Raw genomic sequence first — 72,089 nt, 5'->3', positions numbered from 1 at the left:
CTAAAAGTGTCAGTTAAATTCAACTGTTATAAGATCTGTTACTCATTACTGTAAAAACCGTCACACTCCATTCTACGCATTTCGTCACTCTGCATTGTAAATAACTCGATCATGAACAGTCTATATCGGCTGTTATACTTGGAATCCGTCACACTAAACTGTACAGTGCTTGTTACATTGTACAGTAAAGTGTTCGTTAGACTCTACTACACTCTTATGTATACAAACAGCAACTTTTTAAATCATATAATCCCTTCATTGAGCAAATTCCAAACAGTTTACACGATGCCTATCAAACATTAACATAAAGTAGCTGCTTTATTCTTTTGAACGGGGTTTGTCACAATGTATCTTACAGTACAGGATGTCCTCTAATCTTCGATTACCGTCATAGACCATTATTCAAAATCTGTCACCTCTTTTGTATAGGGTTCGCTATAAACCACTGTACTAAGAATTGTCTACGAACTCTGTACAGTAGAAGTTGATTGCCCATCGAAGTATGTGATAGATTCTATGCAATGAAGTATGACGGACGCCGTACAGGAGCGTGTGGCCAATATTGTACTGTAGACTATGACAGACACGCTTCATCACTTCGTTCTGTCAGAATACTGTGCAGCCTCAATACACGCTACAGTACTATTTATCAAATAGTTTGTCACACACTATAGTATGGAATACACTTTACTGTACAGAATCTGTTACACCCCAATCCACGAGGTTTGTTACAAAATACTGGACATAGACAATGCGATTCACTACACGAAATCGTCACATTCATATGTGCAGTTTGTCACACTTCTCTATAATATTAGTCACACTATACTGTACGTACACGATCTGTCATTCGTTATGGCATGTGTTCATTTGCTCTCTACTCTATGGTATCTATTTTAATAAGAAATAACAACAGTTCGTAAATAACCATTAATTATGATGAAGGCAAAACATTGACAGTATTTATTTCTTTATTGCCAACAGAGGGATAAATTTAGAGGAGACAAACAAGGTCAGACAAATGAATTAAATCGATAACATCGACACCAGTGCGTAACTGGTACTTATTTAATCGACCCCGAAAGGATGAAAAGCAAAGTCAACTTCGGCAGAATTTGAACTCAGAACGTAACAGCAAACGAAATACCGCTAGCCACTTCACCCAGCCTAATCTATATTACTCTTACATTAACGTACCACGCGACAATGAATACAAGAACCACCAGATAACTCTTTCTTGTGTTACCCTATTTCTTATCTTCTACAAAAAGGTGTTTTTACTATAAACCAACCCCTCCTGATATAAGATATTGATTTTTTTTGTTGAGACATAAGATTGTACATTTATTGAGTGGGATTACAGTGATTATAAATATTTTACTTGTTTCACTCACTTAACTTGCAGCCATGCTGGGGCACCGTATTGAAGTGTTTAGTCTGTCAAATCAACCCCAGAACTTATATATATATTATTTGGAAGTTAAAAGTTATTGCCAGCAATAGAGTGACCATTAGTTTCGCATCTACATAACCTTTAACAGTATAGGTGACTCGTCAAACTCAAATGGCTGAAGGTGTAAAGCTTGTCTACAACTGGAGGAAGAAATACGTAACGGTCAGTTGGTTTTTAAGCAAAAAATAATTGTCCGTACTGCGGGTGGAATGGGGTTATCTGTCTTGCACCGGCTCCGGCCATGCTGATATTCGAAGGAGTGGTGGCGGGACTATTCAACGAATGGGGCATTCTAAGTCTGAAGTAGGAACAGTTTTAGATGCGGGCATTGATTGAATATTTCTTTCCTGGAGTTTAAAAAGGTCGAGCGAGTTTTTGTTTAGGATTCATGCCCTCTCTGCCAAGCAAAGCTTACACTTTTTGCTCCCGTTCATATAAGCCCCCGGTTGTTCAAGGAGTTTCCATTTAATTATGTATGAGCTTCCTTCGTCTTTCAAACCCCATACCTGGTTGGCCAGGGACGTGATGTTGCGCCTTTCCGGTATCCTAAAACAGGACTTGTGGTTGTTCAGATGTTACTTAAGCAGGGGAGCAGTTGAACCGACATATTTTCGTGTCTGTGTATAAGATGTGCTGCCACCACCGATGTTTTTTTTTGTTTTGTTTTTTCGTTAACTCCGGCTCGGATGTGACAGTTGTTGCTGGAGTTGCTGCCGATGCTGATATTCCTGGTCATAATTCTGGTGGTTCTGTAGCTGCTGGCTTAGCAACTATTTCCGGCCTCAAAATTGATTCTGCTGCTACCGTCGTAATTGTTGGTATAGTTGTCTTTGTTGCTTGAAGCGCTGCTGTCGCCACCGCCGTCGCCATCTCTGTCACCGCTACCATTGTTGTCGTTGTTGCTGTTGATGGCGGATGCATCGTTGCTGCTTAGGCAATAACTCTGGTCACCAACGTAGCTGCTGTTATTGTTGTCGTTGTTGTTGTCGACCGATATACCGTTGATGCTTAGGCTGTTACTCTGGCTGCCAGTGGCGGCTACCACTTCAGCCTCATGCACAATCCCCTTGGTTTCGTATCGACCCCATCCCTCTCTCCACCACAACCACTGGGAAGTCATTGTATACCCTACGTGAGCATTCTGCCTCTGCTCACGGCTTAGGGATGCTCATTAAAATTTTCCTAATGTTTGGTGCACAACTGAAGGATACTCTTAAGTTGTGCTTATTAAACAAACATTTGTATCTGTGTGACTATGTGGAAAGTTTGTCCATCACTCTTAGGAAAAATCTTCCCGTGCAAATCTTGACGTTAAGTGAGAAGGGTGGAGCAAACCAAACAACTTGACGGTGGTGCTTCTTTTGAGTGGGGTAGTGCCTGGCATATAGGAGTTGTGGTCCTTAAACCAACTGGACGCCAGAACCTCGTTGTAATAAGGGGCCGCACCATTGAAAATTTCTTCACTTGAGGGCAGGTTCGGCAATCTCTTGCTAACAAATTTCACTAGGTTCCTGAACACGATAGGCGGGTGGAAGGAGGCTGAGTTAATGTTGGACAGCCTCTCTTTTAATTTGTGGTAAGGTCTGTAAAAACAGGAACTCAGCTCTAACATAACGTCTAAAAAGTTTACAATGGTGAGGTTGATCTCGATTGTTATCTTGATCCACATGGAGCTAAGGGTGCTAATTAGATCCTTCCTAAGCCTATCGAGAGTATGCCCGTTCGCTCCTCTAGTGATGGCCCGAGCGTCATTTCTGTAGAGACCAAAGAGAACGGATGGGAGCCTCTGACATCCAGTGGGTTTAAGGAACGCATCTCCTATATACCGGGCCCTGGCACCTGCAAAAGGAAGAGCCACCGTAATGTCGTTTGGTTTTCCCCACCCTTCTCACTCAATGTTAAAACATGCATGGAAAAAATATTCTTTAGATTGATGGACAAACACTTTACACGGTCACATAGATACGGACATTTATTTAATAGGCACAACTTAAGATTATCCTTCAACTGCGCTCCCAAAATTTTACTGTTGTTGTCCGTGAAATTTTTCAGTATCATTGGTGGTTAAGTTGAAGGTTTTAACTGCACTTTCTAGCAGGTAGGTGCCTCGTATGCCCTTATGATAAATATAAATTTTAGTTCTATAGCTATCTAACGCTATTTAATGCCTGCAGCCACCTATATTATTATTGCTATTATTATCAATTCTCTATATTTTCCACAAATGGTAATAACAATAATAATATCCATATAGATATTCAATTTTGAATATTTACTCCTTACTATATATGTATCGTATGTGATTAAGAAGCCCACCTTGCAACTATGTGGTTTTGGGTTCAGTTCCACTGCGTGGAACCACGAGCAAGTATATTCTCCTATAGCCCCGGCCCGACCAATGCATTATCAATTAATTTGGTAGACGAAAACTGATTGTATACTCGACAAGCTTCCACACAGTTTCCGTCTACCAAGATGCTGTGCAGTGGAACCGATCTCAACACCACGTAGTTGCAAAGTAAGCTTCTTAACCACATAAAAAATATAGAGATTTATTCAGTCGTCCTCGGCATCTTACTAGTTCTTATTTAATCGAAAAAAATGGCTGGTGAAAGCAGAATGAAACGAAAGTGACTAAATACAGCGTAGAAATTTTCTGCTCCCCTAACAATCTGAAATTAATTGCGTAGGAAGCGATTGATAACTATTATTACTAATAATGTAGCACAAACGAATCGAAATACCCCAATTTGGCAGTACAATGACGATAATAATAATAATGATTGCTAACATAGGCACATTATCCCAATTCTTGTAGGGGGAAATGTTTTATTCAATTACATCGACTCTAATACATGAACAGTACATAAATTATTGACCTCAGAAATACCGGAGTATTTATTCACGAATAGAGTGAATAAAGGACCTTTGGGGAAGGTCTTTCGGAGACTACTAAGATACCGTCTCACCATTTCTTCAGGAACAAGATCATTAGCTTATCCTACTTTTTCTCCGCCTAACATAGAGTACGTTGCTTCTTACTCTTTTACTTGTTTTAGTCATTTGACTGCGGCCATGCTGGAGCACCGCCTTTAGTCGAGCAAATCGACCACAGGACTTATTCTTTGTAAGCCTAGTACTTATTCTACCGGTCTCTTTTGCCGAACCGCTAAGTTACGGGGACGTAAGCACACCAGCATCGGTTGTCAAGCGATGTTGGGGGGACAAACACAGACACACAAACATATACACACACATTCATATATATATATATATATATATATATATACGACAGGCTTCTTTCAGTTTCCGTCTACCAAATCTACTCACAAGGCTTTGGTCGGCCCGAGGCTATAGTAGAAGACATTTGCCCAAGGTGCCACGCAGTGGGAAAGAACCCGGAACGATGTGGTTGGTAAGCAAGCTACTTACCACACAGCCACTCCTACGCCTGGAAACAAAAGTATTTGATAAACGATCATAAGTTACTCTGTACACTTGTAGCAGACATCAAAAAAATCATGACCTCCAAGACACATAAACTGTCGTTTCTTGTAGGTTTTACTGCTTGATGTACGCCTCGTTCGGTGATCCCTTTTCTTGACAATGTTTGTTTCGAGAAAATCTGGGTCTAGAGATAATAGCAATCATCCTAGACTCAAATGGTCGGCCGATGGTCCCGAAAGAGGACAATAATAAAAATGGTATCTGCACATTCTTGGCCTGATCTGACTCGACTTGAATTGAGAGATCAGGCTTCCCGACACAAAACGAAATGTCTAGAAGCATTCTTAGTATGATCCATTGAATAGACTTAGTGAAAGACTAGAATGGTACCCTAGATTCATATTAGGATTGGTTGAAAGTAAAGAAAAGAAGAAAACTTTGCAAACCTGATTAGGTAGCGCCAACTTACTGATTGGTGCCATCTGGATGTTATGAATGTGTCAATGTGGTTTTAGACAAACTGCATCAGTTGTTCAGTTTGTAACAAGATAGAGGTCTTGTTATATAAGCAGGTAGAGATAGCTCTAGAATTTCGGAGTAGTTGGTTACACAGATAACAAGCTTATTATTTGCACGGTTAACTTAGATAAAATACATAGACAGTATCGCAATTACTGTAAGCTGAAAGTACCGTTCCCTGTACAGAGTGTTTATAGATTCCTGATTAATGGTCAGGAAGGAGTTGACGGGCGGGGAGGAATTATTGTTATTGTTGGCACTCCGTCGCTTACGACGTCTAGGGTTCCAGTTGATCCGATCAACGGAACAGCCTGCTCGTGGAATTAACGTGCAAGTGGCTGAGCACTCCACAGACACGTGTACCCTTAACGTAATTCTCGGGGATATTCAGCGTGACACAGTGTGACAAGGCTGGCCCTTTGAAATACAGGTACAACAGAAACAGGAAGAAAGAGTGAGAGAAAGTTGTGATGAAAGAGTACAGCAGAGTTCGCCACCATCCCCTGCTGGAGTCTCGTGGAGCTTTAGGTGTTTTCGCTCAATAAACACTCACAACGCCCTGTCTGTGAATCGAAACCGCGATCCTATGACCGCGAGTCCGCTGTCCTAACCATTAGGCCATTGCGCCTTCACTAGGCGGGGAGGAATAACCATCAATTAAAGAGAATGATTACAGTCGGTAACATTCGGCAGGGATGCAACGATAGAAAATAACAGATTGGAGGATAGGTTAGAAGGCAATTTGGAAGAGATTGTTAATAAAGCATTGCAATTCAAAATAGTAACGGCAAAAATTGTTGCTCGGATATTCCTTTAATGCAAAAAACAAATGTTGCGTTGTCTGGACATGCTCTTTAGTTACTATAAAGCGAAATCTGTTTGATGTGCTAGATGGGACGGGGAGTGACGTAGTAACAAATTTAGGCTATGATTGGCCTACGCATGCTGTCTTAATCCAATCGGTTCTGTAATTTCTCTGCGAACTTTAACTGTTCAGGAGTGATTGTGAGCTACAGATGAAATTCATTACCTACTTCGCTGCTTGTCACGAGGAGCTGTTAACGTCTGTTGTGATGTATGAAGCACTGAGTGGCTGTACGAAGACAAATCGCTGGGTTTCAATAATCTTACGTGGTAGACATGTTCACTGCTGTTCACCCCGTACTGTTGTTTTAAAACTGAAATTGATAGCAAACATAGAGCACTCCAAAAGGAGTGAGTAGAGGTGAAATGGAATTGCGAATGAAGGGAGTGAAATATAATTGATAATTACACGCCTATAACTTTGTTAAATGCAGAGTTGGTAATAGATTCCGCTGAAGTATCCGACTGAACTTCAGGCCGTCAGAAGAATCAGTTGAAGTAGGTTAGCAGATGCGTGCAGTTCTGGAAAGGGGGAAGTGGTCCCATGATGTCAATATGCACATGTTGGAATTATGCGTCAGGTGTGGCAAAAGTATCAAGTGGTGACTTAACATGGTGGTGTATTTTATCTTTTTGACATGCGATGCAGCTCCTGGGCCATTTGCAGGTATCCTCGTTGATACCAGCCCATACAAAACAGGTCGACATAAGCTATTATGTGGAGCGGATACCAGGAAGCGATAAATAGTGCAAAGCGGGGGGAAAATACCTGACATCAATGCTTCTGTGGTACATGCGGGCGTTCATGACAGATACAATTGTTACTCTAAAGAGAAAGAAGAGGAACCAGCTGGAATAAAGAATTCCAGAACTCTACAAATTCCTCGTTGTTTTCCTGATCAGCTGCGATCGGTCGAAGCTCGATAGCAGCAATGGTGTGTAATGCGTTCAGTTGTATGCGAGAAAGTACTTCGGCCACTGCGTTGGCTCAGCTCTGGATATGACATATGTCCGTCGTCTACTGGAGTATAAATTCGAAGTGATGAACTTCTCTGGTTGAATAACGATCGGGCATCGTGTTGAAAACGTGGTCTGTGATCCGTATAGTTAATGAAAACAGAACCTTCTCGCATGAATCGAAAATGCTTGAGAGTTAAATATGCTGCCAATAATTCCTGTCCAAAAGTGATGTATTTAGATTGCAGTCGCTTAGAGAAGAAAGACAACGGCTACCAGATAGCATTAACTAACTGCTATAGCACACATCTGACTCCAGGCCAGTAGGATGCGTGTCGAATCATGTCGGGCTCATTAGATATAACACGTAAGATGTAACAAGTGGAGATGTGACGAGTTTCTGGGTGTAGTTAAACGAATTGACGATAGTTAGTCTATACTTATTACAGATTTGGCATAACTACAGGGTTTTACCCACCAGACTTTGGGAGGTCATAACTTTCAGAAAAATGAATATTTTTTAATGAAATTTTCTATGCATATAGTATTTACTATGTAGAATCCGAATATACAATCTGATTGAATCTGATTTGTTTGTAATAACATAAGTTTAGTCACTGTTTCAGTACGTGTTTGTGTTCTTCATTGATCTTATGTGAAAACAAAACCGACGTATACGACAACTATGTAAAATATATTTGTGTACTTTTTCTGTTTATTCTTAATCTTCGTGTTTTTGCAAGATTGAAAAAAAAAAAGTTTCGGAAAGCTAACATTTTAAAATTCTTCGGGAAGCGACACTGTGATAATTTCTATATTTAACCGTGCGTGTATATTCCTATTTTTGCTCCTGTTCTCTTCTACTTCTCTACTAGAAACGTTTACTTTGGAATTTACTTCTATTGAGAAAAAAAAATCGTGTGCATGTTATTTTTAACGAAAGTTTTGTTATGACGGCTTCTCGTCACTGTCTAGAAATCTACGGATGCACATACGCACATAATAGAGAAAAATGAAACAAATATGGACGACTTGCTCCGAAACACCACCGAGTGGGGAACGCTTCTCAAAAATAACCTGCAGTTGTTTCCTTCAAAATTCCTACATGCTCGAAATGTACATACATCAAGGTATATTTGTAGAAAATATCACGAAAAAATATTAATTTTCCTGGAAGTTAAGAAGAATTTAAGTGGACTCTGTTGGAATTTCCGAAAATTGTCCCCCACCCCCATTCCAAAACACTTTCACCGGAAAATTTTGTATATTCGGATTCTACATAGTAAATACTATATGCATAGAAAATTTCATTAAAAATAATTCATTTTTCTGAAAGTTATGACCTCCCAAAGTCTGGTGGGTAAAACCCTGTAGTTATGCCACAGATTTTATTCAAATGCTATGTAATTACACAACAGTGACCAATTCGAAGCAAACCCAGATATTTGTATTGTGATTGGTAGTCCATTTTCTTAGAAAATCTCTTGTCCAGTTCTTATAGGTGTCTACCACTTAGTGGAAGGAGGATGGTAATGGGTTCTCTCGAAAGAAGTTTGTCAGTGTGTGTGTGTGTGTGTGTGTGTGTGCGTGTGTGCGTGCGTGCGTGCGTGCGTGCGTGCGTGCGTGCGTGCGTGCGTGCGTGCGTGCGTGCGTGCGTGCGTGCGTGCGTGCGTGCGTGCGTGCGTGCGTGCGTGCGTGCGTGCTCAACTAATTACTTTATCTCGTAATTACGCTCAACCAATTACTTTATCTCTTAAATGAAAGAATCTGATGTTATTTGGAATTAAAATTCGGAAAATTTGGGTTATCTTAGGCAATTAACAGACAGCGAGGCATTAACAGCTAGTTACCATGACAACCGCAATTTGTGCTGATTCGTCACATTACGAGATTCACTTCACCTGCACATTTTGTTTGTGTATGTCACTGTTTTTTTTTTCCTGAATAATTTATATTTATCTATTAGAATTTTATTGTAGATATTTTTCGTCAATTGTCTTAATATTTTACATATTTTTCATATATTTTTTATTTATGTTTTACATATATTTCGTGAAGTTTTTCTGCGTTTACTTTTTCTGTTTTTACTATTGCTTCGAATAGTCGCATCCTCATTCAAGTGATTTAATTGTACCACTCTGAAGGAGATTTTGAAAACAGAGGTGGATGCAGTAAATTATTTGCAAGAAAAGGGTGCTATCCCGAAACAAAAAGAGGTGCAGTTAATCTACGCACAGCTTGAGTAAGAAAGCGGTTCGTGGGAATTTGTACTAGCGGTACACTCACAATGGTTGCAACGAATGCCTGTCAGTTTAAACTCAGGTCAGGTCAGAATGAGCCATTATTGAAGATTTAGGACAACATTATTTGATGTGTCCTTCATTTTTAAAATGTTAGAGCATAGTGTAAGGGAGATTTGGCTGTTATTTCTAGCAAATTGAACAACCACACAGATTACCTCATTGGCTCATTTGCTGATGTGTATGAGGAAACAAAAACTAAAGGAAATGGATCTTCATCTGTTTCTAGGATGATCGTTCCAGTTCTATGATGAACGAAACTTGTTACACATTCAACTGGTATTTATTTTATCAACCCTGGAAGGATCAAAGGCAAAGTTAACCTAGGTGGAATTTGAACTCAGAATGTAAAGCATTTTGCCCAGTGTGCTAATGATTCTGCCAGCTTGTAGTCTTATGGTTACACATTACATTAACACATAACTGGCTGAGTATACCACAGCACTACCCACAACATAATCCATAAGTAAAATCAATACAACCCAGTGTGACACGGGTTGTGAATGAAGCAAATTAGATCCCAAATGCGTTTTAAGGGCAGAATCCGAGAACAGTGTAAGCAAACAGGAAGACCAAGGTTTCGATCCCTGGTCATGATCGAAACTTGACTAGGGATCAAGTTAAACCTAATCAGTGAAATTTGAACACAGATCGTAAAGAGATGCACCAAAACACCAGAAACATCTTATCTATTTCAAAAATACAGCACAAAATGAAAAACTCACCGATAAAACGATAAAATCTTAATTCACTGATGCAGGGGAGGTAACACTTAAGTAGTTTCTCGTAATCTACATCAATTCTTGTAGGAGGATTCCAATGCAACAATATAAACCAAGAATACCCACCACCATCACCAAATGTCGCCTTAGATATGTCTCAAAAAAAAAAAAAAAAGATGGGATCCTCATGGTTTGAATGCCTTCAACAAGTGTTTGAACTGAACTATAGTTAGAAGTGAACTATGGTTAAACAATAAGATTAACAACACCTGTTAAAATAATTGCAGTCAACTGTTTAAAAATAGAATAACTGCCTTCGAAAATAATGAACTTATAGGAGAAGTAATCTCCCATATTCAACATTCGGCCATATGAGGGGGAAAATGGTTGGTTGCGGCAGAAAAAACAAAAATCAGTTACTAAAACTCATAAAATCGGTTTCATGGCTAGAAAAAAAAAACCAACGTCTCAATTTAGAGAGAAATTAATTTCCTACACGAAATCTTAAACTTCATTCTTTGTGACACGCAATAATTTCTATTTAGAGGACTTTTATTCAACATTGTTGATCTGAACTTCTAAAGATTGTTCATACATACATACGTACGTACATACATACATACATACATATGAATTTGTGTGTGTGTAGATAGATAGATAGATAGATAGATAGATAGATGCTACAAACAATATGGGTGGCTTAGCAATTTAACAACCTGAAGGCAAATTTATAGACGTCACTAACGTGACAGAGGGTACTAAGTGGGATACTTTTGGTTACCCCATCTCATTAAAAAATTGGGTTATCTCTCCAACTAAAAAAATTGTTTAACCCTTAATAAAACAAACAAATGAAAAAATTAACTAACATGAAAGGCGAAAAGATTAAATGTCTTATTGAATCTGATATTTTTATAACAATTGAATAGATACCAATTCATACAAAACTGAAAAAATTAATAAATATGAAAAGTGAAAAAATTAAACATCTTATTGAATCTAATAACATTTTTATAACAAATCATACCATTCCTATTGAGAAGGTCAAAAGTCAACAACGTGTTGAAGTATTGAATCAAAAGGATCTAACCCATTTTATTCAATCTCTTGTCAACACATTTACTCAATATTTTAGTGGGGAGATAACCCAATTTTTTAATGGCAATTTTTTAATGGGGGTGAGATAACCAAAAGTACCCTAAGCGGTATCAGCATTGCTAGAAATAAGAGTCAAAACCACTCAATCACCACAGAAGCACTATCTCAATGACTGACAAAGGGAGATAAGTTCCCCAGCAGCCAGCCAGATCACCGGTGATTTCGAATTTTGATGCCGAGCATTTTAATTCTAACGGTGGCTCTTACCGCGCCTAGGGATAAACTCAACTTACCTTGTCATCTTTAAAAGTAAACCGTTGAACTCATACACTGATTTAAAAATCGGTAAAAGTGAAAACTACAAATCTGTGGCGATTGAGTTGTATCACTTAGTACCCTCTGTTGCGTTAGATAGATAGATAGATAGATAGATAGATAGATAGATAGATAGATAGATAGACAGACAGACGGGTGGACAGATAGATAGATAGATAGATAGATATACAGACAGACGGACAGATAGATAGATAGACAGACAGGCAGACAGACAGGCGGGCGGACAGACAGACAGATAGATAGATAGATAGATAGATAGGCAGACAGACAGAAAAACAGACAGGCAGGTATAGATAGATAGATAGATAGATAGATAGATATGACCGGCCTATGGGATTATCTTGGGTTTCATGTCCCTAAAGCACTTAGCTTCACGGCGTTTCTTCAGATATTAAGAGCCGTTGGGCGTAGGCCAATGGAGGCCAACGGGTTTTAGTGTCTGAAGAAACGCCGTAAAGCTAAGCGCTTTATGGACGTGAAACCCAGGGTAACCTCATAAACCAGCCATATTTATCTTTATCTATCTGTGTGTGTGTGTGCGTGCGTGCGTGCGTGTGCATGATGTAAGAGTCGTCTGTCCTGTGTATGAGGAATGTGGACCCACCTCTTAACTACTATTGTTTCCAGGTCTACTCTGACCCGGGGTGATAGGACCAGTAAGGGTCCCAACTATGGTTAATTAGCGTGTTATGGAAGAACCTCCGAGCACAAACCCACTGCCCTGTGAGTGCCTTGGAAAAGGGAAAGATAGGGGTGTCAACCGCAACAGTAATCAAAGAGTGGAATACCTCAGGCAGTCCAGAGCCCTTTTTTGACACCCTTCCGGCAAATCCATGGTAGGTAGAGCTCTCCAGCTCTGCGAGGCAATCCACCCAGGAGAACGCTACTCCAATGTAAAGCCTACAGCTTGCTGTTTATCACAGCCAACTTTCACTCTAAAACTAGTAAGCGCAGGCAGGAAGAAAAACCCTATTTACTCCAAGTGTACCCAGAATCTGTCATTTAAGATCTGTTTCATTGGTCAGTTCATGGCGTACCGCTCTTCTTCTTGATCTTCGCACACGAAGAAATGCATCATGTAAGAGCTGTAAAGTATACTGAAAATACATTAGCATTGTACAAATATTATCTGAGAACTCAAAATATTGCGCAGAGTGGATGGGTATGTTCATTATATTTTAGATGGCTTCACAACATCAGAACATCACCATTCAAAATGGTCTTGAAGCCATCTAATGAGGTATCCGTTCAGAAGGCTGTAATATCATTTGATAAAAGAACATTTTACAATGAATTCGTATAACAAGGCTGAAACCTTAAATACCTTTACTCGAGGGCTCAAACATATACAATTGAACGATAAAGGAAGGAGTTTGATGAATGGAGGCCATGTTCATCTGCATTCTACCTCATGTCTGCTAGCTGGCGTGTGTTTTAAGAGAGCCATCTAGATCATATCTTTTCTCTCCGACATCTAGATGCCAAAAGAGGAAGTCGCAAGACCGCGTGTCAGAATCTCACTGCTGCTTGAGCCATCTAGCATACATACATACATACATACATACATACATACATACAGAAACTGTGTACAGTAGTAGAAATCAGCTGTCTTGCGGATGTCAACATCCCACTAAAGATTAGAGAAAAAGAGAACAACTACGCCGAGCTACTGAGAAATTTACAGATACTCCACCCAGACTACAAGTTCAGATTCATACCCGTGATTGTTGGGGCATTGGGATATGTAACGAACTGCCTCAACAAAAACCTGGAAAAATTAGGGTTCTCAAAACCTGAAAGAAAAAGGCTGATTAGAAGACTACAGATTCAAGCCATCAATGGAACTGTAAAGATATGTAAAACTTTCCAAAAATTTAGCACATAAATACATATGCATGCATCTAGACATAAAAACGCATCCATAAAACAAACATACAAATCTGCGCATACACTAACACCAAATACTGCACACACACACATATGCACAAATACCTAGATGATGTTGATAAAAGTTCCAATGAAGGAGCCTTGAATCTATGTTAGAGTCCGGCTCTTTCTCTATGGACAAGAAATACAGAAATGAAACTGATTGATAACATACATACATACATACATGCATGCATGCATACGTACGTGCATATATGCATACGTACATACATACATACATACATACATACATACATACATACATACATACAGTTGTGGAAATTAGCTACCCAGCGGATGTTAACATAAAGCTAAAGATCGGCAAAAAAGAAAATACCTGTGTTGAATTATTGAGAAATCTACAGTTACTCTTCCCAGATTACAAGTTCAGGTTTATACCTGTAATTATTGGAGCACTGGGATATATAACGCATTGCCTAAGTACCAAACTTAAGAAAGTAGGCTTCTCGAAACCAGAAAGGAAAATGCTGATTCGAAGACCTGGAACTGAACAAATCTGTAAAACTTTCCAGAAGTTTATCATTTAAGTATATATGTGCAGTTCTAGACATGCAACTATATGCATGAGAATACATACATTAAACATAGCATTCAAATCTGCACATGTACTGACTCCAAATACTGCACATGTAGACATACATGCACAAATACGCTGTTGATGTTGAAATTCCAATGAAGGAGCCTCGACTCTAGGTTAGAAACCGACTCTTTCCTTTATTTTTTCAAAAAACAATATTGAAATAAAACTGAATAATGAAATACATACACACACACACACGACGGGTTTCTTTCAGTTTTCGACTACCAAATCCACTCACAAGACTTTGGTCGGCCCGAGGCTATAGCAGAAGATACTTCTTGGACCCAGAACCATGTGGTCGGTAAGCAAGCTACTTACCACACATCCACTCCTGCGCAGATAGATTCTGTTGGAAATTTATTTTCGTTGTTAGTTAGAATCATATTAAATATATGTGCAAATTTTATAAATTTTGGTAAATTTTTGCTCTCATTTTTAGTCTTACCATATATAGTCACATCATTTCAATAAGTATATATGTCGTGCCTTCCAGCTTGTTTTCACGAAAAAAGGTAGTCTATAATTCTTTGGGGAAAAAAAAAAACTCACAGTATTATTTGTAAGACTGAAACTAAAGCTTTCCAGCTGAAATACTTGGCCAGTTGTAAATATTGTCGGGACGCAACACAGCACAGTGATTCGCACAGTGTCCGTTGATAGTATTAAATACTTGTATGAATATATTTTCTTACTTCAGTCATCTAATTTGGGCAGCTAGCTATCATATAGATGAATTTATTGATAGTTTCTAAGAAATCAACTAACCCCCATTTGCTGTTACCGTTTATTTGTAATTTGTGCTCGTCAGAGTTTGTCATTTGGCTCGATGTACATCAAAATAAGTAGCAAAACTAAAGCTATCTGAGAATAAATAAAGCTGTTGTTTCCAACACTCTTTAATGATAACAAAACCAGATACCAAATCAAAAGGATAATAATAATCTTTCTAAAACGCACGGTCAGCAACATTTGAGGAAAATAAATGTAAATTACTTGAAAATGTACGAGCGTAAAAATTGAAAATTTCAAAATATGTTAGAAATTATGCAATCAATATTTATGTTGTGATACTTCTTATAAAATGTTTATTTGAATACATTTTCTGGTTACGTATTCGTTTCTGTACGTTTCTATTTGAAACGTTCAGTGTACATATGATTTGAGGAGAGCACGTGTATATCAGCTGGGTTTTATTGAAAGTTGTATGCAGCTTGCTCATCTAGAAGAGCACAATCTGTTGTGGAGTCTGCATATGAGGGAGGGAGACAGACAGACAGACAGACAGACAGACAGCACAAATTACAGCCAGAAGAATTTCAAACCCAAAAGCCCGAATAACTTACCTGCAATGGAACCCATCTGATGATAACCTGAATGACTTGCCTCAACAAGGGAGAGATAAAGAAGAAAGGAAAAATTTAAATCTAAAACTCAGAAGCTTATATAAGCTGGTTAAATTAAAGTTTCAAACCAGTTACACGCATATATATATATATATATATATATATATATATATATATATATATATATATATATATATATATATATATATATATATATATATTGCACCAAACCTAAAGATCACCCATACACCAACAACGTCCCAGTACCAGGCATAACCACCCCATAACAACCCAAAACAACGCTAGGATAAGAAACACACCACATGCTAGTCACTACTACCCTATGACCGAAAATTATTGGTCCCCACAGAACCAAAGAACAACACAAAATAACACTAGATCAAGAAACATCCCACATACTAGAAATTCGAAACAAAAATATATCACATACAGAAATGTTACACACGTCACTAACCAAAACACCCATAGACACCCACACACACATAACAATCTGAGGCAACAATACTACCATTCCCCCGAACCAATCCCATACAACCTCACAGACAGCTCATGCAAACAAAATTACAAACAACATTTTTTAGCCCCAGACCAGATACACCAGGACACAGGCTGGAATCTAGTAATCAGGAAAAATCGAAGATAATCAATCTCTCAACCAAACCTCTTTCAAGCATAAAAATAGACATCCTCTCAAAAGGACTAAAATTCACCCCAACTCCACGCAGAGCCAACCAAAATGAAGTGAAGGACAGTATAAAATAATTCTGTAGAAAATTAAGACTCACAGAAGCATTTACCAATCACAACACTGAAGATGACTCACTAGTCAAAAACAAAAGTGAGCACATCCCACACAAAGGAAGAAATAAAAATCTTGATGAATTCTGCCACCACATTGAGAACTTCCCTTACCACACCATGCATAAACAGACAGTTAACTCAAACTTTAACACTTCACAATGGAAGGAACTAATAGAACTCCAAAATAATGAAGATATTACGATTAAGGAAGCAGATAAAGGAAGTGCAGTTGTAATAATGGACACATTATACTATAGAAACTTAGTAATCTCAATGCTTGATGACAATCAACACTATGAAAAAGTCACAAACTACACCCCACAAAAAATAATGAAAACCCTGTCCTCACTAATTAAAACACATGGAAAGGAACTGACAACCAAGGAGATTGATTTTCTAACAAACTTCAAATGCAAGCCTAGCCTCTTCTATGGTCTGCCAAAAATACACAAAAGCCAGATCATAAATGAAACCATCAAAAAATCACCAAAAACGTACATACATACACCAAACCCGGGGGACCTAAAACTGCGACCCATCATAGCTGGCCCAGCCTGTGAAACACACAGACTAGGTCTATTTATGGACATCCTCCTAAAACCCTTCCTTAAACACATCAATAGCTGTGTCAGAGATGACTTGGATATGTTAAATCACCTCCCAAAGAAAGTCAAGGAAGAAACAATCATGGTCTCATTTGATATGATTAACTTATACACCAGTATACCCCATAATTATGGACTAGAGGCAATTCAGTTCTGGCTGGACCAATTCCCGGAAGAAATCCCAAACAGGATCAGTAAAGAATTCATTACTAAATCGGTTGAATTCATCTTACAAAACAACCACTTCATGTTTGACAATACTTTCTACCGACAAAAATCCGGAATTGGGCACTAGAGCAGCTCCAGTCATTGCGAACTTAACGATGGGTTACTTGGAAAAAATAATATACCAGGAATCTTTATCCACCTTTGGAAACACCGTTTCCCAATACATAAAAGAAAATTGGAAAAGGTTCCTGGACGACTGTTTCATACTCTGGAATGAAAACACAGATGAACTCTTAAAATTCAAAAGTCTATTGAACAGTATCAACCCAAACATACAGTTCACAATGGAGTACAACCGAAAGGAGCTCCCATTCTTGGATATACTAATTAAAAAAGTAAACCTAAAAATAGAGACGGACATATTTTACAAAATCACAGACGCCAAACAATATCTACTATTTGATTCATGCCACCCAAGACACACCAAAACAAACATCCCCTTCAACCTTGCAAGAAGGATATGCACAATAGTGTCAGAACAAAATACTAGAGACTTTAGACTACAAGAACTCAAAAACACACTAATTGACAGACACTACCCAGTTCAACTCATAGAGGATGGGATCAGACGTGCATCACAAATCGACATAGAAAAATTAAGAAAAGTTAAACACAGCAACACACCTTCCCCGAAAATACTGCCATACATATCCACATACAACCCCAGAAACAAAGAAGCCTTCACCATCATCACCCAAAACATATCAATGCTACATAAGGACCCCAAATTAAAGGAAATTCTACACACACACAAAATCATTAAAAGCTACAAACAACCAAAATCATTGAAAAAGATCCTCACAAAGGCTAAATTATTTTCTAAAATAACAGAGGCAAAAGTAAAAAAATGTGGTCGATCAAATTGCGCAACACGCCCAAACCTCCTAGAAGGTTCAGAATTCCTCTTCAAAGAGGGACAAAAATTCAAAGTTAAATCTGACTTTACTTGAGAACCTTATTTATGTAATAAGATGCTCGGGCTGCAACGAACACTACATAGGGTCCACAGGATTATCGCTTAGACGCAGAAGCACTCTGCATCGACAGCAGATTGCATACCCAGAATACCGAATGATACCCTTTAGTGAGCATATTGAGAAATGCGCAAAACAAATGCTACCACAGTTTATAATCTTTCCTTTCTACCAATGTGCCATTAGAACACCAACACAAATTAGATTAAATAAGGAAACTTTCTTCATTCAAAAATACAAACCCAAACTTAACCATTGCTAACACATTTAAATAAGGAAACCCATCACCCCACTGAGAAGGAAAAAATATAGAACTAAACCTAATATACTGTTCCTTCTAAACCAAACCAGGGTAAATTAATCAAAATCTACCACCTCCTGCATTTCGATTATCTCCCTTATACCGGAAGAAATCCCTATATAGAACTCTTTTTTGTACACTGGAGTGAACACATGTTACAATGAAGTAGAGAAATTTGAAAAGACAACACGAAACCGATTATTTCTCCAAAATACAATATATATATATATAGCCCCCTCCTCCTTATGACTCTCCCCTTTACGTCTATGCAACACTTTTCTTTATTTTTTATTTTTTATTTTTCTTTTTTTACCTCCCCCCCTAGTCCCCTTTACATTATATCCATTATTCTCTTGTTTTGACACTCACTACAATTTTCCACTTTTTATCTCACCCCTTCCTACACGCACACATACCCACACACAAAAAATACACGCACCCATACACACACATGTAAGCACACCTACCCCCCAACACACCACACACACACACAACACATATGCATGCACTCACACGCTCAGACTCGCCCACACACTTATGCAAACGCACATACACACGCACACTTGCGCATACACACACACGCTAACAATCACGCAAACATACACACACACACACACACACCCAAGCATACACACCCTTGCACACATAGCCCACATATACCCCCATTCACAAATACCTCCCACACACCTGACAACCCATACATACCCCCCATTCACACATACCTCACATACCTCCCATACACCTACACACACACCTTACATATTTACCGCCCACATACATGACAAACATACATGCGCGCTCTCACACACACATATAGACGAACGAACATATATACACACACACACCCAAATATACACGCACGCCTACATACACAGCCGCATACACATGCACACACATACACACAGGAGTGCACACACAAAATAACACACATACCTGGCACACATCCTTACGCTCTCACACACATACGCACGCACACACATAAACACACACATACACACCTCTCACATACACAAAACCACACACACATACACAACACACATACACATATACACACATGCACACATACACATATACACACATGCACACACGCACACACACGCACACGGAAACACACATACACACACACGCACACACCCACATACACCCACACGCACACACCCACATACACACACACGCACACACCCACATACACACACACGCACACACACTTCTCACCAACACTACACACTCACACAGACACGCATACAATCACACACACATGGGCATAAACAAAACACGCACATACAATAGCAAACGCACGCACACACACACACGTACACAGCAACGCACATATACACAACATACACATACACACAAACACACACGCACGCACAAAAACATGCACATACACACACGCGCACATACAAAATACACACACACACGTACACGTACCCAACACCTACAACCCCACACAAACACGAACACACACATACTCAAAAAACCGCCTGTTGACCTACTATCTACACTGTCTATAAGAATCCACTAACCATTCCTGCTACTAACTCCTTCCACTACGTCACACACACACACACACACACACACACACAAACACACTAACAGATTAACCACCAAACCATGCACACACACACACACACACACATACATACGCACACACACGTTCTGTTATCACACACACACTCGCAGACTCTCGCGCACGCACAGATATTCAATTCCCTTTTTCACTCTCCTGTCTTAGAAAGAACTTTTCCCCCACCACCTCCTCTTCCGGTCTTTTCACAATGTAACCTCGTGGGCATCGGTACCATTTTCCTCTTTCTCCGTTTTTCCATTCTCCGAACTTTCCATCTTTCCGACGATGGGCTAAGCCCGAAACGTCATACACTCTCTCTTTCCTTTCCCGGAGCGTCCAATAACACTATCCGTATCACGTCCTCACTTTGTTGTCTTTTTGTTATTGTTTTTTTTTAACATTATATATATATATATATATATATATATATATATATATATATATATATATATATAATAGGCGCAGGAGTGGCTGTGTGGTAAGTAGTTTGCTTACCAACCACATGGTTCCAGGTTCAGTCCCACTGCGTGGCACCTTGGGCAAGTGTCTTCTACTATATCCTCGAGCCAACCAAAGCCTTGTGAGTGGATTTGATAGACGGAAACTGGAAGAAGCCCGTTGTATATACGTATATGTATAAAAGTTAAAGATGACTTTTGAAGATGAAGCAAATGTGTTTTGAACAGACACCTTCTCAGCCGAAGACATCTTTTCAAAGCCGATTGTTTTTCCTCTTGAGTTGAAATCATCTGAGAGCAGAAATTTGTCTGTTGTGAATACTTTCAAAATGGTGTTACTCAGTGGCTGGTAAAATTTATTTTTCACATCTTCATCGGCATCAAAAACTGGATTATAAACTGAGATGAGTGTAATAAAGCTGTTAGGTAAACGTACACTGAGAGTCGTAAGTCGTTCGTTGATGAAATTTAGAATTAGTTTGTAATCTCAACCCTCAAATGATCTTGACGTTAAGAACAAAACCAACTCCTTCCTCTTTCTTTTCCGAAAGAAAGAATAACCATAAATGGAGGCTCGAAAGAATCTTTTATTCGAACAATGCTTATCTTGTCTCTTTTAACAGTAAAGAAATTTTTCAAGCACTATTCATAATAACAATAATAAATGCACCTTTGCACTTGTAGTGAAGAAGGTGTAGCAAAAGATGTCGTTGAGGTAGCAGATGAAATAGGCATATGAGCGACATCAAAGTAAAACAATGGGAAAGCATTGGATTGTGGTTTAAATAATTTATTTGTTGTATACACCAAAAATTTGTTGTACACACCAAAAAATTCACTACCTGACATTACCAACTTGCTTCGAGTTGGTCAAGTTTCCCTGGGAAGAGCAGGAGTAGGGTTGTGTACATTTCTCGGCCTGATCCTTGAACTTTCTGTGGTACCAGCAGACTGAGGGAGCAAGAAGTGCGCGTGTGCGCGAGAAGGATCGGCGCCTGGTCCTCCTTGCGGAATGATCCCTTGAAGACGAACGGTTCCTACACATGCGTGAAACCTGACTTCAAGATTTCAGAGGATTGCATGTCATCCGGAGCAGAAGTAGAATCTGGAGAGGAAGATGAAGAAGCGACAAGGTTATCTGCGGAGGTGGAGAGTTGTTCAAGGGCCGTATGTTCCATCATAGGAACTAAAATCGACTGGACATTAGAAGGCATCCTCGAGAAGAAGAATTGTTTGACAAATGCCTGTTCCTCATATGAGCTATCGGACAACTCTCGGGTTCATTGCAAAAACTGGGTGGGGTTCGGTTCCCAAGATGCTCATCCTGCAAGAGTGTGCGAAATTTATTCGCAACAGAGAGTTACGCCGGCGAACCTCAGCTTTGAAGATTTTGTAAGTCATATCCGATGAAGTTCCTGTTATCATATCTCGCACTGAAAGTGCGAGGGGAGAAGGAATGCCTGTAAGAGCGATATGGAGTTTGCTCTGGTCCGACTGAATGTTAGAAGAAATGAAGAACGATTCCAATTGTGAAAACCACATCTTAGCATCTCCATGATATTGATGCAAAGGAAAATTACTCATCTTGGACGATAATAGGAACGGAACGGTACGAAGAATAAGCTGGTTGAAAGAAACACCGTTAGAAATAGCAGCCAAACACCCTAGCTGAAAGAAGACACGACGAGCAGCAAACTAAGAAAATTGTTTTTAGTAGCAGAGAATGAGAATAAGAGTCCTTGCTAAACGGATAAAGAACAAAACATGGCCAACACGTGGATAATCCGGGTGGTTGAAAGGAAGAAATTCGTACATAGCACGTAGGAAAATTTGTTGTCCATGTGAATTCTGGAGAAAATTTCGGATAATTTTTTTTTTTTTCATGCAAGTAAAAAATTCTCCTGTGACGCTGTATCTTCAAATGACCAAGTTGTAAATTCGATTACAACCCGAGTAAAAATGATTGCGGATTCCCGCTTGAAAATGGCACCAAAATTTTCTGGTGAAGAAGACAATATGGCGACGAGAGACATCAGTGGCGTTTCTATATGACGAATGGCGATTTGACTGCGTAGCCAAAGTTGTGAAGGAGAAAAGGGAATACGTATCCACTGGTCCGTATTCGCCCCGTGTTCACCATTTTGGAAGTATAGTTCTGTTCCGCTTCAGGTCACCATTATAGTCGGATAGTTGTCCATGTTGGGGTCACCATTTTGGATGGTGTAGGTTGTTGTTGAGCCACTTAATATGATTCACTCAGAAAGCTGTGATCTCATTTGGTAGTGGACCCAGATAAAGAACATGTGAACTAGGTTGCAATCTTAAACACGCTTATTGTGGTCACACGTATATACACAACGAAATGATAAATAGAATGGTTGGTGTACTGAGACCATGGTCTTCTGTGCCTTGCTCCTGTCTGCAAACTGGCCTGTTGTATAAGAGAGAGCCAGTCTAGTTACGTCCTCACAGCTCGTGTGTCAGTGCAGAAAAGAAAAAAAGATGAGTATTTGAACCTTAATGTTGCGTAACGTCACCTATATCTGGCCAGTTTGCTTGACTCACTGTCAAGGGGGGCAACTGCGCCTACAGAAGCCCCTGTCGTTCCTGCCAGTATCAACTGGCAACAGTACTAACAGTTTCAGTCTCACCGGTCTTGGAGAGCCTGCAGTTATTATCGACACTGTTCTTGCCTTCAGACCAAGCAAGTAAAATAAAATAAAATATGAAAATATAAATTTTTCAAGAATTGGTTAAGTTGTTGAATGAAATATCAAGAGGAAAAAGTAATACTGAGCGCGTTGGTTTGTTTGCAGTGGATCTTATTACCGGGGAGGGCCACATACTGCTGTTTCAGGACCATACTCTGCGGCACGCAAAATGAGACGCAATACCAAATAATAAAATTGAAACGGACTGTCGCCTACGTCAGTTCAACTGGCATTGCCTTCCTCTGCCGTTCAAACGTGATTGAGATCAAACATTGTTGTTGTCGATCCGCTTGCTCCGCTGTCGAGGTTTTGAACGTGTTCAGTCTGCGTTGCCGTTTTCGACCATAACGCCATGAGCGTCCCAATTAGGAGTACTAAACTTCCGACGACAACAATCTCAAAATCATTGAACCACGTAAGCCCCCCCACCACCACCACCACGACAAGAAACGAAAATAAATTGACAATAAAAAAATATTTATTACTCAAAATACCGACACAGTCCCTCACTCGCTTGAGCATTATAATAAAGAATAATGACATTTCCATCCAAAAATGTTTAAGACAACCTAGAGCATTCACATTACTGTGTTGAGGGACTGAAAATCCCAAGTACAATGAAGAATATTATATGATATTTCGGGAAGATAAGATTTCCACAATTACTTGTCAACGACCCGGCTTTTCTCAAGAAAACTAAAGGCACTAGCGTAGCTAGAGTGTGTGACGCCGGGGTAGACCTTCCGTTTGTCGACAGCAGACCCAAAAGTACCGCGCCCTACTGCCCTCTCCTAGCTACGCTAGTGACTAAAAGTGCATGTGAAGCAGGAGCGTATATTACGGGTGTGCTAAGTGTGCGCTGCACACCCAGCAAAGGTGGCAAATTCATTATAACTATTAACTTTAATCACTAATCTTAATAGAAATTTTTTGTTGTATTCCTTGCTTGAAATTTGGTGGCAGCACACCCAATACAACATACACCATACACAATATGTGAAGTGACCGAGGATTGAAACTGGGATGCATAATTAACTTACTAACAATTAATTTCTATACTATATTTTATGCCTTAAATGTATAAATAACATCCTATCTATCTGCTTGAGTTGTTTGTATCTACTTACAGCTGACATTAACCTGTAAATAAGCTGATAACTTTTATCAACTGTCAGATACTATACTTATTTTTAACATGGAGAGCATCACGTATGGAATAATTTTTATTTTTATACTTAGATAATTTACAAATGATATTTTTACTTATTAAGATAAAAAAAAATCAATGTTTCTGTATTTCACATAAGTGTTTATTTGCAATTATCATGTAATCAATAAAAATACTGGTAACAATTGCTTTATATAGGCCTGTGGTGCATCATGTAAGTTAGTATATATATATATATATATATACATACAGTTCCTTTTGTCACATGGTTTTAGTTTCGGTGTTCAGCGTAAGTTCTATTTGTCGCAATTCGGCTTCTTTAACAGTTGTTGACAATGTATGTGAAAATAATAACCATTCTAATCTTTGTGACTGTTGTCTCAGGCTTCGTTTTAAAGCCGTTTGATGGCAAATGTGTTACGGATGCTTATCCACCAAAATCTTCCACTGCTGTCCCGAACCTGACTATCAACTTAGATCTGCCTGCTCACGACCGATGGAAAGAAGTAGCTATAAAGTACAAAGATTCTATGAAAAATCTCATCGGAGTTCTCAAGAAACTGGTGGGAAGCGTACCTGTTGCGGGAGACCTAATCATCAGAGTTATTGATAATAATTTTGAGAAAATTATTCCCACACTTCCTGCTCCTTATGCTGATGAAATGATTGGGTTGGCCGACTACTCTGGTATCAACCGTGGCGAGATACTCTTATATAACATCTTCTACGAAATATTTACAGTATGCACATCGATCATTGCTGAAGACAAAAATGGTGAGTTGTTTCATGCTCGAAATCTTGACTTCGGTTTATTAATGGGGTGGGACCTTAAAAACAACGATTGGGCCATTACAGAGGCCCTTCGGCCCATGATTATGAACTTGGATTTTCAGAAGAACAACAAAACTGTTTTTAAATCTGTAAACTTTGCTGGTTACATCGGAGTCCTGAGCGGTGTAAAACCAGGTGTCATTTCACTCACTTTAAACGAAAGATTCAAACTTAAAGGTGGCTTTATTGGAATAATTCAGTGGCTGCTGGGTCAAAGGACAGCTAAATGGTCAGGTTTTTTAACGAGGGACACCCTTACGTCTGCAACTTCCTATCAAATGGCTAAAAAGGAGCTTTCCCAGACGGAACTACTAGCACCCGTATATTTCATCTTAGGTGGAACAAAGTCTAAAGAAGGATGTGTTATCACAAGATCCCTAAACAAGTCTGATAATATATGGGAAATGTCTGCAGCGAATGGTTGGTACATACTGGAGACAAATTACGATCACTGGTTGCCTCCACTGATTATCGATGATCGCCGAACCCCAGCAACGTTCTGTATGAATAAACTCACTCAAAATAACCTTACAATGGCTGGAATTTACAACGTACTCAGTACAAAACCAGTACTTAACAAACTTACAACATACACTGCATTAATGCACGCAAAAAGTGGATTCTTAGAAACACACATCCAAAAGTGTACTGATCCTTGCTGGCCTTGGTAACAAAAACAATATTTTAACTAATATTTTTATAAAAATGAAATTCTAGTATTACTGCTTTCTTTTTGTGATGATACTATTTTATTTTCCATAAACTCTAAACTGTCACAGCTGAGTGTCTTGACATTTTAATTTTATTTTCTAATTTCTCTTGCTTTATTTGGAATTTTTTTTATTCTAAATGTTTGGTACTTTTGTAAAAACTTTCAAATAGCAAGTTATTTTTGTAATAAATATTTTGTATATCATTAAATCTAGATGTCATTTTATTGTAAACTACTTAACACAAACCACAACTAACCTCACCACCTGACTGAAAGAGTTTGGGCGTGGTGTGTTTGTTTATTTGCTTTGTTTCTTTTAATGACGATAGTGGAGTTTCCAAATTATCCTGTGAAATTATGCAGCTATGTGAATAAACCATTTTTAAGCGAATATTAATTGAATATGTCTTTTTTTAACATTTTTTATATTATCACGAGTTGACATCTGTATTGTCTCATATTCACTTGGGTAAGACGGCGAGCTGGCAGAAACGTTAGCACGCCAGGCGAAATGCTTTGCGGTATTTCGTCTGCCGTTACGTTCTGAGTTCAAATTCCGCCGAGGTCGACTTTGCCTTTCATCCTTTCGGGGTCGATAAATTAAGTACCAGTTGCGTACTGGAGTCGATCTAAATGACTGCCCCTCTCTCCAAAAATTTCGGGCCTTGTACCTCGAGTAGAAAAGAATATTCACTTGGGCACACAGGCGAGATTAATTTGACGATATTTTGTGGGGAAAAAGATAATAAAAGGTGGGAATATTTAATCACAATGTATGTTACTCTAAGTTAAGGTGCAAAACTGCGCTACCGTAACGAAGGATGCTATTATAACTCGTTCACTGTTTGGCATCAAACGTTTTCAAGAACCTTTATCATGATACTGTGTTTTTACCGATATTTCTACTGTATGAAGACAAAAAAATAATACTTAATTTCACCAAACACCTTAAAGTATCGGACTTCAGACTTGAGTTTCATTACGCTTCGTAACCATGGGAGACCGGTATTTATTTACTTACCGGTCCCGTTATTATGAGTTTGTTGTCTTTTAGAGCCAGGTCATCTCCGATAATCAAAGGCGCTCCAATCGTGTCTACTCTGTCTTTCTGTATATAAAACTGCATAATCTAGTGTGTCCTCCCATTTTTAAGTTGGTAGGATGTTGAAGGAATTTTGGTTGCTATTTCTACCCGTTCGAATGACTGCGTAGATGTCGTCTCGTTGTCTCGTAATTGTTATACATAGATCCAGCTTAAGTCTCTTATCAACAAATGTTTAGTTAACTAACTACTATTTTGCTTACCTGTACACAATTTTCATAGCCTTTTGCTCAATGTTTCTCTTTCTGATTGAAACCAGTTGTATTTTACTTCTTGTTAAGAAAGCTATATCTATTCGTTAATCCTACTTTTATTTGAAAGCTTTCAACTACTGATTACATCACTTAAAATAAACTTTTTCGTTTAAAAAACAAAATTATTCAAACAGGCTAATTTTCAAGGTTTTATCCAAATTCTCACATACTATTCCATCCAACGTTCTTTTTTCTTTCTTTTTTTTTTTTTAGATATTTGAGTAGGCTAATGACCCCTACCTTGAGAAGAAAAGTAAAATTCAAGAGGAGGTGCTGAAAAGTTCCAGGTTTTGGGTAAAAGAAAATACTGGAGGAGCAGCTAATTATGATTTTATTCAAGATATTTTCCTCTCAGATTCACAAACTTATTGCAGTGGTCCTTCAGTTCTTCTAAGCCCCATAAAAGAACTCGGAAGGTTAGGCCTCCAACCAGGCTTTTAGTGATACTTTTAAAGCCAGGAACTTTTCAGCATCCCGTCATATATAACTCTTCGTTTTTGTATTTGATTTGCTAGATTCTTGATGTGAATTTGTGTGTTGAAGCAAATCTTGTGTCTGGGGAGGGTCATTATGCCAATGAAAATTAAAATAAGCACATGAACTGTTTCGATACCACTTCTTTATTTTACCTACCAACTATTCCATTGAATAGTTTAGTTGGTAAAATAGTGATATTGAACCAGTGCATGTGATTATATAACTCTTAAGGCACAAAGCTAGTAATTTTGAGGGAAAGGTGTAGTCAGTACTATTATCTCCAGAACTAGCCCCCTGGGGGATGACAGGCCAAGCTAATTTCAGCAGGATTTAAACTCAGAAAATAAATAGCAGGAACAAATACCAGACTGTATTTTCTCCAGCATGCTTAAAATTCTTGTGGATTCATGTAATGGAATTTGTAATGCTTTTGGTCCTGATCTATCTTCTAAATTGGATTCACTCTCTTGTCATCGTGTGGTTTCCTTGTCTCTTTTCTATAAGTATTTTCATGGACATTGTTCTACTGAGCTCTCTTCTCTGGTTCCTCCTTTAAGAACTTATCAGTGATCAACTAGACTTGCATCCAGTTCTCATTAGTATGCTGTGCAACCTCCTAAGTGTCATAAAGCACTTTACAGTACCAGTTTCTTCCCTCACACCTCTGAACTTTGGAATTCCCTTCCACAGTCTTGATTTCCTCATCTATATGACCTCCAGTCTTTTATGTCTAATGTGCATCGTCACCTATTGACTTCTGTCTAGTGTCTGTTTTATTCTAGTAGCTCTTACGTTTTCAGTGGTCTAAGGACCTTGTAACGAGTAAGTGCTTTAACCCTTTTGATACCAACCTGCCTGAAACTGCTTCTGGCACTGTAGTGCAAATGTCTTGTTTTCAAAAGTTCTGAATTAAAAATTTCCACCAAACCTTAGTCACAATTTATGTTCCTAACACTAGCTTAATGATAACTAAGTTACTTTACCAAATTCTTTCTTATATTTAAAATTAATTGAAAGACACACAGAGCATCTCAACAGAAATATGGTAAGAAAAGTGTTAAAGAAAGAAAAAGACATTTATATTCTTAGTGCAAATAGATTTTTAAAAAAGATTGGAATAAAGGGAATTACAATTTTATTTTTATATAAAATAGTATATTTTATTCCTGGTATTAATGAATGAGAAGGATATCAGTATTTGGTTACCTTTTAGAATAAATTCAAAAGAAAATACAAATAATTTCAAATATTCAACAAATCATTATTTTCCAAAAACTATATTTAATAATTGAAAAGTACTAATGACTGCCATATACTTCATAAAATTTTGCTGATGTAAAAATATCAACTTCAATATTCAACAAAAAGAGCCTCCAGTTTCTTCTTTTAAATAAGTGTTATGTGTATATCTTTGTGTTTGCTTCCTACACCACTTGACAACCAGTGTCTATGTCCTTATAACTTAGTGATTCAGCTAAAAAGACTAATAGAATCAGCACAAGGCTTAAAAACCAAGTGTGGAGTCAACTTTTTCAACTATACTCTTCAAGTTGGTACCCCAGCATGGTCACAGTCAATTGACTGAAACAAGTAAGAGTAAACAACTATGTATTCAGGTTAACTATTAAAGTTGTATGCACTTCTATTGTACTACATAAACAGGAACTAATAATTCTGCTTGTCATTATGTTACGTAGCCCATTGAGAAATTGAGAATGCTTTCACATGATAAGAGAAAAATGGTGCGAGAAGCATCCATGATGTGAGGTAGAGGGAATGTAATTGTAATGCTATCACGTCATTACATGAACGGAAAGAGAAAGAAAGAAGTGTCCATGTCATGTGGTAGGGCGAACATAATATTCACGTGGATAAAAAAAGTTAGTTGAAGGTAGTGATATGGAGGAGAGTCAGGAATATAATTTTGGAGCAGTGAAATTCTGATGGTGAGATTAAAGAAAGGTAGAGAGAGAGAGAGAGAGATGATGGTAGTGGTGGAGATGGTGAGTGCATAGTGAAAAGTATTTTTTTTTTAATTGAACTAAGTTTTTCATATCATTTATCACTTAATGCATGCACATCCCAAACTTGTCATTCACTTTAGAAAGAAACCAGTTTCCCGTTTGCCTGTCATATGCAATGACTATCAACAAATCACAAGGGCAGACATTTAATAAAGGGGGACTGTTCTTGCCTGAATTTGTATTCAACCATGGTCAGCTATATGTTTCATTCTCAAGGCATGCAAATTATCTGATATGAGAGTTAAAGTTATCAACACAGACAAACAAGGGAAAAGAATAGGGAGAACTTACATGAAGAACATAGTCTGCAAAAAAGTATTGGATTGAAAGGTATATGCAACTTGAAATGTGTATTGACTCTGACCCATTGCCTTGGCTTATAAGTTATGATGTGGCTTTCAGAGTATGCCATGCTGCATTAAATTTTTACCCATATGTGACCCCTATATTTTACATATAAAATAATTTTTTTTGTTTTCTAGATATGAATTTGTGACCATGTAAATTTTAAAATGTATTTTTTTTCTGTTTCTGAGAAAAATGGTAAAATAAGAGTGAATATTTATTTTATGAGTGCTGTGTATTAAGTCTATAAAATTGTGCATAAAGTATATAAATTGCATTAAGTAATCATCATATTCCAATTTCCTTCACTCTTCAATGAGTAGCAGATGAGCGACTATCTTTTGATACAGACACAAAACAGGCTACGTTTTCAGGAATAACTATTAATTTCATGAAATATTCACAGGTCCTGCTAGTACATTTATTATTACACTTAAGAGGATACTCCAACAAAGTTTCCAATCGTGACTTGCGTCAGTGTTAGTAATCACTATTGTTACACAAAAAAAAAAAACTATTCAGATTAAAAGTAAATGTAATTTCATGACTCCGCTATTTATATTGTTGTTAATCCCAACACATGACTTCAGACCACAGTCATGTGCCAAACATGTTCAAGGAGTGACAGTGTGGTAAGTAGCTTGCTTACCAACCACATGGTTCTGGGTTCAGTCCCACTGCGTGGCACCTTGGGCAAGTGTCTTATACTATAGCCTCGAGCCGACCAAAGCCTTGTGAGTAGATTTGGTAGACGGAAACTGAAAGAAGCCCATCGTACATGTGTATATATATATATATATATATATATGTATGTATGTATGTGTGTGTATATGTTTGTGTGTCTGTGTTTGTCCCCCCACCATCGCTTGACAACCGATGCTGGTGTGTTTACGTCCCCGTAATTTAGCAGTTCGGCAAAAGAGGCCGATAGAATAAGTACTAGGCTTACAAAGAATAAGTCCTGGGGTCAATTTCCTCGACTAAAGGCAGTGCTCCAGCATGGCCACGGTCAAATGACTGAAACAAGTAAAAGAGTATAATAGATCAAATGAATAAAATTCAAAACTTTATTTCTTCATTGTTTATGAATGCATAAGTGAACCTAGGTGATCAAAAGTCTATTTTTCAAGTGTAAAACCATGCACTGACCACTCCTAAAGCATTCAAAGCAATGCAGAACAAACAATATCAGCTGGGAAACTGAAAGTGTTCAAGGGTAACGTTGATTTGACACAAGATTTAAGAAGACCAGAGAAGGAAGGTATGACCATTCTAATGTAATTTTGATGACTTGCATTCTTTGTGTAGGGAAAATGTCTATGTAATTAGAGTTCTTGATAATTTTTTTCCTTTACAGTTGAGCTATGCTGGGATTACTACCTTAAAGTAATATTAGATTTTTTTAATAGTAACACAGTGGAGGAAGTATATAGTATTTTTAATAAAAGTGAATACAATTTCAGGTTTTTAATAAAACAAGAAGAAATACACTCCCTCCTTCACAATTTTAAGTAGGGGTGTAGTTAATTGATAGCTGTACTTTACCTTTCAACCTTGAAAGAAGAAAAAATAGTCAGCCTTGACAAAATTTGATTCAGATAAAGATTTGTAAGGAAATGGCAAAAGACATGGACAATACTACATTGCAATTGTCTTCTAAACTATATAAACAATTTGCAGTTCATCTCAATATACTCTAAACATTTGTAACATTTCACATGTTAAAACAGTGCTAACATCAGTTTTGACTTGATGCCAATAACAACTTGTACTAGACTGAACTCTCACTGCTCAACTTTGTATTTACATACTGGGGAGAAAGGGAATGTTATAGAATTGATAATATTATCCTCAAGTTAAACTGTTGGACAATATAAACAACAAGGGAACAACTTGTTGACAGACAAAAATTTTGCCTGCATTCAAAATTAAAACTACCCATTGATGGAAGTACTCTAAATAAACTCTAAGACAAAAAGTTATGTAATATAAGTTGCTTCAACACCTAAAATATTTGCAACATTATTGCTTAATGCAATAAAACATTTTAATGTTACTTAGTCTGGTCATATTGATACCTATGAATTTGTGTAATTAACAGTTTCTATATTTTCTGTCTGCTGGAGACAAGGCAACTTTTTTAGTGCTGGTACCCGGTACCATGATAGGATGAATCCCATACATTGTAAAATGGTTACCAATAGGAAGGACATCTGACCATATATGAAGTAGTACCCAGACTAGTTCTGTAGCATACCAATTGATGATAGTACCGGGTTGCATGCGGAGTGAGAGCTAGCAGTGTATAAATTTATTTAACCACTTGTTATACATACTTATGCATATACACACATACAAGCATGCATAAACTCATGCAGATAGATGGATATTGTAGAATAAAGTAGATTATATAATAAATTATAATTAAAGGTTATGAAAATATATGTCCTCGTCTTGCAATAGAAAAAGGTAGGGGAAATTGACAAAATGACACCATGATCTAGTGTATTCAGTTTAAAAGTGTGCATACTAACTAGAAACATTTCCAAAAACAGAAAACCCAACCATTTGGATATAAAGATAGTTGATAAATGGAAGTAAAATTAGGGTGGTATAAAAATAAAATAAAATTTGCAAGCTATGTCAAGAACTGTTAGGTGGTTGGAAAAAAACCACATTAAATATAATGTATGCTAGCTCATTACTTGTTGCCACACTGCTAGTAAAAAATATTTTCTAATCATGTAGATACCTTCATGAATTTTTCATAGTGTAAGTCTTTCTTTGAAGTCTGTGTTGTTTTGTCTATATGTTGAAAGACATACAGAAACACACACACAAATAACCAAATAAAAAGTAACTATATGTTTTGTATATATGCATATAGTTTTTTTCTGAAGTCTGTGTTATGTTGACTTACACTTAATATTCCCTCATTTTTAATCAAAGCTTGTTAGTTACTAAGGTGACAACATTACCTATTTATCTATCTTTCACACATGCATATGCTCTCTCTCTCTCAACAAGTTTTTCTCCTCCCCTTCTTCCCTCTCTCTGCACTGATGTTGTTATGGACAGACAGACTGAGAACAGCTTCTCTTTTATAATATCAGATTGTGGTGCAAAAAATGTGTATCATAAAGTCTGAAAAAGATGGGTTGTGGGGTCAGAAACACTATAAAGTGCCAGCAAAAACCAAGTTGTATAAAAGGAATCGGGCTATTTTAGAAGATAAATAACATTTGGGGAAATTTATATGGATATGGAATCAACAGCAATGAATTTAGTGTACAAGTAGGGGTTCACCAAGGCTCAGTTCTCAGCCCACTCTTATTAGACTCCTTCAGGCCATAACAGAGGAATTCAAAACTGGATGCTCATGGAAACTGTTATATGCTAATGACCTTGCCCTTGTTATATGCTCATGATCTTGCAGAAACTTTAGGAGAATTGGAGAAATTCCAGGTATGGAAACAAAACCTGGAATCAAAGTTATCCTAGTAAAGACCGAAGTTGTTGTTAGTAAGAAAGAAGATAAAACTTTCCTTCTGTCAGGAAAATGGTCCTGCTCAATATATAGAAAAGGAGTTGAAAGAAATTCCATTCGCTGCACCCAGTGTAAGCTATGGACACATAAGAGGTGCAGTGGAATCACAGGTAGATTAACAGATAAAGTTGTTTTAGTATACAGCAGATGTGCAGGAACAATTAGTACTAAGGGCACACAGGACTTAGATTCTCTCAAATTCCTAGGAGGCTCTCTTGAGGTTGTAGATAGTTTCTGTTACTTAGGCAACCAAATTAACAATGATTGAGGAAGCTCTGAAAGTATTGTTTCTAGAATAAGAATAAGGTGGAGGTAATTCAGAAAGCTATTACCTCTGTTGGCAACAAAAGGACTCTCTCTCGAAGTGAAAGATACACTATGGTGCTTGTGTGTGAACAGCTATACTCCATGGTAGGGAGATATGGGCTCTGAATGCAGAAGGATTGTGTGGACTGGAGAGAAATGACAGCAGTATGCTCTGTTGGATGTGCAACATCAGTGTGCATGTATGACAAAGTACAAATGTATTGAGAGAAAAGTTGGGCATAAGAGGAATCAAATGTAGCATGCAAGAGAGAAGGCTACATTGGTTTGGATATGAAATGCATGTGAATGAGGACGGCTGCATAAAGAAATGCCAATCACTGAAAGTGGATGGTACCTGCTGAAGTGGGAGACCCAGGAAAACATAGAATGAAGTAGTAAGGACCGATCTCAGGATATTGGACCTCATGGATGAAATGACAATGGACCAACATGTCTGACAATATAAGGTTCTTGAGAAAAACTGCCCTTGTCAGCGAAACTGAGTTCTAGAAGCGCTGTGTATTCCACCCACATATAACAAGAAAACTTTTCACACACCCTACCCCAACAAACCAAACTACATCCCTACATTTCAAATTTTTTCTTATAGCATATAAATGTATTTATGGGGAGAAAAATATTGAAAATCATCAATACATTCGAGAGAAAGAAACGTGGAGGGTTATCTTAGGATGTGCTAGAAACAACAGCCAAATCTCTGCAATCATTCACTTTTTCCTCTGAAAATATTAACAATGTTTTTAATACTTTTTACCGAAAAGGCTCCTCCCATGGTTTTGAAGTGCCAAAAAAAAATTGGCCAAAATCGGACCTGAGTGGGATGATGAGGCGGGGTAGGGAGGTTATACAAAATAATTTTCAAAACTTTTTTGTCATTTCGAAGGCTGTGGTTTAAAAAAATATGGTCTTTCTGATCCGAAACTCCTCTCCCTACCCCCTCGGAAAAATTTTCCCCACAAATTTCTTTATAATTGTAATCTATGCCGTTTGGAAGGTATTTGTATAAAATTTCATTGAAAAATATCCATTTTCCTGAAACTTATGAGAGAAAAAAGTCGGATCGTGTGAATTTTCCGAAACTCTTCTCCATATCCTCTCGGAAAAATTCTTTCCAATAAATTTTTATATACTCTGAATCCACAGCATCTAAGGGGTATTTGTTGAAAATTTCGCTAAAAAGTATCCATTTTTCTGGAAGTTATGAGACAACAAACTCAGTGGGGTACACATCTGTAGTTATGCCCTATCTTTATATATTCTACTGCTCTTTTCTCGTTATGATTTATTGAATACACATACACACACGCGTGTTTTTGCATATGTGTGTTTATGTATAGTTGGTACGAGCAGTGTGCTTATGTCAGTCTGCGACACAGAGTTTCCCAATATTGTGCAACTACCCGCAGAAGACTATTATTGTAATTAGAGTTGTCTTTCCATTACTCCAGCTTTAGTCTTTACTGCGTGTATAATAGAACCATTTAGTGGAGGCGCAATGGCCCAGTGGTTGGGGCAGCGGACTCGCGGTTTCGATTCCCAGACCGGGCGTTGTGAGTGTTTATTGAGCGAAAACACCTAAAGCTCCACGAGACTCCGGCAGGGATGGTGGCGAACCCTGCTGTACTCTTCCACCACAACTTTCTCTCACTGTTACTTCCTGTTTCTGTTGTGCTTGAAATTCAAAGGATCAGCCTTGTCACACTGTGTGACGCTGAATATCCCCGGAACAGCCTGCTCGTGAAATTAACGTGCAGTTAATTTCACGAGCAGGCTGTTCCGTTGATCGGAACCCTCGACGTCGTAAGCGACGGAGTGCCAACAACCATAGAACCATTTATATTAACATATAGAAGATGAGTTTCACAGCCTAGTCAGCCTCAACATTAGAATCATTTGCTATTGTTTGATAGCGGGTTTGCCATGAGCGAAAGGTCATATGAACAACGGCGTTTCAGCTATGACCATCTCGAATATTGTATATATAGTTCTACATAATCCAGTGTGCCATCCCTTTTCAGACTGTAGGATGGAATTTTAGAAAACGATTTCCCAGCCATTTTTTGAGGTTGAAAACGAGAAAGTTTCAAGACTCAATTTATAATAGCAGTTAAAGGAGCAACAGTGAAAAACACGTGGATTCGTGGTTAGAGTATTTGGCTCACGATCGTAAGTCGTGAGTTCGATTCCCGGTGACACGTTGCGTCCTTGAGCAAGACTCTTTATTTCGTATTGCTCCCGTCCACTCAGTTTACAAAGTTTAGTTGTCTGTAATTCAAAAGACCAGCTTAGTCACATTCTTTGTCAAGTAGAATCTTGATAATTACGTTAATCGTACACGTATCCATGGTATGTTCAACCACTTGCACGTTAATTTCACGAGCAGATTGTTCCGTTGATCAGATTAACTGGAATACTGGTCGTCGTAACCGACGGAGTGCCAATACAACAAACTAGTGATTGGCTACTTCCGCTTTCAACACTACAGCCTCTGTGCTCTAAAGCATCGTTTTAGGATGTCTTCATACGATAGCTACCGACACGATTTGATGAATAAAGTTATAACCTATATTAGAGATAATCGTCCCAGTCGTGCGAAAGAATTCATAAAGAAACATAAGCTCGGAAAATATCTGAAGAACGTGACAAACGCCAACGGTGGAAACCTCCTTCATACGTGTTGTTCTTTCACCAATTCAAGACGTTTTCTCAGGTATGTATGTTTATACACACACACACATATATATATATATAGCGTGTGTGTGAATTTTTAAAACGTTTTACAGACATACTCTTATCTAAAATGAAATTTTTTTGTAAGTCATACAACGAGCGTTTATTCAACTCAAAGTTATATATTATACTATTTGTTTACAATAGCTACAATGATTTTAAAACTATATTTGAATAATCCTTCAAAAAGAAAGTTTAGGGTATATTTCTTTGACTTAACCACATTTGTAATCATTGATTCTTCACCATAGTTCGAGAGATTAGGACGTTTGCTCCAAATTTTCCCTATCAAGAACACACTATTAAAAAGCCCTCAAAGTCGCTTTAGGCAAAGACTTAGCATTTACAATCACAAAACTGTATGAGGTGTTTACTACTAATGATCTTGAATGTACTTCAAATCTCAGTTACGTCGCTAAAACTTGCTTCTGTATATTAATGACAGTGGAGGCGCAATGGCCCAGTGGTTAGAGCAGCGGACTCGCGGTTATAGGACTGGGCGTTGTGAGTGTTTATTGAGCGAAAACACCTAAAGTTCCACGAGGCTCCTGCAGGGGATGGTGGCGAACCCTGCTGTACTCTTTCACCACAACTTCCCCTCACTCTTGCTGAATATCCCCGAGAACTACGTTAAGGATACACATGTCTGTGGAGTGCTCAGCCACTTGCACGTACATTTCACGAGCAGGCTGTTCCGTTGATCAGATCAACTGGAACCCTCGTCGACGTAAGCGACGGAGAGCCAACAACAACATATTAATGACAAATATTTTAAACTTCTAACCGCGCTCCTACTTACTATTCATTCCTTCTTTATCATCTGCACCAAGTAACCTAAATATATCATTCAAGATCTGTGTTGCTCCAATGAACAAACCTCGGTATTAGTGGGATACAATGAATTCCTGATTGCTTTTAATCTAGTGGGATACAATGAATTCCTGATTGCTTTTAATCTAGTTTTTTTTACAAAATTTATTATATTAGTTCATTTTATTGATATATGATAGAAATAATGGCGCTTCTTAGAAACGCACCTCTCCAAGAAAATGATACTTAATTGTAAAGAAAAGTTAGGAAAATGGGAAATATATCCAAAATATATGTAGTATGCAAAAAATTAGGAAGATTCATCTATTTTTAAATATTTTATACTAAAAAAATAAAACAAACGGAAAACGAACATCGCGAATATAAACAAACATGTCGGACGATACAAAGGGAGGTAATTCACTTTTACCAGTCAGGTATCATTAATGATACGAGGGGCTAAATAGCCACTGAGTTATATGTTGTAATTTATTTTCTCTGAAAACAAAAATAAAAGTAACAAAACTTGCATACATCTTAAACATATTTACTGTATTGTTTTGTAATTATTTCTGTCGTATATCACACCTTAAAATGGGCGAAGGTAAACCTTAAAGCTAACCCTAATCCTAAAACTAACCTTAACCAGTGTGCGCAGTAAAACTAATTAAAAACAATGAAGAATTTGCAAACGATATTGTCGGGCCCCTCGTATCATTAATAATATCTGACTGGTAAACAGTAAGTTACCCCCACCCCACCACCTGTATCGTCCAACATGTTTGTTTATATTCGCGATGTCTGTTTTCCATTTGTTTTATTTTTGGATCTTTCTGATTTGACGGGCAACACTTTTCATTAATGTTTTATGCAGTGTTTTTGGTACCGAAACACTTTCAAACTTCGTATACTTGTATATTTTGTGTTATAGAACAGATAAAAAATTTTGTATTCAAAGTTATTTCATGTAAAAAAATTGTCGTATTTCGGTAATTTCAACCAATCACTGACGTCTATTGAGGTGAAAACAATTACTGCCGTGGAATGTAAACAACGGTGTCATGGGATCTTTTCCCTTGAATAAAATTAGTGCCGTTGTTTGTCAACAACAACTACCCGTGTTACTCTTATTTATGACATCGTTCGTGCGTTTGTACTGGATTTAGTTTTAGGGTTCGGGTTTTAGAGTTAGGGTTAGTTTTAGGATTACGGTTAGGGTTATGATTATTTTTGTCATAACCTCACTCATAACCCTAATCCTAACACCCTATAACTCATAACCATAACCCTCATTCTAAAACCCGAACCCTAACCCTAAAACCCTAAACCCTTACTAGGGAATAATGATATAATTAAACAGGGAATAATACTCTTGACACCGGTAAAAATTATTGTTTATAAAAAGAGCAGTAACTGTATTCAGCTGAATAGATGTCAGTGATTGGTTGAAATTACAGAAATATGACAACTTTAACATGAAATAACTTGCAATATATAAATTTTTGTTAAGAAAGCTAAGAGAAAAAGATGTTTTATATGACACATTCTACCAGTATCCCAAGTTTGAAAGTGTTTCGTTTAGAAAACAAATGTTGCCCGTCAAATCAGAAAGATCCATATTTCCCATTTTCATAACTTTTTTTTTAATTAGGCGTCATTTTCTTGGAGAGGTGCGTTTCTAAAGAAGCGCCAAAATAATTATAAAACAACAGACTAAAAATGTTTAAGGCGTATGCAAGTGTCGTTTTTTTTTTTCTTAGTTTGAGCCCCTTGTATCGTTAAGTCGGCGGAGGTAAAGAATATGCACACCACCCGTTTTTGGCGTAACTCCAACCCGAAAAAACGGGTGGTGTGCGTATTCTTTACCTTTGCCATTTAGTTAATATTTCGGGACCCTTGTATCCCACTAGTACCCAAGTGTCATCCATTGGATCATGACCAAATTTTCCTATCCAAAAACTATACACTGTTAAAACACTCGAAGCCGCTTTAGGCTGAGACTTTGCAGCCATCTCCCTAGCTCATTTCATGGTGAGTATAAACTGGCTTGTGCTTTTGCCCAATCAGCGAGCTGGCAGAAACGTTAGCACGCTGGGTGAAATGCTTAACAGTATATCGTCTGTCTTTACATTCTGAGTTCAAATTCCGCCAAGGTCGACTTTGTCTTTCATACTTTCTGGGTCGATAAATTAAGTACTAGTTGTGTACTGGAGTCGATCTAATCGACTGGCCCCCTCCCTCAAAATTTCAGGCCTTGTGCATAGAGTAGAAAAGGATATAAGCTAGAGTAAGGCATAATGTTAATCTGTAATGCTCACTTCTCGAAAATAGAATTACCGTGGAATTTCTTGTGTTAATGATTGAGTAATGTTAATGATTTTATGTTTTAAAACAGATATCTTTTACGTAAAGAAGTTAACCCCTTACAAACGGACTTTAATGGAAATTTACCTCATCACTATGCAGTGCACCAGCTCCTCTATATTGAGGATCCACATGAAGCACAGTTTGGTAAGTAACAATTTCTGCAAAAATAATTATCAGCTTCACTTTCAATGGAGTACAATCTGGTAACTTTGTATCTTGCTTTCTCTAAATGTTTTAGGTACCTATGTAGTTGCAAGTAGAAATAGAAACCCTCTCGGCCTTCCCACCTTTAACCCAGCAGAATATAACAGCTGGAGAGAGAGCTGCACCAGCAGTTAGCTGGTACTCATTTTCAGCTGAGGCAAACAGCATGAAATGATGTGCCTTGCTCAGGAATCAAATCCACAACCTTATGACTTTGAGCTCAGTACCTTAACCTCTAGGTCACATTTCTTCATAAAGAATAATTAACTATATTGTTGTTGTTGGCACTCCGTCGCTTACGACGTCGAGGGTTCCAGTCGATCCGATCAACGGAACAGCCTGCTCGTGAAATTAACTTGCAAGTGGCTGAGCAATCCACAGACACATGTACCCTTAACGTAGTTCTCGGGGATATTCAACGTGACACAGTGTGACAAGGCTGACCCTTTGAATTACAAGCACAACAGAAACAGGAAGTAAGAGTGAGAGAAAGTTGTGGCGGAAGAGTACAGCAGGGTTCGCCACCATCCCCTGCCGGAACCTCGTGGATCTTTAGGTGTTTTCGCTCAATAAACACTCACAACGCCTGGTCTGGGAATCGAAACCACGAGTCCACTGCCCTAACCACTGGGCCATTGCGCCTCTACAATTAACTATAATATCAATAGTAAAAGTCAACTAGTGTAAGAATTAATTCATAACTTGTTATTAGAGCTAAGTGCTTAAAGAATTAGACTACCTCATGGGCTCTGAGTTCAAATCTGCTATTGCAATTCATTATATGAACAGTAAACTTTAGTTCTCCATTACTTCACCTTGCTGTCAAGAAATGGATACCAGATCAATTTATGCAGTCTCACACCAGAGCTATCTTGGTCTGCCACTTTGGCATCTGACCTAATTTCAAATACAAATTGTATTCTACCTAGTGTGCAACAGTCTATTCCATCATCAGGAAGACATCTTCCTCAGCTACTAGGCAATTCCATTATTTTGTCATATTCTACTTTTTTATATATTTTGACATTTAACTCACAATGATCTTGAGTGTTTGGCTGTAAGTCCCTCTTCGTTGAGGCTTAATCTTACTGTCAGTCTTCACTACTATGTCCTGTGTTTTCCTAGGTCTCCTTCTTTCACATTTAGTGATCAGCACTTCTTTATGTAACCATTTCCATCTATATACATCACATGACCATACAGCAGTCTCCTCTATTGCACACTACATCTGATGCCTCTTATGCCCATTCTTTTTCTATATACATTTGTATTTTGTCATACATGGACACTGACATTGCACATTCAACAGATCATGCTTTCTTGATTTGTTTCTAAGTTTTTATATGTCCTCTACAGTCATGGCCCACATTTCATTACCGGGCAGCATTGCTGTTTTTATGCTAGCATCATACAATCTGCCTTTCACTCTGAGAGGTAGGTCTTTTGTTACCAACAGAAGTAATAACTCTCAAAACTTTCTCCAGCTGGCTCTTCTAGCAACTACACTTTCAGAACATCATCCTCCACTGCTAATCATCATCATTTAATGTCCATTTTCTATGCTGGCATGGGTTGGATGGTTTGACCAGAGGTGGCAATCCAGAGAGCTTCAGTCTGATTTGGCATGGTTTCTACAGTTGGATGCCCATCCTAATGCCAACCACTTTACAGAGTGTGCTGGATGCTTTTACATAGCACCATCACAGTAAATAACAAAAATTATCCACCACCTCTAAGAGTCCTCCTGGGTATTTGAGAAAATCTATTTCTCATGTACTTAGTGTTTATTGCACCTGTTCATCAGCTGCAAAGTCTATTTCTCTGTTAACCTCCTGTGATTCTACTGCACCTGTTATGTGTGCACAGTTTACCTTGGGTACACCATATAGAATTTCTACCTACACTATTTCTACTTATTAAATGGAACCCTATCGAAGGTTTTCTCCAAGTCAACAAATGCAAAGTACAGCAGTTTACTTAAGCTATAATGTAACTCCTAGGGACAACTTTATCAATGTATACAGCCAGGTGTTAAATAGGATTCATGACTATATAATAGCCCATAGTATGACTTCTGACTGTACACTTGAAAAGTTGTACCAGTAATACATTTAAAACTGTTTAAAATAACTTTACAATGTTTTATCCTCAATATCTTTAGTTCTATGTTACTAAATACCTTTTCTATCTTCTACTTCAGTCTATCAAGAGTTTGTTAAACCATTTCTGAATGCTTTCCCCGACTGTTTGATGTTTAAAAACAGGTTTGGAGAGTCAACAGAAGATTTGTTGTTACAATTTTTTCATTATCAAAATATTTATCAGGTAATTTTACTTTATTACTCAGGTATTTCATTAATACTGAACAAAAGTCAGTTGGTCATATTGTGAGATATGTATGTGTTTCTGAAAGGAATTAAATAGCTACAAATGGAATTTGAAAATATACCATAACTTTGCTCATTAAGTTATTACAGCTATACAATCTATGACCTATGGAGCATCATCATCATTTTAACGTCCACTTTTCCATGCTTACAGAGGTAGGACAGAATTTTATTTAGGCAAATTTTCTATGACCAGACGCCCCTCCTATCACCAACCCTTACCTTTTTCGAAGCAAAGTAATATTTTGCCATTGCCAGACATGATCTTGCAGAATATTGCTGATTAATGATACTGCTTGTATAAAAGTGACAGTCAGTTTACAGCTATCATGTGGTGTCAAAATAAGGAGACATGCACATACACATATGATGGGCTGCTTTCAGTTTGTGTCTACCGAATCCACTCAAGGCTTTGGTTGGCATGGGGCTACTGTAGAAGACATATACTCAAGGTGCCATACAGTAGGATTGAACCAGGAACCATGTGATTAGAAAGCAAATTTCTAACTGCCCAACCATGCCTGCAATTAAACTTTTTTACTTCTGAAATATTTGATGAAATGCTTTCAAGTATAATATATAATAAACTATAAGTATAAGGGTTACAACAAAAACTGGAGAATATTTCCCCAAGAAATGAATCAGAAACATTAATTTTACTAAATGTTTGCAAAATTGTTTTTATTTAAATATTAAAAAGGAGTCTCAATGTTAAAAGTTGGGAGCTACTGGTCTGCACTAATTTTCATCCAGATTATTATATATGGTAGGGTTGTGGTGTTACTGAATACACTGGAGGGATGAGCTGGCTGCTTTATGATGATCAGATATTTAAGTCCAAATCTTATTTGGTTCAATTTTTTTTTTACTTTTCCAAATATGTACTACTAATATAAATAACCTTAAGTCATTTGACTACATCTTTATTACAAATATGATCTGCTTTAGAAACAAATCTGAAAAAAAAAAATCGTTATTGTCTCTGATTGCTTTTTAGGTTTCATTCTATTGCCTGTAGTTGCCAGGTACAGCATCTCAACTAATATTTTTTATAAATATTTATAGCTGTATCGTAAATATTTATAGCTGTATCATTATGTTGTTAACTGCCAAACTAACCAATTGATCCTTCTTTAGTCAACAGATATCACAGATGAAAGTGAATATATAAATGAAGAACAAGCATGGAATTATAAGCTAGGAGATGTCTTTGAAGATGAATATGAAAGAAGTTGGGGAAGATATGAGAATGGTTTGTCTGCTGTTAATACCTTTTTTGTGTTCTTATCAGTGTTGAAGAGAGAGTTTTGTATTTGTTTCTTTATGAGTTGGCTGAATCTGTAAATCTCTTCCCCTTCACTTGTTTCAATCATTAGACTGCAGCCATACTAGGGCACCATCCTATAAAACTTTCAGTCAAATGAATTGACCCCAGTACTTATTTTTTTGTAAAGTCTGGCACTTATTCTATCAGTCTCTTTTGCCAAACTGCTAAGTTATAGGGACATAAACACACCAACACCACTTGTCAAGTGGTAGTGGGGGACAAACACACACACACACACATATATATATATATATATATATATATATATATGCACAACGAGCTTCTTTCAGTTTCCATCTTGCAAATCCACTCACAAGGCTTTGGTCAGCCTGAGGTTATTAGTAGAAGGCACTTGCCCAAGGTTCCACACAGTGGAACTGAACCCAGAACCATGTGGTTGGGACACAAGTGTCTTACCTCACAGTCATGTCTGCACCTGTTGATATTTTACATGTATCATAGTTATTGCATTTGATGTGAAACCATTCTTGATAATAAATACATCATACTGATAACATTCTCTGTTTGATCACTCTGACTAAACTTGATCCTTCAGTCAGTAATCAAATTGTAGCCATCTTTATAATTGTTGTTTTGGAGATTTAGGATTCTGGGTTTTTTTCCCCTACCTTTAAGATTTTACAGAGATTCTTGAGAGATACTTGGATATTGCATTGATAAGTAGAGTGACCATGTAGAGACTCTCACAAGTTTTATATTTTTATATTTATTTGATGATGCTCTAGATTAACTAAGTCAATCGTGGTATGATTTGAAATCAGAACGCTTAGCATCTCATCATTATTACTGTTTTATAATTTTGGCTTTAAATGTAGATTGCTAACTTCACTGTCTTATTGGGCTAATAATTGTCTTGTTTTGTACTAAATTTGTTATTCTAAGGTATCGGGATTTCCAATATGTGTCCTCAAATTTTAAGTGGCGGAGTCTGCCTAGGAACCTAATTAACTGACACTGAACTTCCTTCAATGAGATATATGTCTACATTCAGCTAGTCAGGACCTATTTGTTTATGTTTATGTGACCTTTATTCAAAGTTTCATTTTATTTTGTAAAAGGTTCAAGTTTACTTTTAATACCTGATTCTAATTTGCCTTCAGTGAGTTGAACATTGAAGATTAAAATGAAGTATGAAATCCCATTTTGTGGTGTTTCTTTAATTCACTGTAAATAGATTAACTATTTACAGAGTTGGTTTAAAACAAATGAACCAAGTGAGATATAGCAAGCTTTTTTTGTTAAATATATTTAATTTTAAAGAAAGATTATATAAAATATTAATAAGAGAATAACAATCAAGTACTGTCGGAACTAAGGATTATTATTGGTAAATTTAAAATAAGGAAGAAACCAGACTTAGAATTTGGCCTCATCAATTGTTTACCAGAAAAATGTTTTTATTGGACTTAACAGACTTGACGATTTCAGATATAAAACATTCATAACTTGGAATCTATGAATTACACAAATGGTTTACTAGACACATCTAAGAATTCTATTCCTTAAGTGACCCGAGAGTAACAGTAGTGAAAACATAGTAGCTACAGTAAGCAAGGGGTGGAAGAAATTTTAAGATGTTTTCACTATTGATTATAAAGAGCATGTCTCTTTGTACAAAAAACAAACTAAATGAAAAGTAGTCTTGAATTTGAGTGACTGGACATTAAAGTTGAAAGCCCTAGAATGGAATAATGAATGCAAGGGGATAAATAACTTGTGCTGTTAGTGTAGAGTATTTGTAGCAAAGAATAACTATAATCAGAGGTAGTAAAACCTGCTGAGCCCTCACATACAAAAATCTAAGATGAGTGTTGATAAGTCAGATGTGTCTACCATGCAGTAAATGTTGATGTGGAAAGTTGAGCATTGAAACCATGACAACAATGACTTTACTGATTAGCAGAAACTATACTTCCACTATTTTACAGTTAAATTACCAGGTTAGACCAATTTTATTACAGTTAAATTACCAGGTCAAGCTGAACAGAGATTTATATTTAACATTGCAGTAATAAAATGCAGATGCTGGATTGATACATTTGGATTGTCATTATTTATAAAATAGATACCTACATTAAAATGTAGTTGGCATCGACTTTATAACACATAAGACTTATGTCAATGTGTAATGACTTTCAAAACATTCACTTTTGTTCTTTCTTTTGATTTATATTACAGAGATATACTTGCATAGCAAGTGACCTGCTCTGAGATTGTGTGCTGGAACGAAAACAATTGCAGCATGGAAGGTGTTTATAAGCCATTTAAAAACATACAAAAACTGTTAGATTCACTTCAACATTTAAATTTAATTTGCCAAAATATTTTCGTCATTTTGAGACTGAAACCTGATCACTGACAAAATTCCGGAATTTTGTCAGTGATCAGGTCACAGTCTCAAAGCGACGAAAATATTTTGGCAAATTAAATTTAAATGTTGAAGCGAATCTAACGGTTTTTGTTTCTCTAAATGGCTTATAAACAACTTCCACGCTGCAATTGTTTTTGATTTATACATTGCTGAAAATTATATTTTATTAATTGTACAACAAAGTTTAGATTCACTTAGTAATAAAAATTATATTATATTTTCCTTATTCAGATTACTTTGAACATAGTAAAGAATGGGAATCTTACGATGCATGGGCCAACAGAATATCATCTGAGAGAAAGAGGAAAAAGGAATCATTGAAATATGAGTACAGTTTTAAGAAACCTCAAAAGAAGTTACACAGAGGGAATTCGAAAACACACACTCCAAATCCTGTTTCACAACCTAAAAGAAAACATTCTGAGAGAAAACTCACTGAAGTGGAATTTTTGAGGAATGAAAAGAAATACAAAAAGTTGTTAAATGGAAACCAGAAGGAAATTCTTTCTTTTGATAGCTTCCCTTGGCCAACTGACAACCAGGGAATATGTCTTTCTTATGAAGGTGTAGAATCTCTTCATATTGACAATACGTTAGAGAACAAAATGCTGGTCCGAAAACTGCAGCGCCGATGGCATCCTGACAAGTTTATGCAGAACTTTGGAAACCGTTTGCTTGAATCAGATAGGGACCACATTATTAACCAAATTAATGAAATAGCCAAAGCACTGAACAAAATTAATGAAAAATTAGTTTGAAAAGCTTGTATTGTGTTGAAATTATTCTGTTGATATAACTTCAAACTAACTGTAAAATAAAAAATAAAATATTTGAAATGCCTTACTTATAGGCTGTGCATTAAATAAAATATTATATATATTTTGATCTTTTAAAATTTTCTTTATTTTTTACACTTCAGTGATTTTATTTGAATAGGATGGTTTTCACAAATTTGTACCCCTTTGAGAAGTGGCAGTGTAGCACATTAAACAATCTGCAGCAGACTGACACAAAAGATGTAATCTGCCTTCAAGTGGTACAGCACAAACACAATTGTTGTGGTTAGGAGACAAAGTTTATCTTCTCAGGAACTGTTTAAAGAGTGATGAGAAATGTGGATTGGAAGAAAAGAAAATTTTTTTCATGTGTGTTGTGTAGTAACAGAAGGAAAATTGGCTACAATTTCAGTGGCTTGATCTGCAGGAGTGCTATTCAAAGAGCCATATTGGTTAAGAAATAAGAATATTCTAGAGATACTCTTGGCCAGGGTTGCAACTGAAGTGATGAGAGAGTTTTTTCAATGATCATCTTACAGACATTGTGATGGTTTATAAATACCTTTGTCTTTCGCCTACCTGTATGAACCACGTAGTGGTTTTGTCAGGGATACTATCTGCTTAACTGGTTAAGTTGAAACACATTTGTTACAGCAACAAGCATTGCCCCAACCATTGTTGTGGAACAGTTTACTTAGTTAAACTATTAGTTTGGTAATTTGATGATTAGGTTTCAAGATGAGAAAGTGAGCAGAAATGTTTGGAGAATCAGTGTGTCGAGGATACAAGCAAAAGAGAAAAACTAGCTGATGTAGCTGATTTCTGATATGTTCCTTATATATTAAACCTGAATAATTTCTGGAATTGGTTGGCCAAGCTTTCTTTTTCATTATTAACAACTTTACACTTAGAGATATTGCTGAGAAGTTTCTTGTTATGTCCTTCAGATAATTAGAAGTTGCGCTCCCTGTAAGCCAACAAATATTGAGCTTGCAAGGAAGTTTTTACATGGTTGCTTGACCTGCTACAAATAGCAGCTAAAGCTTCACAAGTCATACTCAAATGGCTTTTTTTTTTTTTTTTTAAAGGGGACTCCTTGGACAGTGTAAATCCTGACATACAGGCCATGATTTTAACTTCGTAATTTTGCTGATTTGGTTTTAGATCTTGCTACAAAATCAAAGAAGGATGACAGGGGACCAAGACTCCTGGCAGTTTGCTGTGCTCAAAAAGACATGACAAGCTAAATAAAAGCATGGTTACCCTTAACATTACAGGTTCATCTCTTGCACCCCTAATCTTTTGGGCTTGTAGGTATTGGTGCCACATAAAAAGCATCCATGCTGGTGCTGCATAAAAATATCCTGTACACTCTGTGAAATAGTTGACATTAGGAAGGACATCCAGCCATAGGAAACAGATATGGAGTCTGAACAGCCCTTCAGCTGGTCAGTTCCTGTCAAACCGTCCAACTCATGCCAGTATAGAAAACATGCGTTAAATGATAACGATGTAGTGTTTGAATGTATGTTGAATCATCATTCTTCATTCTTCAACCAAGACATTCTGCTTAGCTGCACTTCTATAGAAAAAAGCCTCCACATTTTCTGTTTCCTTCACTTACCACTTCATATTGCATATTCTTATAAAATACACCTTTTCTGCCTCATCACTACATACACAATTACCTGCATGTTAAAAAAGCAACCATGTCTTCAAATGACACCCACCAACTTTTTTTAAATGATGCATTGGGCTTTAGAATTTTAAATACACTGTATCTGAATAAAGGATAGTCAAAACTGAACTGCTTAGGCTTTTACATATAATTGTTATTCCAGTGTATTTAGATGTTTAAGTGCATGTCTATTACATATATGTTTGCATGTAGTTAAGAAGTTTGCTTCTCAACCATGTAATTTTTAGGTTAAATCCCACTGTGTGACACCTTAGACATGTGCCTTCTAGTATCTATCTATCTCAGTTTCACATTTTTTGAATTCTCTATATTAACTATCAACTTGTGGCCACCAGTAAGAATGTACTAGTATGCCTGTTGCTATAGGCTTGCAGAGGTCATGAACATTGTTCCTATGCAATCATTGTCATTCATACATACATCATCATCACTTAAAATTCATCTTCAATGCTAGTAAGAGTCAAATGGTTCAACAGGATCTGATGAGACAGAAGGCTACATTAAACACCTATGTCTGCTACAGTATGGTTTCTACAGCTGTATGTTCTTCCTAACACCAACTACTTCCCAGAGTGTATTGGGTGATTTTTTTCTTGTAGAAGTGTCATAAACGAGGTTACCATGTAATTTGCAGGACAAAAAACTTCCTTCAATTGAGTGGGTTTGTAGCAGAGATTGAAGTGACTTTATATCAGGTGTTGAGAGGACAAAGAACTGTAGTCTTTTGATTTGTTATATTTAGAAGTTGTAAAGCTCTATAAAATATTAACTGAGCACAGTAATCACAGGAAAAGTTAAATAATGTGTAACCTACAACGGTATTAGTGGGAAAATGACTTAGCAAAGGTGTTGCCTCAAGGTGTATTGTCACAATAAATATAGAAAGAAGGATATGAGATGCTGGTGGTTGAGTTGGGTTCAGGCTGCATAAAATGAATGCACAACACTCATGAACAATTAACAGAATTTTATTTCACTGCACAAAATTTTCCGTGTTGGTCATGATTTAAAAATGCAACGACAAAGTTTACACACAGGAAGGACGATTCTGCTGCTATTAGAAATAGTTGATTAAGAAGACTTTGTAATTAAGCTGCCAAGACAAACTGTAGCTGTTATCTAGGTTGAGTAAAGAGTCGTGAGTCTGAGCATCTTCTTAAGTACAATTTCTTTTTTCACGCAGGGTTGAACCATGGCTCTTACTTATGAGCAAATATAAGTATGTAGAGGGATAAAAGTAAACGAACTATTATACTTTCAATCACGCTCCTTGATAATTTGATCTTTTATACTTTTAATAATTTTTATTTCTTTTCTTCTTGTAAAAATATGTTGGTAATAAATTTGCCTCTGATAATAAAAAAAAATTAACGAAATATTTATTAAAGGTGAGAATATATTGTGACATTAAAGAAAGATAACTGATACTATTAAAACTAGTCAAAGTAAATGAGAGATTCTCTGTCAGCGAACACCGATAAGGGAGATGACTCTTATGATTACCGCAACTACCACAAATGTTTTGACCCATGTCAAGTGAGTGACATATTACTTTTTACTCTTCTCTCTATTTCTGCAGCAGTTAATTGCTTTATTCTCTTGTGTGTTCGGACGTCTTTGTCTTTTTATAGGAACTATTTACTAAACAATTTAATTGAATTATTTATTAAAATAAAATGTTTAATTTACAATTCAGCGAGCAATTCTTTTATGTCCGAGCAATAACAATCTTTATTTATTTTTATCTTTGATTGTACAATTGTGAACATATAAAGCTAAATTACTGAGGCCAAGTACTCTGAATAAACATTTTGACTAATCCTTTTTCTTTTCTTCTTAAAACTACAGAAATCTCTCCTTTATAATAGTTTGTTTCATCTCTTCTTCCTATATAACTCAAATATTTCGCCCAGTTTTTTCCATCCCCTAGTTTACGAAGACTTAATTTAACTGCTCCACCTCCACAACGTTAGAGCATCCTACTGGTTGATTTAACCATATCACTTCCAGTACTTCGCTTTAGTCAAAACCTTTATCTAAATACACTTTTGTGTTTATAAGTTGTGAACATATACACATCTTACTTTATGTATCTATTCTAGTGTATAAAGTGTTACTGTCAACGCACACCAATGTTATCCATGACTATTTTTAACTGGTTCCAGTTTTATCTGATCTACCGAAGGATGGTGTTACGTTGTTTTTGTTTGCCTAAATGATTTGTTTGAGTAGATTCATGGCTCTCAGTTATCAATTCATGTCCTGCTACAGACCTGATGTTGATTTTGGATAAACTGTTTAACTAAAGTTTCTTTTTTCCTCACGGTTCAGCCGCCGTGTCCTATTTAATTGTTGCCTCGTGCTGCTTGGTTTTATGTTTCGCATTTTGAGTTCAAATCTCGGTGTAGTTGACTTCAATTTTTATTCCACCAGAGTTGACAACATAGTACCAGTTGTTGTTTAGGCACAAGTGAACTGTAATTGGCACTGTCATGGTATTAGCTGTCAGAAGCGAAAATTGAAAAATCTAAACAGTGCCTTGTAATTAAGCATATTCATTCGGTCATAGTTTGTCTCGGACTTCTTTATCAAATATGTGACTTTCCGTGTTTTAAGATAAAGCTCCGGTTTGAGGAAGATTTAGCTGCTATTTTTAGCAGATCGAGTTACCACTTAAAAGCGTCTTCATTGGTTCGTATAGTATCAATAAATGTATATAACTTATTTCTGATAACCAATTTCAAATATTTCACATATTTATTAAACTGACACTTATATACTGTGCATGCTTATGTAGAACTGGTATTTCTCTGCTGTATATCATACAACTCATTGTGACATGAACGTTGAGACATTTAGGTGTAAGGTTGGTTAGAATAGTGATATCAGTGTGCGAGAGTGGGGACTGTTGTAAGGATGAAGAATGGGAAAAGTGATGCATAGTGAAGGTTGGAGTGCATCAGGGTTATTATTAAGCCCTCCACTATTTGTACTTGTGAGAAGCTGGTTTGAAGTGTAAACGACAGTTTATTTTGATAGTTTGCTGTATGCAGATGGTATGGTATTAACAACAGTGTGTGTGAATGGATTGAAGGAGAAGAGGAATGAGTGGAATGAAAAGGTTATGAAGGTGAATATTAGAAAGATAGAGGTGATGGCATGTGGTGAGATGGAAAGATTGGGAAGTGGATGTGTGCTGGAAAAGAAGATGGAATGAATTTCATTAAATATATAATATGCACCAGATGGGTTCATCAAAAATGCAGTGATATGAGAGAATTATAAACTAAAGTGGCTCCTACACTTGATTGTGAGGTGGTATCAAAGAGTTCCAGGACTAGTTATGTTTAATAAGAAAAAAAAATAACAAGTTTTAACATCATTTCCTTCAAAATAGTCACATTGTACAGCAATACAGCAGTCCCAACATTCCTGCCATTTTTGGAATCCAGCCTGGAAGTCATTTCCTGTGAGTTGAGGACCTGTGATTCACTCTTGATCTCGACAATGGTGTTAAAAGAGTGACCTTTGAGCTGCCTTTTCATCTTGAGGAAGAGATGGAAGTCCACATGTACTAAATCTGGCATATAGGTTGGGTGCAGAAGCGATACCACCTTGTTTTTGGTGAGAAACTCACAAATGAGGAGAGCTTGGTGACAAGGGGCATTGTCATCATGAAGAATTCAGACGTTAAGATTGCCTGCATGGACCCCTATGACAGTAACAACATCAGCAATGTCATTGATTGTCCTCTGACGATCCTCATGCACAAGTTGATGAATTTTCTTCACATTTCCAAGGGTGACACTCATGTTAGGTCTTCCAGGTCGCTTGTCTTTCAGGGATGTTCTTTCACTTTTGAAGTCACTCGAAACATTGCATATGACTCATTGTCTCACTACCGTAAGCTGGCTGAAGCTTGCTCAATGTCTCTAGCAAACTTCCCAAGTTTAACACAAAATTTCACGTTGGCTCTTTGTTCCAACTTCCTGTCCATGACAAAAATCACAGACTACAGCATACATGTGATCACAAAAACACAAATTTCACAACTTGCAAAAGTAAACACAGCAATGTCACTTGGCACACTACCTCATGAAGGTCATTACTAGCTCTCCCTGTACACAGAACCATGTGCTGTCGTCTGTTGGCACATTACAGAACTAGTTTGGGTACTTTTTTTAATACCACCATGTATGCAAAGAGCTACAGATGAAGAAAATGTTTGATTCTGGAAATTGCTAGAGTAAGATTCACGTGGAAGAAGTTCCAAGTTCTGAGTAGCATACTAATGAAAATAGGATTTTTACTGTAACTGAAGAGAAAGTTATGTGCCACATGTGTGAGAAGTGATATGATTTATAGAAGTGAGACGTAAGTAATGGTCATAGAAGCAGAGAGGAGAGAAAGCTGGAAAGAACAGAAATGAGAATGGTTTGGTAGATGTGCAGAGTGTCATCAAGAAAGCAGAAGTCAATGAACTGCAAAGGATAATGTGAATTGAGCCAGTGATTTATGTATGCAGAAATGGGATGAGATGGCTGAGTCATGCAATTGGGTGAGAAGAGTGGTGGAAATGGATGCAGAAAAAAGTAGGAGGAGGGCAAGGGATTTCATGGTGAGATATGTAAAGGATAAAGCAAAATGGAGGAGAGGGTTATTGGGCTCTCAAAGCTAACCTCTACTTTAGCAGGGAAATGGCCTTAAAACACTTGTGATGTGTTGTTCTATTGTGTAACTGATATTTTCCAATTTTGACCCTTGAACTTTTACAGATGTTGCAGCTAATTAACTGTTTTGACAGGATTATTTCAAACTGACCCATGGGACAGATCTTAGGAATAAAGGTTCTGATCTGAATCTGTGAAAAAAAAAGCTGTCCATCAAATAGGAAATTTCCACTCAACTATACACTTAAATTGTAAGTTTCTTGTTTCTACTACTGCTACTACAATAGTACTGATCCTTTGAGTTTTCCAACTGTATAAACCTCGACTTAAACTGATACACTTTTCCCAGGGTTTTGTCTAGTGTACCTTATCTCAAGCTATGGCACTAATTTTTTTCTGTTCTTGCCCTATGATGCTGCATTCCATTGAAATATTCTTCCTCCATATGGTTCAGTCAAACTCAATATTAGCTGTATTAACTTCACCTAACTTCTCCTCCACCTCCAGTTAACCTTTCCAGGCCCACTGAAACTATAATGGTGGTTGAGGTCAACCACCATTATAGTTTCAGTGGGCCTGGAAAGGCATAGGTTCTGCCCCACCTCTTCAAAGTGAACACAGAAAGTTAGTTTGCCAGCTGGAGTAACAAGATTCTTTAATATGAAGAATTGGCATTAAAGTTTAGTGTTCAAACGTTAACATATTCACAATAAACACTATCATAATGTAACATCAATATTTCCATGTTGGCATGGGTTGGATGGTTTGACAGGAGCTGGAGAGCCAGAGGACTGTGCCAAGCTCCAATGTCTACTTTGACATTATTTCTACAGCTGGACGCTCTTCCTAACACCAACCACTTTATAGAGCATACTCTTTTTTTTTTTTACATGGCACTAGCACCAGTGAAATCATGAAGTAACTCGCAAGACAGGATCCTCAACTGAGATATGCATAGTATTGAGGGAGATGGTTTTATGTCAGATAATGAGAGATTAAAGTATGATAGAGGGACAGGAACAGATTTCTTGCTGTAGGTGAGATACATGGTTACCTCAGCTGGAAAAGAGATGTATCAAGGCACACCCTCAAGTTACAGGAAAGTAAATATGAGAAAGGTGGTGTGGATTACTCATCATATATTTTGATCAAATATTTTTAGTAAAGCTATCGTCTATGTTACATCAGCAATCAGAGACACTCAGTCTGTCTTTTAGAACATCTCACAGCCATATTAGATCAAACTTTGAATAAAAAACAAGGTATTTTATTACATATTATTGAATAGTAATAATTATATTTGATTAAGAAATTGATAATGTAAGTGATAATTTTTTATCAGTTTGCAGAGTATGAGTGACATATGCAGTAATCCATCAACTATTGCAGGTGTTACCTTCCAAAACCCCCTACAATAGGTGAAAATCCACAAAATAGAAGCAGTATATATTTTTTAAAATTTTTATAAGTTGTATATATTTATTTTATTATAAATGCAAAACAACACCGCAGAGGAATTGACGTAAGCTTAAATGATAAACTGTGATATGGTGAGAGATTACTGTAAATGACAATATCACTTTTCTTCCTTCTTTCTAACATTGCAGTGCCTATAAAATGTTTAAACTTTTTAGCCATTATAGTTTTAAATATACTGGATAGTCAAGCTTCTGTGTTGAAAAAAGTTCTGTCATAGACTTTTGTATAAGACAAACATCTTTATAGATTTATGAACTTAAAATAGTTAAATTAGGTAAATTTGGAAATGTTTACAGAACTATGTTCACGGAAGATAAATCTGAAACTTTTTTTTTATGGTGGTGGACCTTTAGTTAATCATTAAAGTTTTTAAGAATTCTTCTTTATTTGATAACTTTAATCCTGATAATAAAATTTTCCTAACCTCTCAAAAAAACAACAAAAAAAAATATATGTACATTGTGTAAGTGTACGTAAATGTACACAAATACTCGAGAGAATAATGGATTGTATGCTACCATCGGAGATGGAAGTGAGCAGGACGATACACAAGTGATAATCCTATTCTTCCTTCTATTTCGTTAGGTGACAAGAATATGCTGGGTGAATAACATGGCTGAAGACCGAGAGATTCTTCGTGAAGTCTGGGAAGGACGAATCCCAGTGTCTTTTAGTTTGTCTCCCGATGAGATTGTCAACGAGCAACCCGATCCATTTTTTTATTATGTATGTTCATTTGGAATTGCCATTATTCTTCTCTGACAATTTTCTATTCATTTATGCATAATATTAGCTCTATTTTTATCTTCCATATGATTTGTTATACCTTAGAAAAAATTCAGGCATAAAAGAATATAGTTCTGTTCCTCAATTTTCAAGTTTTTTATTTTCTTTTGTTTCTGAAGATCATTTGTTTAGAATATTACTGTTTTGTTCCGTTCTGTTTTATTATTCACAAATACTGGTATCAATCCTCATTGTATAAATTCATTGACATTAGATGAGGGGTAAAATAAGTTTCAATGTTCTTGTCTGCTAAAAGATATTCTCTACTCTGCTCACCTTAATATTTAATAAAACCTCTTAAAGATTAACTTTGCCTTTCATCTTTTTGGAGTTGATAAATAAAATGCCAGTGGCTTGATAGAGTTGTTAGGCCATTAGTCAAGCTACTTTGCAGTATCTGTTTTGGCTCTGTACATTCTGAGCTAAAATTTTGCCTAGTTGTTGCTGACATAGGCTTATAGCTCAAACACAAGCATGCCCCATCCAATCAACAGATTACCAGCTATTCTTGGTGTAGATAGCCCTACAACCTGCAGAGAATGCAATCCAGCTACAGATTAACTGCTGGATAGACATATTAAAGAAATCTATTGTTAATCCTCTCTACTTTATAAAAGAATTAGTTGTATTTTATTTCTTTTCCAGTTACTTGTACCTCGATTAAGTTATTTTCCTTTGGTGACAGACAAAGTACAAAAATACTTCCAAAAGTTCCTTGATGCTGAGATACAAGGTGAATTCTGGTTAGAATTTGAAGGTCAACCATTAAAATGGTAAGATATTATTCCTGTGGTAATATGTTAATGGAATGGTATTTGTCAACAATTTCTTTCAGCTTCTGGAATTAACCACTGAAGTAAGAAATCTTAACATTTTGCGTGTAGGGAAGTAGAAAAATTTGAGGTCAGTGCAAAGTCAAATGCAAGTAATGTAAACAGGGTTGCGAACTCAAAAGATAAATCAATTACCTTATCTCTACCATTATTATTATTTTATATGACCATGAATGAGTTCTTTTGATTAAGAACAAAGGAAAAAATATAAGGAGGAAGTAGGTGAGCTGAATAAGCTCACCTACTTCCTACACTAATCCAATAATGCTTCTCTGGAACATGAGCTGGCAATTTAAGACCCTTTTTTCCCCCGCTCTGCAAAAAATAAATATATTTGAATATAGTGATACATAACTATAAGCAAATATTTCTATGAGCCAAAAAGAGAGCTACTAGAAATAGTAGCCAAATTTCACTCAAAAATAAAAGTACATTAAATGGGATGGTTCCAGCTTGTATAATTGACCAGGTCTGGTTTGGAGCTGGAATGAGAACTCTGGATCTCTTTTTCAGCTGCAGAAAACCATTTAAAAAAAATTAAATAATCTTTTAATTTCATTTTTCTTAATGGTTTTCTTTTTTATATCTTTTTCCTCCATGGAAAACCATGTAAAGACAAAGGAAATCATGAAAATTAAATATTCTTTCATTATCATTCCGATCCTTCTTCCCTTGAATTATACCTGCTTGAAAATCTCACCCTACAACAAACTGAAAGTTAGTCACATTGACCTCCCCAACTTTCCCATGTTTCATTGCAGTAATTCTAAAAGAGATTATGGATTTCATTCCACTCCTCACTTTGAGGAGTGGAATAAAATGAGGCAATAAGGAGCTGCTAGAAATAGCAGCCAAATCTCCTTTAAATCAAACCCTACTGCTTGAAAAAAATAGGGCACATTTAGTCTTAGATAGTCTGGCAAACTATAAGAGAATCTAATTCCAGCTGGAGTATTTAATCAGGGCTGGTCGGAGCTAAACAACAACTAATTTATAAATGTCCCTCTAAACTAGGGAATGAAAACACAGATCACATTTTATTCTGTAGAAAGCCAGAAATCATGAAAATGAAATATCCTTTTCCCATCAACCCCACTTTGTTTCACTTTTTAAATTTCTTTCTGAATACTTTACCCTTACTTTCTTCTTCATGAGAACACCCATCTGAAACTCCACCCACTACAGTAATTCAGACCAAAGGTTCCCTTAGTTTCTCACTTTTTGGTTTCATTGGACCTGAAAAAGCTGTGTTCTGCTTTTTATATATTTTAATATTTCATTATTTCATGTTCTGAAGGAATTATATAAACATGTGAATTCATCTTATTTGTTTCATCTTCACAGGCATTACCCTGTAGGAGTTCTCTTTGACCTTTATGGTTCTGAGGAAAATCTACCCTGGAAACTTACTGTCCACTTTCAGGTAATCTGTCCTACTGAATACATTATTATAATTTCTATTGTTCATTTGCTCTGTAAGTAGGTGCAGAGGTTTCAGACATGCGGATATAAGATGACCAGTATGTCAGTTCAGGACTAATATCTTTAGAGTATGACATGCTTCCCACTTTTATGATAGTATGGTTGAGATTGTTACAATGGACTGGTACTGGTCAAATTATTACACTGAAGTTCCCTTACCAGCCTGCATGCAAATCTTTTAATGCTGTAATTGAAGATTGTTATACAGACAGACAGACATTTCTAACAGTTTCAGTAATCAGTGAAGCTAAACATAGATTGGACTTGTACTTAGAAACTAAGGACTGCAGCTCTGAGACTTTTTAACACTGAGCTACTGTCTGACCTATTTAAATTGAAACTTAAAATAACCAAAACCCATAAATGATTTTAATATTTTTCTGAATCCATCATTTTCAGAACTTTCCAAAAGATGAGCTGCTACATTGTCCTAACAAAGACGCAGTAGAAGCCCACTTCATGTCTATGGTAAAGGAAGCCGATGCTTTAAAACATCGTAGTCAAGTTATTAATGGCATGCAGAAGAAAGACCATAAACAGTTGTGGCTGGGTCTCTTAAATGGTTTGTATTGTTTAATTTGTTTATTTGTGTCTCTGTCTCTTTCTGCCTTCATTTGTACATCCATGTTTCTGCTTGTATATTTGTGCCTCTACTTGTGTATCTGTCCCTGTCTCCCATGGGTGTGTGTGTGTGTAAGCCTGTATCATCATCATTATCAGTACTACTTTCATTGTTAAAAATATTTCTGCTTCAGACAAATTTGACCAGTTCTGGTCTGTAAATCGAAAACTCATGGAATCTGGTGAAGAGAAATTCAAATACATTCCGTACAAGATATATTTGGTATGTCAATTATCACATTTGCCTTCTTGCTTTAATTGTGCTCAATACTCTGAAAAGTGTTAAGTAAGCTGGACATGTTCCCAGTATCCCAATGAAATATATCACAACTACCACAGTATCTAAATATCTTAACAGAAAATAATTGCAACATAAACTGTTAGACATTTCAAAGATTTCTTTAAAACTACCCAACATTATATATAATGTATAAAATGTCAACTTTTTGATTTTAGTCAGTTTATTTTGTAAGTATAAAATATGCAGTCAAATATTCTAACTGTATGTGCTTTACTGAGTTAAGGGTTAGGATTGGAGAACAAATTATAAACAGTTAGTGTTGTAAAATTGTTTTAAAAGTATTTATTATGACATTTTCTATATATTAGTAGAGAGATGGTGGGAAGTAGATAAAAATATATTTATATATTTATTTTTGAATAGAATTGAGATATTATTACAGAAGTTGTAATAATAACTGGAAATAAAGTATGTTTATGAAGTATAGTGTGTGAAGGGTGTGGTATATTTACAGTATAGTTCTCTAAGCTCTTCCTGAATAACTAAATGAGTAAACAACTATTTCCAAATATGTTTACAACTGCCTGGTAGAAAGCTATGGACATATGCTTTCATCATTCCAAATACACTTCTCACCAATGACAACTGGTTCTCTTTCATAATCTGTCTTGCAATCTTGAGCACCTCATGCCTCTGATCCTCAGGTTGCCAGACATGCACAAATTTCCTTTATGCCTCACTCTTAACCAAGTTAACCTGTCACATAACTGTGCTTCTAACCATTTGGTACTGTTCCCTGCTACTACTTGTCTTCCAGGTTATACAAGCTTGTCTCTTTAGCCTTTACTTTTCTATAAAATTCCACTACTATGTTATTTCAGCTTTGCTGGAACTTTGCTCCAGTCACATAGCTGATCTATAGCCTTAAGTAAGTTATTTCATAGAAATTTCCAGTTGTTATCTATGCTGCGTGTATCTAAATCTTTTTCTCTCCAGTCATATGCATCAGTTAGAATTTCTCTAAACCTATTCCCAGCTGTGGGATCTTTTAGTTTTTATATCTTCTTTCTTATTATTGTCTCTAAAGTCTGTACCTGTCCAGTTCTAACTCTGAAGTCACAAAGCACTAATCTATGTGGCAGGGTGCATTTTGTGCAAGGGAAGGTTTTGGTATTTACAATAACTGTCTCGTCTTGTTTTCTAGTGAGAATATAATGCCTATGGGGTGTATGCAGAGATAAATGATGCTACTAAATTGCCTATAACTAGACTCATCTTAATTATCTTATCACACAGCTGGTCTGCGACAATTACTTTATCCATTTTTCAACCACCAGTACTCCTAATCCTCCCTGTTATTCACCCAGAAGAATCTGTGTTGCTGGCTCTTGCCTGTGAAGAGTTTGGCTGAGGATCCTTTCCATCTTGCCTTTTGCACACACTACTAGTTACATCATTACATAAATGTGAAAGAATTTGTATATATAGTGCAGTAGATTTTAGCTTTAAATAAAAACATATTTTGCTTTGGAGCAGTTTTGTGTTGAAAATTTGCTTATGGTTAGAAAAAAGTTTTACAATTAATGTCATAGCTTTGTTGTGTTGTTTTATATTACAGTCAGATGGTTCATTTTCCCAGCAGTTATTCAAACCTATTGATGAAAATGGCACTGTACATTTGCTGTCTGATTTGATGCAACAGGCTTTACCTGACTTCAATGGAGATGAAAGTAAATTTTATATTTAGTTATTTATAAATACACATGCACACATAACATGTATTGCTTTTCCTTTACATAATTTCGTGAACATGGTTGGTCTTCCCTTTTTAAATTGTAATGAAGTTTTAGACTTAGACTTTGTTAAAAATGATTTAAATCTTTCCAGTATGATAAATATTCATCATCATCATCATCATCATTTAACATCGGTTTTACTTGCTGGTATGAGTTTTGTAGTTTGACAAGATCTGGTGAACTACAGGGCTACATTGAGCTTCATTGTTAGCTTTGGCATAGCTTCTATGGCTGGATGTCGTCCTTCCTAATGTCAATCACTTTGTAGTGTGTATTGGGTGCCTTTTTGTGCCACTAGCTCTAATGAGGTCACCAAGTAACTTCCAAGACCGGAATAATGTAAATATTTATTGTGACATTGAATGTAATGGAATGGCAGAAGTAATAAACGTAGTATTTAGTTTAGTGGTTCTACATTGTGTTCAAGTCATACTAGAATTGACTTTGCCTCTCATTCCTCTGAAATCAATAAAACAAACACAAATTAATTTTATGGGATCAGTCCAAGCAACTCTTTTAAACTTGTGACCTTGTACCAATACAAGAAATTAATTATTGAAGTCTTCAATTTTCAACAAAAACGCAACCCTTTATAATAATAGTAATAATAATAATTTCAAGCTTTGGCACTAGGCCAGCAATTTGGAGGGGATTAGTCAATACCATTGCCTCCAGTACTTGACTAGTACTTTAGTTTATCAATCTTGAAAGGATGAAATGCAAAGTCAATTTTGGTGGGATTTGAACTCAGAAGAAAATAAGTCAGAACAAATTTCCCAAAACATTTATTCTGACACTCTAAGAATTCTACCAGCTTGCTGCCTTACTTAATAATAGTAATTTGTAACCTTCAATTATGACAATAAATTTAAAATGCATTGATTATTAACCTTTTTGCAAGCAGATAATATTTTAAATCCTTATGGAGTGAGTGAATTTAATGGTTTCTGTCACAAGATAATCCCAAAGTGAAGGCCCACCACCAACAGTAGCAAAAAAAAAAAGCCCAATCAAATTAATCAACCAGAGCCAAGCTTCAGCTGGTGTCCATGCAGATTCACCTTGTCCTACAAATTAATTTATAATAGGGATTTATCATTTTTCAAGTTGCTTATGCATATCCAATTATCTGTAGAGACATCAACATTGTCAGAAGTATCACTGTCACCATCACTATGTAACTTATTTCCACTATCTCACTCAGCATTACTATACACTTACATACTCTCTACATCACTTGCAGATGCTTCATACTCGTCTAAATCATAAAAAATAGGACAAATCAAGATCATTTCCACTATTCAGATTGTTATTGTTATCAGACACCTCCAAAATATCAAACATTTTGTCTATATTGGTTGAAGGTTGCATTACACAAACAGAATGCTGTGAACCACTAAGTGCCAACATGTTGCTTTTGAGCATTTAAATCTATAAATATGCCATTCCAAATATATCTTAGTGGCATGCAAATCGTAGGAATTCCATAGGAATGCATGCAGTGAAGCTACAACAAATTAACATTCAATATTCAAAGATTAACCCATATAGATGAATACCTTACATTGTACTATGGCAAAAACCATCGAAATATTACTGTATACTGTAGATGACCACAATGTCATTTTTTCCTGCAAAAGGGTTAACTGACCCTTATTCCATTCATGAAGTTAGATAGGAGTCAGGTAAAGTTAAATCAGTTCATTTTTGAGAACCATTATTGCAAGTTACCCCCTTTTTTATGCCTGTGTATCCTTATCTTGAAACAATTTATTTGTTCTCTTCTGCCAATGTAAAATACTACTTAATCTTCTATCCTTTCATGAAAACTAGAAACTTCTAATTTTCAGAAGCTTTAAAACTATTTCACATGTATTTGTTTTACATTCAGTAGGTTGTTTTCTGCTTTGTTTATGTAAGCATACTTAATATTTGTATATGTTATTTGAAGTGTACTTTATATGTAAAATAGAAAAAGTTAGTCCTCGTTGCATAAGGCAGCTAAGACATAAGAGAGCTAAAACCATTTGCTAATTGTAAAGCCAATTATGTTTATTCAATTTTGAATATTTGATAGATCTAATTCAACAAATGTTTTGTTGATTAAGCTTGTTTAGCCAACTATATCAAATCTCATTGCTCTGATTAAAATCCATAAAATATAATTTTCAAAATCATTATTAAAATGTAATGAATATTTATAATTTTTGTCATTATTTGTTTTATCAGTGAGGGTAGATATTCTGCACATCTTGATTTCAATAAACTAAAACTTTGTATAGGTACCATCTCTGGTACCTATGATCACTATTTCAAAATATATAGTGTCTTGGTTTGTTATATATTTTATGATAAATGGGTATATCCTTTTTATTTTTCAGCCAAACTGAAGCCACAGGTGTTTATTCAAGGCATTGAAGTACCATGGGAGACTCCAATTTTATGGCTGTGTGAACATTTAAGCTATCCTGATAATTTCCTACATATCTGTGTCCACCAGTGATCAGTTGACAAGACACCTCATTATAAGACAAAACCATCCATCTAACAGTTCACTGTTATTGAAAAATTAGATGAAAACTGATTCTTGCTTATTCTCTATTTGGATTTTGCTTGCTGAGAATGTAACTGACTCTTCTGATAAATACAATATATATTAATTTATAATTAAACTGAAATGAACTAGATAAATTAAAAAAGAATACTTATATATATATTTTAATGCTTATGGTATACATCAAAAGTAACTTTTAATTTATGCTGGAGATAAGCAATGAAAACTGATATAAAATCTTACAGTCTATTGTCAATATATTTTTTTGAATCTTGTTAAACTTCAATAATAACCTCCAAAGACAGAATGTTCATGTTCTCATATTTGTGTCATTTGCTGTAGTAAAGTGATCCTGGGAGGTTTATCAAGACCTCATCTCTAGAAAGGTTTGTTTCCAAACTACAAGGTGCTAATGATTCCATCCTTGTTGTTCGAACTCACCTCTCTATAAATATCATTTTCTGAAGTTTCACAAGTAAATTGAGGAAATATATTTTGCATGAAAAATACCGGGACATTTGCTTGATCCTTGATTGCTTGGAGCAAATATTTTGTTTTATTTATTGCTATGACTGCTGCCTATCTAGACACAATACTGGCATCAATTACAAAATAAAGACATATCAAGACCACTGCAGTTTGCAATTAAAACTCAATTGAAAAATAGATTGAAAGTTATCTTCTCCCATCCTACAAGAAAGGTAATTTAGGAATAACTAAAAAGTATAGAGGAATTACTCTTATAGCAATAACACCAAAAATTTGCAACAAATTGTTTCTGGACCATATACAACCAGGATTCGGGAAAAGTCTTATGAAGAAACCAAAGTAGGGTCAAGAAAAATTGGTCTACTTTTGGACAGATCTTAACTATTTGAGGGAGATGGGATTAAAAATCTACAGGTGGTCTTACTATTTGTAGACTTTTTAAAACCTTTCACCTGTATCCACCAAGTTAAAATGGAAAAAATTCTTCTTACATGCTGTATGTCTCAACAAGTTGTAGCAGTTGTGATGATGCTCTACAAGAACATAATTAAGTATTATTGCCTATGGAGACAAGAATTTATTCAACATAAATGCATTACCTTGCAAGGTATCCTGTTGGCAACATTCCTATTTACTATCTACTTGGACTAAGTCCTTTGCACTTCAAATAACAAAATTAAAGAAACCAGTTTCGCTCTTAGAAAATTCACCTCTCTTTATCATCTATCCATAACAATAACACACTCAGATTATAGTGATGATATCACTCTCTTTGCAGACTTCATCTCAGAAGCTACCCAACTTCCACATAATCTTTTAAAAGCAGCAGAATATATTGATTTATATATCAATGCTTTGAAGATTGAATACATCTGCTATAATTAGGAATCCACAATAAACACAAAAAAATTCTATAAAATCTAGATTTTTTTTCATACATTTTGGAAGCAACTTGGCATCATCAGAAAAAGATAAAACTTGTTTCATGAAGCATGGGCTGTTCTTTTGATGATCTATGTCATCTGAAAGTTGTTGCTTTCTGGTGGTCTTAAGAGAAGCTTCTATGTCAAAGTGGAATCTGTTATTTTACAAGCCCACTGCTTGAACACTCCCCAAACACCTGAAAGCAAGGCTTGATGGCATCTATACCCAAATCAAGTTACCAGCCATTCTGAATGTCTCCTGGAACAAAATCTGACTAAACAAAGACTCTCTTTCTCTCTCATGCACACATATATGCTTATAGACAAAATCTTGAAGTTCCAATCAACTAGATCCTCACTATAAATTTGACTCTGCTCTCAGCAGAAAGCCATCCCATCAATAAATGTTCTGTTATGATTCTTAAACTCTAAAATAAAAACTGTATTTTAACATAAATACAACAGGCATACAAACAGTTTCTGTCTACCAATTCCACTCACAAGGCAGTGATCGCCCAAGACGCCACACAGTGGGACTGAACCCATTACTTGCTCCTATGATGGTTTTTCTATGTCAGCATAAGTCTTTAGTATAGCCTATCACCATACAACCTAATTCTGAATCATATTAGTGTGTGAGCTAATATGAAATTTGACTTTCAGACTTCTCATGTTTTGTTTGGCCTTTATTATGAGTACATCTTCCACAATCAGAACACGATGCCTTTTCACAGAATACTCATTGTCAGTTCACATCACATTCCCATAACAGCTCAGTTGTTTCTCTGATATACATTAGTTGATACCTTTAATGTCCAGTCACAATCTTCACTTCATTTATATTCCTGTAAATAATAAAATTGCAAGTAAAGTTAGAGAAGAGGAAAAAAGACTTGCTCAATAATACAATGGCATGTGGAAACCAGTTATTCCTCAACGAATTACAAATTGTACAAATAGCGAATGGTAATTATTATCTATGTAAATTCTTCACAGCAAATGAGCTGCTCTGAAAATAAGTTCACTTTGTTAAGTTGTACCACTTTCTCAAAGGCTTCAGTAAACACATTTTATTAATTTCATTTTTACTTTATTTATTTATTCTGTATATGCAGTAATATTTGAGAATATCCATAGAAACCATGATTAATGTGTCATGTTATAGTGTGCTGTGATATAAACACTACACTAACCATAGCAAGCTGATCAAAGTGCCATAATGAAAAAAATGTAGCCAAGGTAATTTCAAATTACATATGTTACCATATATATTTCGTATGTGTATTTGGTGTGCAAGATTCTTGATGTGGATTCGTGTGTTGAAAGAAATATGATTAAACCTTGGGAGAGGCATTATGCCGGTAATAAACACACGCACTGGTTCAGCCATTTATTAATTGATAAACAGTATTTAGTTTGTTTTTTTGTTTTTTTTAAATCATTTCATTGCACTCTTGCAATCTCTTCAGTAACTTGTCTCTCCACTTCCATTTATTTTGAATGTATGATTTAGCGTTGTTTTGAAATTGTTTGTTATGAGCATGTGAGTGTGTGCATGCTCATATGTGTGCACGTTCGTATGTGTGCACGCACGTATGTGTTCGTGCTTATATGTGTGTTTGTTGAATTTCATTCATATCAGATAAGATAGAGACTTTGGACTTGGTTTTCTTTCTGTTATTTTCCGTTTTCTTCGTAAATGCATCTTTTTTACGTTTATGTTCTGTATTTTATGTGTGAACATCTGCAACCATGGGTAATTGTAAGGCTTTTATCTATGTGTACTTGCTATTCAAAATTTGCTCTATCTGTAGAAAAGGTGTAAGTAGAATCTCCATAAGACGTACCCAGTGTAAGCTATGGACACATAAGAGGAGTAGCAATAACAGAGGAATATTAACAGAGAAAATAGTTTTTGTGTGTGGAAGTGCACAGGTGCATTTCACATTAAAAATGTCCAGAAAATAGATTCCATCACATGCCAGAGGGAAAAATTAGAAGTAGTTGATAGCTTACGTTACCTAGGTGACCAAGTCAGTAGCGCGGTAGATGCTCCGAGAGCATAGCTGCTACAATACGAATAAGCTGGGCAAAGTTTAGAGAGCTACTACCTCTGCTGGTAACAAAGGGTCTTTCACTTAGAGTGAAAGGTAGGTTGTGTGTGAACAGCCATGCTACATAGCAGTAAAACATAGGCTATGACTGCTGAGGACATGTCTAGGCTTGCAAGAAATGAAGCTAGTATGCCTAGCTGGATGTGTAATGTCAGTGTGCATGCATGACAGAGTGTAAGCATCCTGAAAGAAAAGTTGGGCATAAGAAGCATTAGATGTGATGTGTAAGAGAGGTGATTGTGCTAGTATGGTCATGTGATGCGTTTGGACGAGGACAGCTGTGTGAAGAAGTGTTGCACTCTAATGGCAGAGGGTACCTGTGGAAGAGGTAGTCCCAAGAAGACATGGAACAAGGTGGTGAAGCACAATCTTTGAATGTTGGGCCTCACAGAGGCAATGACAAGCGACCAAGACCTTTAGCAATATGCTGTGCTTGAGAAGACCCATCAAGCCAAGTGAGTTCATAGTTGTGGCCGATGCCAGTGTTGTGTAATTGGCCTGTTAAAAGCACCCTTCAAACGTTGGACAATATGCTGTGCTTGTAAAGACCTGTTTAGTCAAGTGAAATCATAGTTGTGGCCAATGCCAGTGCTATCTGACTGGCACCTATGCCAGTAGTACATAAAAAGCACCATTCAAGCATTGAGCCTCATGGAGGCAGCGACAGGTGACCGACACCTTTGGCAATATACCATGCTTGTGTAGACCAGTCAAGCCAAGTGAGACTAATTGTGACTGATGCCAGTGTCAGGTCAATGGTACCTGTGCTGGTGGCATGTAAAAAACACCCACTACACTCGCAGAGTAGTTGGTGTTAAGAAGGGCATCCAGCTGTAGGAACCTGGCCAAATCAGATTGGAACCTGGTGCAGCTCCCCAGTTTACCAGCATGGAAAATGGACATTCTCAGTCTCTCTCTCTGTCAGGTAACCATGTATCACCTCTACAGCAAGACCTGTTTCTGTCCCTCCATCACACTCTAACCTTTCATCATGACACTAGATCACCTCCTCCAATCATCCAGTCCAACTGTAAAGTGGTTGGCATTTGGAAAGACATCCAACTGTAAAAACCCTGCCAAACTGACCACATAAAAAGCACTCAGTCCACTCTGTGGGGTGGTTGGTGTTAGGAAGGGCATTCAGCCATAAAAACCATGCCAAAACAGAAACAGAAGTCTGGTTCAATCTTCTGCCTGGCCAGCTTGTCAAATTGTCCAACCCATATCAGCATGGAAAGCAGACATTAAATAATGATGATGATAATGATGTTCAAATGTGTGTGTGTGTAAAATATGCATATAGGTAATACTTAACTTACAACGTGGAAGATGTACAGAATGTTCTCATTGAATATGTTAGGTTGCATTGTGTCCCATGTTATAGAAATAAGAGAAAATGCAAAGATAGATGAATGGATGGATGCCAACATCAGAACATAAGGATTAATTAACCTTTGTCAAACATGAAATCTTAGTATTATATTCTATCAGAGAAGCCTGGCATTGCTCAGTAATAAAATGGCATAGCTTTTTATTCTTTTACTTGTTTCAGTCAGTTGACTGTGGCACTGCCTTTAGTTGAACAGAAAGAGGGAGGGAGGGAGGGAGGGAGGGAGAAAAAAGAGAGGAACAGGGAAAGAGAAAGAAAGAAAGGATGGAAGGAAGAGAGGAGGGAGAGAGAGAAAGAAAGAAAGAAAAAGAGGAGAGGGAATGAGGAAGAAAGAAAGAAAGAAAGAATAAATCCTCTAGGCAATAAAATGTTATTGCCTGGAGGATTATGATAAATAGGAGGGGACTGAGGACTGAACCTTGGTGGACCCCTACCTCTACTCGGAATTCCTCACTGTACTTGTTGCCAGTCCTCACCTTACTGACAGCGTCCCTGTATATGGCTCGCACAGCTCTCACTAACCATTCATCTATCCCTAGTTTCCTCATTGCCCACCAGATAAGGGATCGGGGGACCCTGTTGAAGGCTTTCTCCATGTCAACGAAAGCCAGGTACAGAGGTTTATCTTTGGCTTTGTATTTCTCCTGCAGCTGTCTTACCAGAAATATAGCATCAGTGGTGCTTTTCCCTGGCATGAATCCAAACTGCATCTCATCTAAGCTGACTCTCTCTCTAATTAGTTGGGCTATGACCCTCTCTGTGACCTTCATTACCTGGTCCAACAACTTGATACCTCTGTAATTGTTTGTGTCTAAAGTATAACCTTTACCTTTGTAGCAATTGACTATGGTACTGCTACACCAGTCATTGGGTATAACTCCTTTGTGTATCACCTGATTAACTATACGGGTGACTAGGCTACAGCCGACACCGACAGATATTTTGAGCATCTCTGCAGTGATTCCTGATAGGCCGAGGGCTTTCTCTGTCTTCATACTCTTAATCGCTTTATACACACACACACATATATATATATATATATATATATATATATATACGACAGAATTCTTTCAGTTTCTCTCGGCCATATCCACTGACATGGCTTTGGTCGGCTGAAAGCTATAGTAGAAGACATTTGCTGAAGGTGCCACGCAGTGGGACTGAATCCAGAATCATGTGATTGGGAAGCAAGCTTCTTAGCATACAACTACACCTGCACCTATATATATATATATATATATATATATCAAAACATAGGGTAAAAAATCATATATTAATTAATATCGATTTATTACCAGGAAGCTAGCACATTTAAAGAATCAGAGAGATTCAGAAAAAATATCTGAGATATTAGGGGATTAAGGTATATTTTTATATATAAAGATGACCACTAAAATGGACATTTAATGTGCTAGAAATAGACCACATGTGTCTACTAACGAAATTCAGCTAAATACCAAAACGTATGCGGGCAAGACAGTGAAAATTACATAAATAAATCATTATTATCCACGAACCGGTTTCGAAATCAACACTCTTACCGAATGTCTGCTTCTCTTCAGCGCGAACTGTAATGGAATCATAATTCTCAGAATCTTATACAAGTTGTTCACCGCCAGAGGCAAACGTGTATATGGTTCTGCTAATTACAACTTAATGGTAAAAATCAAAAGTCTTCGTTTTGGCGCGCTAATTCCAGGAATATGTCCGCAGAAAATCGTTACTGCGTCGCATATATCCACTTTGAGAACTTGGTTATGGTTAATCAAATTAAAACATAGGGTAAAAAATCATATATTAATATATATATATATATATATATACATACATATACATATACATATATAGAGAGAATTCACAAAAAACAAAAGACAAAGACAGGTGGTGTAAACAAACAGATGTATTAGTTTAAGGCTCAGAAAGTGAATCAGTCCTTAACGTTTCCAGTCAATGCTCTTTCACGGAAAGAAACAAGGAGAGAAAATAAAGAATGTGTAGTGGCTAGCAATCTATCATGGCAAATGTGTGTATATATATATATCATCATCATCATCATCATCGTTTAACGTCCGCTTTCCATGCTAGCATGGGTTGGACGATTTGACTGAGGACTGGTGAAACCGGATGGCAACACCAGGCTCCAGTCTGATTTGGCAGAGTTTCTACAGCTGGATGCCCTTCCTAACGCCAACCACTCAGAGAGTGTAGTGGGTGCTTTTACGTGTCACCCGCACGAAAACGGCCACGCTCGAAATGGTGTCTTTTATGTGCCACCCGCACAAGCCAGTCCAGGGGCACTGGCAACGATCTCGCTCGAAAATCCTACAGGAGCCAGTCAGGCGGTACTGGCAACGGCCACGCTCAAAATGGTGCATCTCATGTGCCACCCGCACAAGAACCAGTCCAGGGGCACTGGCAACGATCTTACTTGGCTTGCCGGGTCTTCTCACGCACAGCCCATTTCCAAAGGTCTCGGTCCGTAGTCATCGCCTCGGTGAGGCCCAATGTACGAAGGTCTTGCCTCACCACCTCAGCCCAGGTCTTCCTGGGCCTACCTCTTCCACGGGTTCCCTCAACTGTTAGGGTGTGGCACTTTTTCACGCAGCTATCCTCCTCCATTCTCACCACATGTCCATACCAGCGCAATCGTCTCTCTTGCACGCCACAACTGATGCTTCTAATGTTCAGCTTTTCTCTCAAGATACTTACACTCTGACGGGTATTCACATTGACATTACACATCCAACGGAGCATACTGGCTTCATTCCTTGCGAGCTTACGTATGTCCTCAGCAGTTACAGCCCATGTTTCACTGCCATGTAGCATGGTTGTTCGTACGCATGCGTCATACAGTCTGCCTTTTACTCTGAGTGAGAGTCCCTTTGTCGCCAGCAGGGGTAAGAGCTCTCTAAACTTTGCCCAGGCTATTCTTATTCTAGCAGCTACACTTTCAGCGCACCCACCCCCACTACTAACTTGGTCGCCCAGATAGCGGAAGCTATCGACTACCTCTAGTTTTTCACCCTGGAATGAGATAGAAGTTGTTTCCTGTTTGTTTGCAGTCTTTATTGCACCTGAACATCTGCCACAAACAAAAACTAACTTGCTAGTTAACCTGCCTTTGATGTTGCTGCACCTCTTATGTGTCCATAGCTTGCACCGGGTACATCTTATAGAGTTACTACCTACTCCTTTTCTACATACTGAGCAGGGCCATCTACCTGAAGGGGTTTGTGTTTTATCTACCTTCCTACTTATTAGGATTTTGGTTTTAGCTAGGTTGACTCTAAGGCCCTTCAGTTCTAGACCTTGCTTCCACACCTGAAACTTCTCCTCTAGTTCTGATAGTGACTCCGCAATTAGGGCAAGGTCATCAGCATAGAGGAGCTCCCAGGGGCAACCTGTCTTGAACTCCTCTGTGATTGCCTGGAGGACTATGGTAAATAATAGGGGGCTGAGGACGGAACCTTGGTGGACCCCTACCTCTACCCGGAATTCATTGCTGTACTCATTTCCAACCCTCACCTTACTGGCCGCATCTCTGTACATGGCTCGCACAGCTCTCACTAGCCATTCTTCTATCCCAAGTTTCCTCATTGACCACCAGATAAGGGATCGGGGGACCCTGTCAAAGGCTTTCTCCATGTCAACGAAAGCCAGGTACAGAGGTTTATCCTTGGCTAGGTATTTCTCTTGCAACTGTCTCACTAGAAATAAGGCATCAGTAGTGCTTTTACCTGGCACGAACCCAAACTGCATCTCATCTAAATTGATTCGCTCCCTAATTAGTTGGGCTATGACCCTCTCTGTAACTTTCATAACCTGATCTAACAGCTTGATGCCTCTGTAATTATTTGTATCTAAAGCGTCCCCTTTACCTTTGTAGCAGTTGACTATGATGCTGCTACACCAGTCATAGGGTATGACTCCTTCGTGTATCACCTGGTTCGTAATACGGGTGACTAGGCTATAGCCAACACTGCCAGATATTTTGAGC

General features: G+C 37.0%; 3 protein-coding genes across 3 annotated transcripts; all 3 read left to right on the top strand.

The window, feature by feature from the left end:
• Positions 1–24,034: 24,034 nt before the first annotated feature.
• LOC106876330 (acid ceramidase) lies at positions 24,035–26,337 on the top strand. The gene has a single exon (XM_014924830.2). The coding sequence runs from the start codon at positions 24,739–24,741 to the stop codon at positions 25,903–25,905; it is 1,167 nt and encodes a 388-aa protein (XP_014780316.1). The 5' UTR covers positions 24,035–24,738; the 3' UTR covers positions 25,906–26,337.
• A 9,010-nt stretch (positions 26,338–35,347) lies between these two features.
• On the top strand, positions 35,348–47,124 carry LOC106876338 (NF-kappa-B inhibitor-like protein 1). The gene is made up of 5 exons (XM_014924840.3): positions 35,348–36,732; positions 39,958–40,073; positions 42,334–42,458; positions 43,658–43,772; positions 46,471–47,124. The coding sequence occupies exons 1-5, from the start codon at positions 36,536–36,538 to the stop codon at positions 46,995–46,997; spliced, it is 1,080 nt and encodes a 359-aa protein (XP_014780326.1). The 5' UTR covers positions 35,348–36,535; the 3' UTR covers positions 46,998–47,124.
• A 2,991-nt stretch (positions 47,125–50,115) lies between these two features.
• Positions 50,116–65,670, top strand: LOC106876337 (autophagy protein 5). The gene is made up of 9 exons (XM_014924839.3): positions 50,116–50,250; positions 53,490–53,635; positions 55,449–55,589; positions 56,295–56,422; positions 57,827–57,905; positions 58,364–58,526; positions 58,720–58,808; positions 60,445–60,556; positions 63,004–65,670. The coding sequence occupies exons 3-9, from the start codon at positions 55,476–55,478 to the stop codon at positions 63,123–63,125; spliced, it is 807 nt and encodes a 268-aa protein (XP_014780325.1). The 5' UTR covers positions 50,116–50,250; positions 53,490–53,635; positions 55,449–55,475; the 3' UTR covers positions 63,126–65,670.
• Positions 65,671–72,089: the final 6,419 nt, after the last annotated feature.

This window comes from Octopus bimaculoides, chromosome 3 (genome assembly GCF_046866305.1).
Source record: "Octopus bimaculoides isolate indiv1 chromosome 3, ASM4686630v1, whole genome shotgun sequence".
Lineage (NCBI taxonomy): Eukaryota > Metazoa > Mollusca > Cephalopoda > Octopoda > Octopodidae > Octopus > Octopus bimaculoides.
This window is presented reverse-complemented; position numbering and strand designations above follow the sequence as displayed.

What these genes read in the sequence shown, in the direction of transcription:
- LOC106876330 (XM_014924830.2), top strand. Translation starts at nt 24,739, where the DNA reads ATGTATGTGAAAATAATAACCATTCTAATCTTTGTGACTGTTGTCTCA.
- LOC106876338 (XM_014924840.3), top strand. Translation starts at nt 36,536, where the DNA reads ATGTCTTCATACGATAGCTACCGACACGATTTGATGAATAAAGTTATA. An exon ending in AATTCAAGACGTTTTCTCAG is followed by an intron (nt 36,733 to 39,957) that starts GTATGTATGTTT and finishes GTTTTAAAACAG; the next exon opens with ATATCTTTTACGTAAAGAAG. An exon ending in TCCACATGAAGCACAGTTTG is followed by an intron (nt 40,074 to 42,333) that starts GTAAGTAACAAT and finishes CTTCTACTTCAG; the next exon opens with TCTATCAAGAGTTTGTTAAA.
- LOC106876337 (XM_014924839.3), top strand. Translation starts at nt 55,476, where the DNA reads ATGGCTGAAGACCGAGAGATTCTTCGTGAAGTCTGGGAAGGACGAATC. An exon ending in AACTTACTGTCCACTTTCAG is followed by an intron (nt 57,906 to 58,363) that starts GTAATCTGTCCT and finishes CATCATTTTCAG; the next exon opens with AACTTTCCAAAAGATGAGCT. An exon ending in GTGGCTGGGTCTCTTAAATG is followed by an intron (nt 58,527 to 58,719) that starts GTTTGTATTGTT and finishes TTTCTGCTTCAG; the next exon opens with ACAAATTTGACCAGTTCTGG.